We start from the raw sequence: 72,089 nt of genomic DNA, 5'->3' as shown, positions 1-72,089 counted from the left end.
GTGGTTTGACAGTGAAGAAATTACACTAGAAATAGAGTAATCCAGTGGGGAACTCAGTGAGTTACCTTTACTATTAGATAAGTTTGTCTGCTGTGTAAACAGGCATCTATGAACTGGGGAACCTCTAGCAATCTAATCAGCTTCTCCAGCTTTGTCCTACCCAAATACTGATACTTATTTCTATGAAGTTGTTTATTGGTTCTATACTAATTTTTGTGCCCGTGCTTTGAGACTGGGGACAGTTATAAGGGGGGTGGATGTATTATCAATGCTTCAAAATTCCATTGCACTCTAAACATCTTTATATCTATTGTGTTTCTCCCCAAAATGTTATGTCACCTTAAGACACTGTATTATAATTAATCTGTGAATTATTTTAAAAATTCTTTAAGTATTATTTTATTTATCTTTGTATCTCTGGAGTATAGCATATTATCTGACAAAGAGTGGGCACTCAAAGAATGGTTATTGAATTGAACTAAATAATAAACGAAAATGATGAGCTAAGCTTATGAATAAATCTAAAAATATTGAAGGCCTATTATTAAATTGTTGAATGGTGGTATCAGACTGGCTTTCTGTCCCACATGGTCAATTGTTCATTTGTTTGATTCATTTACATGTTCATTTAAAAAATATTTCTTGAAGATCCACCCTATTCAGAAGTTATAATAGACACTGGGAATACATTAATATATAAGACATTGTTTTATCCTTTAAATTATTGAGAGATAGCAATGTCCATGGTTTATCTGCCTTTGGAGATGTTTCCCCTCTTTAATCAGAGAAGATGCACATACACCATAAAAGAGAAAACTCAGCATTGCAGTCCTATTACAGCCTATAAATATCTCTAGCTGAAAGCATGACTAAAACTCCACTGCTGAGATTACCTAGCTGAGCCAAAAACTGAACTTCATAACCTCAAAGCCACCTTTGTCATTTACTAATTGCTTTTAACTTTCCAAGATGTGCATTGTTGTTCCATTACTATTGTTTGATCCACAGTGTTCGTCTATGTTGCTTTGTTCTAATGGCAATGGCTCAAGTGTACATTCAGCTCCTTTGGTCCCTTATGAAAATGAGATGTTGCATTCTCAGAGGTTGTTTCTCCAAGGGACAATTCTTAAATGATAAGAACCACACCAACAACCACCATACACAGATATGGATCTTTCAAAGAACTAAGAGAGATTTATTATATTCTTATAATGGATTCAATATCCATGGAGATTAAAATAGTGCATGTCTTGAGAACACACCTCAAGTTGACACTATTGGAAACTACTGTTTGTGAAAATCAAACTTTTATTATTCCCACACTAATTGATATGACTTGTTAGCAGTGACCAGGAAAGGTAAGTTTAAGACAGACTTGCAATTAAGTGTTGCCCACTCTCCTGGCTCACTAATGAATTATATTTAGTGAGATGTACATTACTTTCTTCTTGGTATTGGAATAACATTTTTAAATCATTTAATTTACTCACTATGTTTTCTCCATAGAATGAAATCTTACAACCTTAAATAATAAGACAATTCAAACTTTAGAAAATTTAGAGATTCAAGATAAGAATGCTGTAATTTTAAAATTTTTAGGCAAATGTGTCTTTAGTTAGAAACATAAAGTTATACTTGTGTATTGTCGTTTAAGTTTTCTCTGTTTCTCTCTTTTCACTAACCAGCACCTTCCACTGTTCCCATCCACTCACTGGCATAGCTTTCCTATAAATACATTCTACCACTGAGATTGATAGGGTTTAGTGAAATGTCCATTTGGTATCTCCTAACAAGGCAAGTATGCTGGGACAAGAATATGGGAAAGGCATTTAAATGATTTAAAGTATTCTACCTTTGCAACATCCTTGTTATGATGTTCCTTGGTGTAGTAAATTGAATTATGTACCTGAGTTTAGATATGTCTCAAATCTTAATCTGCATTCCTGTGGGTGTGAACCCATCATAAAGAGGATCTCAAGATATTTTTTAAATTAAAAATGTTGCCCAACTGAATGAGGTTGGGTTTTAATCCAGATTACTGGAGGATTTATAAAGAGAAAGAAACCAGAAGCCAGGAAAGGCACAGAGGGAGGCTGGCAGTAGCAGGAACAAAGAAGAAAATGGAGAGAACATCATCACATAATGGGAAAGCTGGGGAACCCAAGGATGGCCAGCCAGGGCTTCCGACACTGGGAGGAAGAAATCTCCTGGCCAGTGCTTTGATTGTTCTTCTGACCTCTGAAACCACTAATTGATTCCTGTTATTAAAGCCAACTCATTGTGTGGTATTTGTCAGAGCAGCCTGTCAAAACTAAAGCACTTGGGAAGATGATTTAACTAGTATTTTAATGACTTAAAAGAGAATGATTTGCAAATTTTAAGGATTCTTATAAAAGTAGAAGTGAAAATAAGTACATATAATTATGACAGGGCAAGTACAAGTAACATGCTGTAGAAACATATGCATCTTTCTCATGCACTTTTAAGTTATTTGATGAAATAGTCACCAAGGTGTCCCTCAAATGAAAAACATGCAAAATATTATTTATGTTAATAATATTATAAATTCTGCTTTATATTTGACCAGATTCCCATTGCTTAATGAATATAAAGCAACTTCGTTAGAGCGTATTATTCTTTGGATATTTTTTCATCATGAATTATGAACTTAAATGGAATAACTGCTTTAACTGAAAGATCAATTAGCAACTGTTTATCAAATAGTTGGTAAGTGTAAGGATATAAAAATATATGAAATTATAGATTTTTTTCTTTTTGCTCAAGATATTTTAAATAAAATTAAGGTGATAAATTACAAACATAATATAATAAATGTGTAAGAATACTATTTCTTTGGCCTGAAGTGTGCTTTCCCCTCTCCCACCTTATCGTTTTTATCTAATAACTTCCTGTCCTTGAATTCTCAGCTTCATGTCAACCCCTCCAAGAAGGCTTCCTGGATATTGCCCCTCTGTGTTTGATGCTTTTCTTCTGTATGGAAAGGGCTAATCAATACTAATCTAACACTAAAACAATTGGAAGGAAGAAAAGAACAGTTTGGCTTGGATGTTTAGGAAAGCTTTCACAGAGAATGGTCACTTTAAACTAAAACCTGAGAGATTGATATGTTGGCTTTGTAGAAAGTGATGGAAGAACCATCCGGTGATTTTCATTGAAAATATAACAAAGAACTTAAAGAAATAAGTGGGAGCATTTCTAATTAGTTGGAAATGAGCAGACTATTTAATTATAGGATGGTTATACAATTGGAATTCCATGGAAACTCCATGGAAAATCAAATTTATAAATGTAACCCTTAATGCATACTAACAACCAAAGTATTTCCAGGTAAATTAAGGACCAAAATGTAAAAAACTAAAATCCAACAAAAATATTTTGCAGGGAATTGGGGAAAAAAATAGGAAAATAGTTTCATCATCTTGATTTCACTAAACTTTCTTAAAACACACACACACAAATTATTCAAGTGATGATTGAGAAATATGAAAACAAAATTTTAAGTATACAAAATACTTAACAAGCAAAGGTAAATTAGACAATAGTCTTGAAGAAATTGATTATAACATATATACAGATTAAAAAGGATCCAAAGAATAGTTAGGCAGAAAGTGAATGTTTTTCATATTCATGTGCGCCAATCATGTTGTGAATAGCTTTTTCCCATGTCGGGTATTTTAACCTTATAATCTGCTCGTCTAATGCAGAAGTTAGAACTCAAACTTCCAGCTTCCTTTACAGATAGAACACTGGCTTGTGACCTGGGCTTCTCTCGATCAAAATAACGAGTACCAAAATACTATTGAGCAGTATGCACTGAAAGCAAAGAAACTTTGTATGGGCTTCCATTTTGTCGTTTCCTCTGTCTCTCTGTCTCTGTCTCTTTCTCTCTCTCTCCAGACTCAGGTGGTGGCAGAGGCTTCTGTCTTTCAGTAGAAATAGGGGCTGCCTGTAAAAATATACCATACACATACAGTCAAATTCCACATGGAGGTATCTGTAGGTTTCCCTATAATGCTCACTGAAGACAGCTGCAGTGGTCGTGGGTGGCGGTAAGACCCGTTTTGCAGTTTCAGAACATTGTTCCTGGAGGCATAGACTTGAATCAGGAAGAAGATTCTCTAGGTGTTTCAGTAACCCTATGTGCCTCCCAACGTGCTTTTAAGAACCTTCTCTGTTCCATCAGTTAGAGTCAGTTTCTGTCGTGTTCAGTCAAGAATCCTCATTGAGAAAAATAGTATGTGAAAGAATGAAAGGAAAAAGAAGAGAGAAAGAATGTTCCTTTACAATGTAGTAATGTCAAACTATATCACAGCACCTAGCTTAAAACATTCTGACCATATGCACACTACGCAATATGCATAAATGGGAAATCATATATATTCCCATCAATAGGAAAATGGATAATAAAATGTGATGCAGCCATGCAATGGAATCTTAATTTTAAAAACACAGATTACATAAAATGTAGCTTACAAACACAGAAACATAATTCTACATGCCTTTCATTTTTATATAAATGTCCACATAGTTTATATTCCCTCAAATTCAGGAGGAAGCAGGGAGGCAGAGGAGAAAAGAAAAGTGATAAAGATCAATGGGAACTTTGGTTTCTTTAAGGGAATGTATTTCTGTGCTTGTAGTAAATCAAAAATCTATTTGATAAAATGTGATTAATATATACAATGAATATTATTCAGCCATAAAAAGGAATGAAGTCCTGATGCATGCAACAACATGGATGAAACATGAAGACATCATGTTGTGTGAAATAAGCCAGACACAAAAAGGTAAATATTGCATGATTTCACTGATTTGAAACAATTAGAACATGCAAACTCATAGATTCAGAATCTAGAATAACATTTACCAGAGGAAGGGTTGGGATTAGGGGACGGTAATTATGGCTTAAAATGTCCAGGGTTCCTGTTAGAAATAATGGAAATGTTTTGGCAATGGATGGTGTATGTGTTAGTCAGGGTTCTCTTGAGAAGCAGACAGACAGGGGAGATTTGTAAATGTGAGATATATAGACGTCTCATGCAACTGTGGGAATGGAAGGGGCCAAAATCCACAGAGGAGGCTGTGAAGCTCCGAGGAAAGGTCTGGATGAACTCCACAGGAGAGGCTCACTGGCTGAAGAGGCAGCGGAAGAGTCTCTCTTCTTCCTTAAAAGCCTCCAACTAATTGAATTTATCTCATTGTGGGAGACACATCTTAATTGATCATAGATGTAATCAGTCACAGATACAATCAACTGACAGATGATTTAATCACTACCGTGAAATATCCTTGCAGCAAGGGTCAAGCCAGGGCTTGCCTGACCAGACAATCTGCCATCATCACTTGGCCAAGTTGACATCAGAACCTAAACCAGTCTTGATGATAGTGTAAGATAGTGAACAAAGTTAACAACACTGAAATATACATTTGAATATGATGAAAAGGAAAATATTAGATGAGCATATAGGCTAATAGAATATTTTTAAAAAAATATCTACAGAACTACACTTGCAAACCCTAGGTTAAGCCACAGACTTTTATAGTACAATTATGAAAATGTGCTATTATCAATTGGAATGAATGTTCCACACCAGTGCAAGGGGTTCATGGTGGGATGATATGTGGGAATCCTTGATTTTATGCATAATTACTCTGTAAACTCACAACTTCTCTACTAAAGAAAAAAATGGATTTGAACATCAGTGTCTATGAAGTTCTTCAGGATTTATAAATAAAAAACAAAGGAATAAAATTGATTATAAATAATGATAAATGCATATGAATTAATAAATACAATTTCCAGCATTATTGTTTTATTTGGGGTTCTAGAATAAGATATAAATATATAGAAGTGAATTTTGTTTGATTCAAGTCAGTATCTTCCATAATTAATTAGTATTCCTTGATAAGTGCAGAAACTTTGGAAAGGAAATAAGGTATATGGTTTCAAAATGACAAGGGTTACATAGTCCCTATATGTGAGTTAACTAATAAAATTAGAAGTTTTAAGATCTTTTGTAACTAAAATAGCTTTTCCTTTGTAGATGAGGTTATTTTAGGGCCAAGATTAAGAAATATTATTGTGTTAGAATGGGATTTTACCTGAACTCAATAGATGGCAGTTGTTGTAACAATCAAAGAGTTAAATTTACTTTGTAAAGCAAGATTTTAAAATTATAAAGCAGATTATAACCATGCCCCAGAGCATCTTCTTTTTATTGCATTATCCTTACATAGAAGCTTTCGTGATCCTGATGGCAGAGATTTGCTTGAGTAGGTGGTACTGAGTTAATTCATAGCCTGGTTGCCCTGGGAGACCTAAATTTAAGCCGCCTATTCTTTCTCAGGGCAAGAAATAAAAATGAGTTGAGTGCCATTTTCTTAGTGCTGTGTATTTCAAAACCCAGGCTTTGTCTCATTTCTTCTCTTAGAGCTACCATTTATTTCCATTTTCTCTACAAAGGGGGTTTCACACTACTAACTTTGGTTGAACATCAGGGAAACCAAAATGAGTTTGTTGAACATGTAGCTTTGGAGTTTAGGTGCTAAATGAATGCATGAGTCCATCAATAAGTTGATGATGACTCTCTGGTTCATTCACTCCATTTTGAATAGATCATTCAGAGGCAGCACATTTAAAAATCGTCAAGTGGAATAAAATCATATTTAAATCTTCCCTACCATGATAGTAAATGCCAAGAATGTAAGAACTGTATATATAGCTGAGTTATATATCATGTGAGGAACATTTACTGAGTTATTTCTCTGTGCCAGAGATTGTGCCAGGCCTGGATATACAAATATTAGCATGTCGGTATTGCCTTCTAATGAGGACTTGCAGTCTACAATAGCCAGATGTATAAATTGATATTTTCAAATCATTCAAAGCCAAGTGTAGTACTTCTTCCTCCTCTGTAACCCCTCTAATGGAACCCTGCACATTAAAAATGTGCTTAATAAATATTTCTTGAATAAATTTATGTTTACAGATAGAGTTCATTACAAATACACAACAGTCCATTATCTAATCTCCCTCTTTCCCAATGTCTTTGATTCAAGGAAGAATACAAATACAAAAGCAGGTCCATGGTTTTATAATGACATTCATTGCTGTAATAGGGTTGAGGGGTTAAAGCTGAAATATATCAATATCAAATTTGATTAAAATCAACACACACTTTGCACCTGAGATATTTTCTGTGGCTACCCAAAGGGAAACCTCTCCATCTCTCCTACAGCCTCTGATTAAGAAGAGGGAAAAGAAAGAAGTATAGTCAAAAGCTTCCTGACCTTTTGTACAGAGCTGTTGTCAAAACTGTTACCATTTTGCTCTTGTATGATCAGAAATTGAAGCAGTGCTGCATAAAATAGAGTCAAATGACGGCTCTGCATGTAAAACAGGGCCCTGAGTGTCTCTTTCTCCACCTCCTCTTACAGCCTTTTCCTAATACTTGCTGTCTCCACGGTAACAGCATCACTGCTTTGTTGTTGAAGTGTGTTTTGAAAGCTGTTTTTTACCTGAGAAGTCAGCATATGATAGAGTTGTCCAGGTCTCTAGTTCTTGCAGATTATTTTTCCAGTAGAAAAAAAAAACACGTATAGAATAGCAATCATTTATTCAAGATCAGAGTCCTTTACTATTTCCCTTTCTTTAAACATTTTATGGATTATTCGAAATAATCATGATGACTGAAGTGTGTCAGATTATTCAAGAGTGTTACATGCACAGTTTTAATGAATAAAGAGATAACTAAATTATAGTTTGGCAAAATACTTTGGATTAGGTTTCCAAATTGCAGAAAATATCCCTGGTTTTCTCTGATCAGAACCAGGAAGCAGGTGTTTCTATTCAGGCTTTTGTGTTGACTAGCTTTGTAGTCCTGATCAAGTCACTTTTTCCCTAGGGCAGTTTCTCACTTAGAAAGTGAGGCTAAACAAATGATAACTAAAGGTCTCTGCTAATTCAAACATTTTTTCATTATCTGTTTAGGTCAGGACTGGCTTTGCTATATGAGTCATTGATTCTGGTCATCCCATCACCCATTGAAGATGACCCAATGCTCAATATTTTGTCTATGACTGCGCTGGTTTGAAGCTGCGATGTACCCCAGAAAAAACATGTTCTTTAATTCTCATTCAAAATTGCTGGGTGGGATCTTTTTGATTAAGTTGTTTCCATAGAGATATGGGACCTGTTGATTAGCTGGTTTTCATGGAGATGTGTCTCTACCCATTCAAGGTGGGGTTCCTTATTGGAGACCTTTAAGAGGAACCATTTTGGAAAAATGGACTTAAAGGACTTCCAAGCCCATAAAACCAGAGACCCTTGGAGATGAAGGAGGAAAATGTCCCTGGGGAAGCCTTTTGAAATGAGAAGCCTGGCGAGAAAGCTAGCAGACATTACCATGTGTCTTCCCAGCTGAGAGAGAAACCCTGAATGTCATTGGCCTTCTTGAACCAAGGTATCTTTCCCTGGATACCTTAGATTGGACATTTTCATAGCTTGCCTTAATTTGCACATTTTCATAGCCTTAGAACTGTAAACTTGCAACTTATTAAATTCCCCTTTATAAAAGCCATTACAGTTCTAATGTATTGCATTCCAGTAGCAAACAAACTAGAACAACATTCTACTAATTTTCACTAAAAAAGGAGTCAGAAATCTAGATATTTATATAAATGTTCTTGAATTCAGATGATGGCAAATCATTATACATGTATACACACACACACACATACATATATAATAGTTCAATATATTTAGTTTCATATACTGTGTATATCTATATCTATTATATAATATCTCTCTTTGTATAATGTTTCTCTATATCTACTTCTATCTATCTATCTGAAACAAATCTTGTCTTGAACTATATACTAATACTTTGGGGTAGACAATATGAAATATATTTTAAGTTTACAATATCATGAAATTATGGCTCATTGAGTTTTAATGAAGTCCACATTTTTATAACTAAGAAGTGGCAACCACTTTTCTGTTGTTGATCTTTGCTATCTTTCTCTTGAATGAAATCATGGTAATGGCAATGAAAAATGTAAAGAAAGGATTTAAGAGAGACTATAAATTGGGAAGTCTAAACTAAGGATGTTTCAGTTATTTATTTCGACATAAAGAAATAACCCAAACTTTTTAAAGCTGTGTTTTTTGAAAATCCAATCTGCCAAAAGACTTATTTTTGTCTTTACACAAAGAAGTATTCATTTTGTAAGGTAATTTATTTGTTTGTTATTTATTCCTTGAATATTTATTAATTTTTTGTTATTTTCCAGATACCATGTTTGTGCCATAGAGAATTTAAGATATGACTTAGATGCTGATGTATTAAAAATAATTACAATAGTATATTGAAAGTCCTACTGGCAAGGAAAGTGGAATTTACCAAGGAAATATAGCAGGGGATGATAACAGCTTCTCTCATTTATTTTTTTTGGGGGGTTGCGTGGTCCAGGATGTGAACTCCAGTCTCCCACATGAAAGACAAACATTCTATCACTGAACCACCCATCTCATTTATTTTATTTTTCACAATTTGGGGAGATTAACAGGGCTCAACTAGGCATTTCCTGTCAGGATCTTTCATGGAAATTATGCTCATAAAATATCTGGGATTGGTGTGTTCTTGAGTGCCTTGCCACTCAACTGTCTGGCAGTTCATGGGGATTGTTATCTGGGATTTTATGGGGTTATTGGCAGGAACATTTTTAGGTGATCTCTCTATGTGGCCTGAGCTTCCTCACTGCATGGCAGCTGGATTCCAAGGATGAGTGGTCTAAGAGAAAGAGTGTATTAGTGTGTGAAGCTGCCAGAATGCAACATACCAGAGACAGAAAGGCTTTTAAATAGGGAGTATAATAGTTACAAGTTTTTTAGGTGCTGAGAAAATGTACAGACTAAGCCACCAATAGGAGGTTACCTTTACTCAAGAAGGGTTGACACCATCTGGAACACCTGTCACAGTTGGGAAGGCATGTGGCTGGCATCTTTTAGTCCCTTGCTCCTGGGCTCTGTTGTTTTCAGTCTCTGTTTCCTGTGGAGTTCCTTACGTGGCATCTGTGGGCCTTCACTTAGCTCCTCCAGGACATAACTCTGGGTTCTGGCTTGCTCGGCATCTGACAGGAAGGCATGTGACAACATCTGCAGGGCCTGCATCTCCAAATTTCTGGGTCTCGTGTTGGCTCTGAGGCAACTGTTCTCCAAGTGTCTGCATCTTTTCTGAAATTTCCCCAAAATTATTCTGCTTTTAAAGTACTCTAGTAAAATCAAGACCCACCCTGAATAGGTGGAATCACATGTCTATCTAATCAAAAGACCATACCCACAATTGGGTGTGCCACATCTCTGTGGAAATCTTATCAAAAGGTCACACTCCCAACTGGGAGCACTCACCTCCATGAAGACAATCGAATCAACAGTTTCCATCCTACAATACTGAATCAGGATTAAAGGACATGGCTTTTCTGGAGTACATGACAATTTCAAACTAGCACAAAGTACCTGGTAAAAAAGAGAATTATTTTAGCCTCTTTCTTTGGTTGGGGGTCACTGGTCTACTCCAACAGTCACTTTTTATTCCTGCAGAGATTCTGAACTGCTTTACAAAAGACTACTTCCCAAATCTTCCTGTCAAAACTTCTTCCAATAAATAAATAAACCCTGACTATTAGATACCTCTACAATTATAGCTGGCTGCAAATGGAGCCTTTCATCATTGCCTTATGCTACACAAATTTCCAACATTTGAGAAAGCAAAGTATTTTGACTTCATGTTATTATCTTTGAGTAAAGGATATGATATCTGAAATCCTTACTTTTTCTAGATGAGAAAGGTTTGGCTTAAGATGCATTCCAGATAAAAACAATATGAAAATATTAATGTTGACATATGACACTTGAAGGCCCATAGAGAAAGATTTATTTAGGATGAATGCCTTTAGATAGCTCAGTTCACTGCTGCTACTAAAAAGGAGAATGAAGAAAGGCCTTCTGTCAAGGGGCAGTCTCAGATACAAGCTGTCTTAAGAAATATGACATACGGAACTGTGAGCTCATAGCGTATGACATAGTATAAGGTGAAAGAATGAAAGTAGAATGCAGAAGTACTCAACGATCCACAAATTTACCCCACATACAAATTCTAGTATAAGTATTTCCTTTCTGGCTATTTATTTTAAGGTGGAGTTGCGATTGTAAGCCAGTGACTTATTGGCACTTTACATTCCTCCAGTATGCAAGTACCCAAAACAAGGGAATCTAGATGGGCTTAAGCAACTTTTTTTCCTAGACCATGGAAAACTTTAATGAATTTCTTAGTATGGTGATTAAAACCAAGAGCTTAGGTAATCTCAGACTTGGATTTGAGTCTCAGTTCTGCCGTTATCTAAATCTGTGCCATTGTATTGGTTAATAAGATTTCTTGCCTTGGTTTCCTCACTTATAAAATGATGACCATAATAGTACCGTTAGGATTATGTCATTAAGTGATTAGAATAAGTACTGACATATTAAAATAGTTGATAGATTTGATTACTTTTATTATTCCTCGTAACCAATGATGGCTTATTCTATATTATGTGATCAGATATAAAAACTTTTATGCAGGAATTGCTTAGTCAGCTTCCAAGATTATCCTGTACCTGGACCAAGTTTATCCTGCTCAGGTGTGAAAATGGCTAGTAGTTCTTCTTTAGGATGGTCTCAGATGAAAGGACATCATCTCTTCTTTCTGCTTTGCCCAGTCTTCTTACTTCAGAAACTGTAAGCCATATATTGTTTCCTAACATGCATAATCCCCTTTAGAGACACACATGGCAAAAAGTACAATAATAAATGGCAAAAAAAAAAAGAAGTACTTAGTGCTTTTAACAGTAGTTGTTATCATGTCAATTCATTTTCCACAACTTTATTTTTTGTCATTTCCAGAGTTGCTATCCCGATTTACTGGCTGTTCTAGTTTGCTAGCTCCAGAATGCAGTACACCAGGAATGGAGTGGCTTTTTAAAAGAGGAATTTAATAAATTGCTAGTTTATAGCTCTAAGGCTGAGAAAATGTCCCAATTAAAACAAATCTATAGAAATGTTCCATCAAAGGCATCCATCCAGGGAAAGATACCTTGGTTCAAGAAGGCCGATGAAGTTCAGGGTTTTTCTCTCGAGTGAAAAAGCACATGGTGAGCACAGTCAGGATTTCTCTCTGGGCTGGAAGGGCACATGGCAAACCCGGCATCATCTGCTAGCTTTCCCTCCTGGCTTCCTGTTTCATGAAGCTCCCCGGGAGGAGTTTTTCTTCTTCATCTCCAAAGGTCACTGGCAGGTGGACTCTCTACTTCTCATGGCTATGTTGTTCTGCTCTCTCAGAATCTCCTACTTTCTCCAAAATGATTTCTCTTTTATAGGATTCCAGTAAGCTAATCAAAACCTACCTAGAATGGGTGGAGACATGTCCCACCTAATTCAGCTTAACAACCACTCTTTTTTTTTTTTTTTTACATGGGCAGACACCAGGAATCAAACCCGGGTCCTTAGGCATGGCAGGCAAGCATTCTTGCCTGCTGAGCCACCGTGGCCTGCCCAACAACCACTCTTGATTGAGTCACTTCTCCAGGTTGATGATCTAATTAAGGTTTCAAACATATAGTACTGAATAGGGATTAGAAAAAACGACTGCCTTCACAAATTGGAATTAGGACTAAAACATGGCTTTTCTAGGGGACATACATCCTTTCAAACCAGGACACTGGCCCTTTATCTTTCAATTCCTGTATCTCCCTTTGTTTCTTTCTTCCTATAGTTTTCTATCTCCAAGGGCTCAAACATAATATGCCTCGAGTAAATGTTGATTGAATTTAATTGAATTAGAAGTCTTTCTTTCACAGGTTTATACACACATACAGAGACACACATGTATGTTGAGGTTACATATTCCATTTAAAAGTATTTAGGATAATTTCCAGCTAATTGTCATTGAGTGAGGACATTTTTCTGCTTTCCTTAACTGCCACAATAAATAATAAATAAAATACCAAGTTGAAAGATACAGAGAAATTGACAAAGCAAAGGAAACGTCCTAAGCGAATAACCTTGAAGTATATCTGCCAAATACTGTAATGTCTGCAACAAGGAAGCACGCTGAGAGCTTGCACATGGCAGTTTGGACGGCAAGCAGCGTACAGACTTCCAGCAAAGTAGGTGTCATTGTCGTGAAACGCATGTGCAATGATGTTTTGATTTAAAATAGACAATCTACGGCTGGGTGGAAGCCACTATGAATGTGGAGAATGTCCCTATAGAGACACAATTCCATATAAAAAAATGTCAAGAGCTGGGTATGAAAGCATGCCAACAAGACATTTCTATTGGTTCTGTTCAAGTGCACGTCTCCTAGCTCGGGGTGACTTTAGGAGCTGAAGTGAAGTAGAGAAGGAAGAAGAGGTCATGAGTACCACACTGAAGTCCAAAGAATTTGAGACATGAAGGGTTTTTTTCCTGAATGATACTGACCCTTGAATAGTACCAAAAAGAAACATGACTCTCTTTCCTCGGGTGAAAAAGAAAACATATTGGATGGGAAGATGCTCGAGACAAGAGTTCTCACTCATTCTTGTAGTTCCCAGTATCATTTGTCAGCAGGGAGCTGGTCCCTTTCAAGAGTGTTATCAAATAAAAAGGAACTCATGAGTTCCATGAATAAAATCTGCAAAAACTAAATATTTTTAAATGACAAAAGGAGCATAAGCAAAAAGCAAATGAAAAATACATCACACAATATTACCCACAAAGTGCTGGTTTGAAAGGATGTATCCCCCTAGAAAAGCCACACTTTAATCAGAATCCCATGTCATAAAAGGAGAATAATCCTTGTTCAATACTGTATGTTTGAAACTGTGATTGGATTATCTCCCTGGATGATGTGATTTAGTCAAGAGTGGTTGTTAAACTGGATTAGGTGATGACATGTCTCCACCCATTTGGGTGGGTCTTGATTGGTTTATTGGAGTCCTATAAAGGAGGAAACATTTTGGAGAATGAAGAACAGAATGACATAGCCACGAGAAGCAGAGTCCACCAGCCAGCAACCTTTGGAGATGAAGAAGGAAAATGCCTCCCGGGTTGCTTCATGAAACAGGAAGCCAGGAGAAGAAGCTAGCAGATGACACCATGTTCACCATGTGCCTTTCCAGATGAGAGAAAATCTGACTGTATTTGCCATGTGCCCATCCGCTTGAGAGAGAAACCCTAAACTTCATTGGCCTTCTTGAACCAAGGTATCTTCCCCTGGATGGATGCCTTTGATTGAACATTTCTATAGACTTATTTTAATTGGAACATTTTCTCAGCCTTAGAATTGTAAACTAGCAACTCATTAAATTCCTCTCTTTAAAAACCATTCTGTTTCTGGTATATTGCATTCCGGCAGCTAGCAAACTAGAACACCACAGTCTCAAAATTACAGACCACAGGAACAACCTCGAAAAAGATGGCTAATATATAAACTCTCAAGAAAAGAGTAGATGATAATGAAGGAGATGAAAGCTGAAGCAGCAAAACTCAGGGAGCAACTGAAAGATACCTAAAACTGTGACAGGAATAAAAGCTACAGTGAAAAGAAGAAAACTGGAGAGAAAGAAAAGAAAATAGTTAGGGATGTGAAATATGGGCCTAAAGACAATGTTCAACATGAAGTTCAAAAGAACAATGGTACATAACAGATAAGAACAGTAGTAGATGAGGACAAATAGCATCCTCTCTCTCCTCCATCCACACAAATATTGTTCCTAAGAAAGACAAAAAAGTAGAAAGAAGGGGAAAAATCCTGTTAAGTCTAAAATAAAGTTTGTCTAACATAAAGAGCTGTATCATGAGACAAATTTGATAATTACATCCTTAGATAAAATTAATGAAATTGAAGGAAAATGTCCTAGAAATACATCAGCAGAAAAAAACATGTTTTGTAAATTAGGGTGGACAGCATGGACTCAGGTGGTCCTCATTCTTCTCTGAAAGTTAGAAGACAATAGAATGGATGAAATTCTGAAGAAAAGAAAAAGTAACCCAAGAATTATATACACAGCTAAATGCTCCTTAATAAAAAATTAAGCAAATTCTCAAACAATATTCACATAATAAAACGTAATAATAATACAGTCAAGGCAAAAAAAAATAATATAATACAGATATCAGGGATATCGTCTCTCAATAGTATAGAGTCAATGTCAGTTATGTAATCTCATGTCGAATTCAATCTTTCCTTAACTTTAGAGGAATTTTCTAAAAAAGCAACATACTTGGATGTGCAGAAGAATCTTTCTAAAATTCAGTAATGCCTGTATCTTCTATGTCATTTCAGTCTCTTTTCATTTGACTAAATTTGAATAAAACTAAACCCAAATTTAAAATTTTAAATATGTATCTCCTTCTAGCATTTTTGTGTATAAGGCAGAGAGATAACTGGGATGTTACTCATCAAATGTGCATAATGGTTATGAATGGGGAGATTTTGTAAATTTTAATTTTTGCATCAGTAGACGCAACTTAGTTTTTTAAAAATGAGTGTGCATTTCATTTTAACAACCACAAAATTCATCACACCCTATAAATGACAAAAACAAAAAAATATTTCACTCAAACCATGTTACTTTTTAAAGATACCTTCTCAAAAGCAAAGGCAGACAGCTCAGTGGAGGAGCCCAAGCTCTACTTAATTTGTAAATTAAGCTTGACTTTAATATAGGGAGGAATGCTTAGATTTTGAAGCATAAATCACATCAGTGCTAAAGTTTCTTTCCCCAAAATTTGATAAAGCCAATGGGGTTCTCAAGCCTATAGGTGAAAGAGGAGGAAGAAGTTGAGATGACCAAGGAGAGCTGCCAAGATACTACCCTTAGAAACGTAGAATAGCGAGAACCCAGTAGTCAGGACATGCCACATGGAAGCAGGAAGTCAGAAGAAGCTGCAGCCAGGGCCTTTGACATTCCCATAATAAAGTCTCTCTCAGGGGAGAGCAGAGATGGAAATGAGAGAAAGGCGCATTTGTGATGCAGTGGTTCTTGCTGTCAGAGCTTTTATGGCTTTTCAGCAGACCAGGAAAAGCCAATCCACTAGAGTATGAATCAGATCTAGTCAAGGTCCCATGGAATTAGAAAGAGGCATCAGACCTCCCTGTTTGGATCCTAATAGATTTTTCCACCTCAGTAACCTGTCACTGTAAACAGAAAAGCCAGAACATTTTTTTCTTTCCCCTTGGTTATTATTCTGAGTGCTTTGGATAACTGTCAAGGATTTAATAGCAAAGTGTAAATCCATGAACTAGCTTTTTTGAAGTTATTTCTGTTTCCGTCATTTGGCCTGTCTGTTTAAAGGGTATGACATTGTCTCTTGTTTAGATTTGGAAGGATTTGATTACTAGGTAGCAGAGAAAATAAATGTACTAGAGAAAGCAAGGACAGAGGTTTGCATCCCAATTTCATGCTTCAACATAAGGCAGAAGAAACACCACTTTGGAAAGGGGGCCAGTTAATGATTTCCTTAGTCAAATGAGAATAATAAAAGTAAGCATGTTGAGTCTTCTTACCCCTAATTTGCTAAATTGATTCAACTTGCAATCAAATGTATGTTTTAAGTCCATAAGGAAGTCTTCTCATTCTTTTAGTGTCAGAGCTTTGCAGAAATAATCTCGTGATGGGCTTCTAGCAATCATTGATCTAGAGGCAGAAATTTGCAACACTTTTTAACTTCCTTCATGGATAATTTTAATCATGATATTCAGAGAAACCAAATTGTATTTGCTATTTTTTTGTTCCTTTTTCTTTAGCATACATAGGACAAAGCATTTTGGTCTACTCTATTGAAGATATTAGAAGCTGTATTTTATACTTGGAATCCTCAGGGAGCCCCTTGAGTTTCCACAAGGTGACCCTAACCACCTCCATATTCCTATTATGCCAGGACTCTTGGCCTAGTTTACTTATGTGTCTGGCCATGAATGTGTTTAAGCTTGTGAACCTCAGTTCCATCCCCTCAGTTGGTATGCCCCATTCAGTGACAGCAAACTTGGAGATTGGACTCAATAAGCAAAGCATGAAACTAGACTATAAATTGCATGAAGTCAGGGATGGTCTGTGTATGGCTTATCACTCTTATCACTGTATCCTTTGCCCAATATAGTGACTAATACTTAGTAGTTGAATAATAAATTGAATAAAAAATAGGAGACAAATCTAATATGACATTTTGTGGTGGTTTTATACCATGTCAACGTGGCTAAGCTGGAAATAACTTTTCCAGTAAATTCCTCCCTGAATGGTTCCAATGTACAGATGTTCAAAAGAGAAATTTGGGGATTTTTGTGCAAAGAGGAAGAGAAGCAGAGCCATCAGATGTATTCAATATGTTACCAGATTGGAGAGATAGACAAAGAGGTGCCAGCAGATTCTGATAGCTGCATAGATAGGAAATAATCAAAATAATCCCCTAGCTCAAAAAAATGCTTAGTATAGTCTTCAGTAGTTAGCACAATGTTTATTCTGACCATTTCGTTCAAGCAGCCTTGAGTTATTTTAAGCCTAACAGTTGTTGTTGAGATAGTTTACTGTTAGCTTATCTAAAAAATGTACTCTTCACTTCTTTTCTGTTTCAGTAATAAAATCCTTCCTTGCTCTGCTTGCAGGAATGAAACATCATATGGACTAATATCAGCCCCTCCCTCCCTCTGAAGGATGAGATCAAAAGCCCAAATAATCAACAAAAAGAAGGGCCTACAAGATAACAGGACATGCTGACCAAACAGCTTTTCATCTTCTATTTTTATTTTCCCTTCTGCTTTCTTCTGGATCTTGGCCATTTCATGGTCTGTTTGGGGTTATAAAAAACAAAATCACCTTTCTCACTCTGAACTGGTCTTGGAAAGGTTTTTTTACTTCACTTCCTTGTTGATGCATCTTCAATAAACTCACCTTCTCAGCAAAACAAAGAAACTTGTTTCTCTCTTTGTTGCAGGATCAGTCAGGCTTGATCACTTAAGATGGTGTTTTCTGACAGTAACAATTCCATCCTGGACTCACTCCCCCTCACTTTGTTTCCACCTCTTCCGCCTGAGGACAGCTTTGCTGACCAGTGGCAACCTTCAGGCATACAACAGATGGAGGGGATAGCCATCCGCCAACTTTTCCATCAGCTATGCTTCAAGGTTTACTGTGATAGCTGGGCATGTGTGTCCATCCAGGTGCACTGGTTTACTTGCACAGTGGCCCCCAGAAGTCTGGCTAATGATTTTTCTCTAAACCTCTAAAGTCTCCTTTCAGACCTCTTTTTCTGAAGATTCTTCGACAATTGTGTAAGGTCTTGGTCCTATAATAAATCCCTCATTCCATAATATTTAAAGTGGTTCTTTTTCCCTACTTGAGTACTGACTGATACAAGTTTACTTTTGCAACTTAAAAATGTGGAATGCATAAAAATTTCTAAGGACAAATGTAATTTTCTGTAGGGTTTAAGCTGTTCTTTGTCCGTCTCCATTGCTTTCTTTCTCTCTGTGTGCCTCATGCACACATACACCTTGAATATATCTGGTCAGGCTTTTTCAGCAGTATTAATAAAGCCTTCTAATTTTGTACCATCTCAATAAAGTGGTCATTTCATTTGCATGGAAAAAAAGAGTCCTCTTTCTTGTCACAATTTATAATCCATTCCTAGCTGCATATTATAATGCACATCATTGGTTCAAAGATCAATCAAGTAAAAATGTGTGAATGGCGTACTTCTATGCATATTCTGGGTTTGCCACAAAATTACTTTTACCTTTGTAGTCTTTATCTAACGGAGATTAAGTGACACATTGTGGTAAAGCAGATATCTAACTTGATTGGACACCTTGACATGCAAATAAACACCTTAATTTCCCATAATAATCCATTTAATGATTATAATCCTAGATTCTCTGGTACTTGATAAGCCTATGCACTTTTTCAATTTCTGTGCTTGTTTTAGAATTAAAAAAATTATTAGTATTTTATGAACACTGTCAGGAAGTATTTTATTGAGCTTAAAGCGTGGCACCTGTTCTAGTTGCGCATATCATTTCATCTTGCTTTGACTTTCATAGTATTCAAAATTTGGATTATTGCATATCTGCCATTGTCATCCTAGGCAGAGGGAGTTCTGTGTTGTTTTTTGTTTTTTTTTTTAACTTTGCTCCTTTCTTTCCTCTTTGCATGTCTTCCTGAGTTCTTGCTTTCCTTCTCCCTCCACATTGCCATTGTATTATTTTCCTTTATGAGTCGTTATTATTGTTTCTTGATGTTTTCTCTAGTTTGAAATCAGAAAGCATGATTTACATCTTTTTCATCATTTTTTCTTGTTCGCATAACATCATGATTTTTTGAATTGCAATTGATGATGTTTCAGCATCCCTTCTGTGACAGTATTAAGGATCTAAGTAAAGGAAGAACATATTTTAATTTTTTAATATCCTACTTAATGATATCTCATCTCTGGACAGTTTTGCTTGTGCAATCTCAATGTAGAAAAAAAAACAGTACTGAATATGTTATATCTAGGTGTGCTTTTTGTTCATTTTCATATTTCACTTAAAAAGGGAATTTACTTTCATGTATTATCCAGACAGACATAGGAATCTATGGGTTTTGACAAAGTGAATTATGAATTTTTAAATCATTTGAAAAATATGCTTCATATACTAAATACATCTGGGTAATTATTCTAATTTGCTTGCAATATATAGACCTCTTACATAAGGATATAATGTTTTATCAGATAGACTACATTAAGTAAGTTGAAAAATGTATTTATAAGATAGAAATGAGTTTCAAGGAGCCTGTATAGGACTTTTATATTGTACTGCCCCACTTCCTACAATATCCACAAGAGTGATTCTCATGCTGTTAATCCTGTAGAAGGACAATAAATATCCATTATTGTGAAAGATTTATTTTCTGCATCATCATAATCAAGTCAATCAATAAAGTATAATGTTTCCCTAGGCATTCTGCGATGCACAAAACATTTTATAAACAAGCGCACATTTTTAAAACACCTAACCCCTTGTGGCAGATATAGCTATGTTATTTTAGACATTTAAATATGATAATAATAACCATAGAGATATAGTCTGAGAATTAGGTAGATAAGTACTTTCCTTCTTATATAAAATTATCTAGACAGTAACAATCTGGGGTCTAAATATAACATTTCTGTACTTCAAAGACACTTAAAATTTTATACATAGAATTTTTGATAAAAAGTTAAGGATGGTAATAGCACACATTCTATACACAATGTTCTCTCTTCCACTGAATGAAACATGTGGCTTTATTTTTATATTTATTAACAACAGGCTTTTATAAGACACTGTTCATACAGAATGAAAAAAAATTGAAGCAAATTCCTGGGCTACATCAGGGTATTTAACTTTTCTTAATGTGCTGATTTTACTAAATATACTTGTCTTATTATAATGATTATTCTCTTTCATTGTTCTTTCATGTTAGCAAATGTATAATTAAGTAAATTAAGGCATGTGTTTTGTTTCTGTATTAACATTGTAAAGTACTCTCTGCACAGATGTCAACAGATATCAAAGATCACATGGCTGCTTTGCATCCTCACTTATCTCAGTTTGCCTGTGATCATTTTGTGTCCATGTAAACTGGATGCACATTGAATTTTAGAGACTGCCTTTCACTTCAGGTGTGGTCCTTTGGGTGGTTGCAATGGGTATTAATCTTCTATTGCTGCTATAAAATTTACCACAAACTTAGTGCCTGAAAGCAGCATCCATTAATTAGTTTGCAGTTTCCATGAATCAGAAGTTCGAGTGGGCTGTACTGGATTCTCTCATCGGGGTCTTGAAAGGTTGAAACCCGGGTTTCACTGACCTGGCTCTTATCTGGAGGCTTTGAGGAATAATCTTCATCCAGCCTCATTCAGGATTTTGGTAGAATTCATTTCATATTCATGTTTTCTTGGTGGTATTTAAGTGAGCGAAGGTGGGCAAAGTCCTTCTCATACTTTGGCTCAAATACCTTTGACTCCCTCTTCTGATTTGCACCTCTGTTTTTAAGTGATCTTGTGATTGCATTGGGCCTGACTGAATAATCCTAAATAATCTCCCAATTTAAGGTTGGTGAACTATCAACTTTAATTACATCCAAAGTCCTTTTTGTTATGTAACATGAAATTCACAAGTGAAATAGCAGAGAGCACAGGTCATGGAAGCCAAAATTCTTTCTGCCACAGGATGGAGGGAACTCTCCTTTGGCTATAAATTTCCAAAGTAGAGGAATTTCCCTTAGGGTAATTGTTCTGTTTCTCTTTGGACATTTGAGAGCACAAACTAGATGTGCAGGGCTTGGTTCCTTTTTTGGTTCTATTTTCAAAGTCATTCTCCTGGAGAGGAGTACTTCTGGACTGCACCTCTCCATGTGGGATGCGCTCTCCCCTGCAAGAAGACCCTGGGTGATCAGTTGTTTTAATAACCATGTGAAGTCTATTAAATTCAGGCTGGAGTAATAGCAAGCAGACTTACCTGAAGATCTAAAGCCATTTTCTTCAAATTGTCTTTTGGTAATTAATGACATTTTGACCCCCATATCTTTTCATTATTTTTAACTTTTTTTGGAGGGTGGGGTGCTGGGCCAGGAATCAAATTCTGCCCAAATTCAGACAGAAGAGCATTCTGCCATTGAACCACCTGTGCACCTCTTGTCTTTTAACTCTTTTGGCTCTCACTTATTGCTCAAAACAAGTCCAATGCTCCTAAACTTGGCAACTCCACTGGAGTTGGAACTCGAAGTTTCTAACCCATCCAGAGTTAATTAAACTCTGGGGCACGGATTCATGCAAACCAAGATTAAATAAGAGCAATTCAATGAACCAGAAGGTTGATTCTGGTATATACAATGGATTGTGCGTTTCTCATGGGGTGGAATGAATGTCTACGATATAAGATACCATACGCTCCAGCATAAGAATGCATGAGCATTTAATTATGTAGGAGGTTGGTTGATGGGTCTGAATTTCCAACAAAGAAAGGTAGATGATGTTGAGGGATATTCCATTTAGGCCATGAAAAACTGACGAGATAATTTATCTTGCTTGCTTTCTTCCTTTCTCCTTCCTTTTTCCCTTCCTTCTTGTCGTACCATTTAGAATCAGAGGACTTGGGTTTGAGACCTGGCTCTGTCATTTACTATGTGATCTTTAATAAGTCTCTAAAACATAAATAATAATACTGTCTTTCTCATGAGATTGTTTAGAGACTTAAATGAGATGATGTATTAAATATCAGCTAATCCATTGTCTGCTGAATAAAAATAATAGGGTGTGTGCATATTTTACCTCCAACCATACAGTTTGACGTTTTTATACTCCCTAAAAAGTATAGGTATGCTTACTAGAATTTTTTTCTTGTCATGGTAAGTAAACCCAGAGACATTCTTTTTCTTTGAGTACTATCTTTTGACTTCTACTAATTATCTTTTTAATATTAGTGCAGCTTGTTTTATTTCATAGATGTACTGGTAGAATTTATTCTTCAATTATTGTTTTTCATCAATCACCTTTTAGTCACAAGATTGTAATTTGGCTATCTTTTTCAGACTTGAATGACTCACTTCCCTTTTTTAGAAATGCTATTTCCTTTCTTACATGGCTTCATAGCATCCTTAATTTTCTTTATATACTTCATTAAGGTTATAATTTTTCTCTCTGCTTAAGGAAAAGAGTCTATCTTGTTTACTACAGTATGTACAATATGCAACAACCAGCATAATGTTAGGAATGCAGTTGGTGATAAATATACATTGAATTGAGAAAAGAAGAAAAAGAATAAGTGAGTGAATTAATGAATGCTTGAAAAAAATTCATGTTTTATTTAAAGTTTTGGGGTATTCTGTATTATTTTTCCTTCCAGATTCACTGGCAAATGATCTAATAGTATCAACCTAGGGTCATAAAAGGTCTGAGGAGTAATATAAAGAGAGTAAAATGGGCCATGGGTAAAATGACAAATGGCAATTGACATTCTGTCTCAGTGTAAGGGAGGGAGTAAATTATGATAGGAACTAGGGTAACTAGAAATGCATGCCCTATCTAAAGCGGAGAGACTCTTCTCAGTAAGAGCTGATCTTTGCTGCATGGAAATTCAAGCCCATTATTATCAAAAACTATAAGATAAGTCAGAAATATAGATTTTTTTCTGTAAAATTTCTAAAATCTTTAATAGTTTAAACTCATTTAAACGTAGACACTTATCACTAAATACTCTGTTGGATGATAGGGCTTTGGGATCAGATGTGACCCCTGGATACCTGGATTTTGCATCTGGCATAGCCAAGGAATCATTCAATTTTATTTTTTTAAGTTAAATGGGCCAGTGTCTTCTGAAATGATCTGTAATGGCACATCTTCAGCAAACAATCCTTATTTGTCAAAAATTGTGTTTGAGCAATACAAATCAGTGGGTTGGCTCCCCACACTGTTTGGAAAAGTTTTTGCTTTAACTTGTACCAGATGAGTTTTCTTCAAATAAACTTTATTTTCTCATTTTGATTTCACTTTTAAAAGCTCAAAAATATTATAAATAAAATGGTGTCTCTCCAAAACTAAAACAGAAATGTTCTCAGAGTTGTACTGTCAACCTTAAGTAGATGCTAGCATCAGTATCATCATTTTTAATTTGAAATTTATTCTTTCTTCTTCAGTGAAGAGTTTAACTTGAAACACTTTCCTTCCTCTGCTGCCCCATACAACAATGTAGCATTAGTGACTCTCAGCATGGCATAACAGCTAATTCCTGAGAAGCAGCCTTACAGAGAGATGTCTTGATATTCACCCTTTGGCTTCAAATAGGACAACTATTGCTTTATGTGTCCTGTAGTAGTCAGGGTTCTCTAGGGAAACAGAACCAACAGGAGATATCTATAAATTTGAGATTTTATAAAAGTGTCTCATGTAACTGGGGATGCATGGGTCCAAATCCCATAGGGCAATTCACAAGTAGCAACTCCAATGAAGGTCTTTGCTAAATTGCACAGGAAAGTCTGGGTGGCTGAAAAGAGAGAGATTCTCTCTTCTGACTTCTCCTTTAAAGTCTTTAACTGATTAGATTAAACTTCTCTCATTATGGAAGACTTTCCCCTTAGTCTACTGCAGATGTAATCAGCCATAGATACAATCAACATGCTGGTGATTTAAGTCCATAAAATGTCTTCACAGCAATAGTTAGGCCAGTATTTGCTTGACCAGACAACTGGGTCCCATCACCTGGCCAAATTGACACATGAACCTAACCATCATAGTGTTCTTATATATATATATATATATATATATATTTTTTTTTTTTCGGGGAGGGGGGGTGGGCATGGGCAGGCACCAGGAATTGAACCTGGGTCTTTGGCATGACAGGCAAGAACTCTGTCTGGTGAGCCACTGTGGCCCACCCTCAATCTCATATATTGCTGTTGATAAAAATCAAATATACCCAAAAAACATTTAGAAAATTACAGTTGCAAGAAATTTAACTTCCTTAAGGTCCATGTCCCACCCCAAAAATGCTCATAGTGTATTTATTATTTACTCCAAATCACAGCCCACAAAACTACTTTTTTTGGTCAAGATATGTTCAACATTCATAGTAGTCAAGAAATAAGGAATAAAATATCTACCCTCCATTTTCTACTAAAAATCAGAAGATTTAAAAAATGATTACTCATAGCATGTGCAAGGGTTTATGGTAGTTGATACTCTCAAATTGTTCTAATGGGAATAAATATTGGGAAAATCTTTTTTATATACATTTTTAATGAGATATCTTCACACACCATAAAATCCATCCAAAGTATATACTATCAGTGGTTCACAGTATCATCATTTAGCTGTGTATTCATCACCATGATCATTTTTAGAACATTTGAATTACTCCAGAAAATGAAATTAAAAGAAAAAAGAAAAGAAACATCCCATACCCCTTACTCCCTCCCTTATTGACCAAGTATTACAATCTACCCAATTTTAAGCTTTGCAATAGAGGTAGGATAACTAAGACAGTGTAGTATTTAGAGGTATAAATCAGTGAAACAAAACAATGCATCTTGAAGTAGATCCATAGAAACATGGGGAAATGACTAATTTTTTCTTTCTTTGTGCAGTATAGTTGTACAATCATTATCAAAGTTCAGGATTACTAGATTACATTTCAACAACTTCAGATATTTCCTTCTGGTTATTCTAAAACATTAGACTCTAAAAAGAAATATCTATATAATGAGTTAGTAGTCACATTCATTTGTTAAATTCTAATTTCTCAGTTATACCTCCTTCTTCTTATTTAATCTTTCAATCTTCAGGGCTATCTGGACAATGACCATTTTAACTTCTTTGCACTAGGAAAGGGGTGTTGACCTTCTGGGGTAGAGAAATTAAATTTGGAGAGACTGGTACCTCTAGGTTCCAGGAGTTATCTGGCCTATAATCAATCTAAGAAAATAGACTTACTAAGAAAAACCTTTATAGAAACTTAGGTAGAGCCCAGTGTACTACCTACAGATTTTAGGAATACTGTTCATTAAGAGTCGACATACTGTGTAGTTTGAAATGTCTGGCTAAAGCTTGCATAAGAGTAACATCCCAAATAACCTCTCAACTCTATTTTAAATCTCTTAGCCACTGACATTATATATATATTTCATGACATTATATTTTATTCCATATTTTCTCCCCTTTTATTCATTCTCAATCTCACAATGCCAGGGCAAGGTTCATCCCTGGGAGTCATGTCCCACATCACCATGGAGAACTTATACCCCTAGGAATCATGAGCCATATGTGCCCCTGGTGAGTTAATTTGAAGAGTTGGCTTAAAGAGAGGCCATATATGACTCTTAGGAATAATTATATGCATGCCTAGCTTTCCCATTATAGAAATAAGTTTCAAAAAGACAAGCCTCAAGATGGAGGGCTTAGCTATTAAATTGAGAGTCCTTAATGCCTGAGAGAATATAGGATTTACCCTGGATGGGGAAGTTTAATAGATCCACATCTTTCCCCAGTCCCCCAAGGGGACTTTACAAATATATATATTTTTTTAATTTTCCACCCTAAATATTCTAGAGTGTTTTGGGGTATTACTCTAACCTGTACAGAATAATAAGATTTAATTCTCTATTCTAGCTTCCATGTAATTAGGTTGTTTAAATAAACTGATAAGACAGGTTATATTAGAGAATGTGCTACATAAAATTTAAATTTTGTACCAAATAAGCACATCTTCCTTAGGTCTCTCATAGAGGTTGGAGTTTTAAAATGAAGGCAATATTAACTTTTACCCTATATTCTGATTTCCCTTAGACCTAACCAGATCAGTTTTATTCATATCGCTAATTGGAGTCTGATTTTTTTTCAGCTTTTTTAACACTTGCTGTATGGGTAGTACTGACTTTCATAGCAGCAGAACCCTAGTTCTGAGTCTCAGGTGTCACACAGGTAACTGAAATTCCAGGAAATGACCAGGTTCTACACTGAGAGCTCAACATCTCAGAATTTAGGAATTTAGGAAAAAATCCTTCAATTTTATTTTTTTTGCATTCCCTAACCATTCTATAACAAGTTTGTTTTCTGTAAACCTCCTCCACCCATTGCAAAAGGATGTTAATAAGAGTGCTTATGACATAAAATGTACTAACCAAAAAGAAAATTGGTTTGAGTAGTTTTAATTTATATATCTTTAATTACTGATTACCCAATTAAGTTACAGAAGAAGCTATGACTTTCTGTTAAATGGACTGTTATATGATGGCTTGTAGAGCTATAATGACTAGGAAGCCCACCCTCAGTGTGTGGCATTTTGCACAAGACTATACCACTGACTTGTGCCCTAATCCAAAGTCATCCCCAGAGTTCCGGCTGGCTTCATAATGCAAGCGTAAAATTGTGTATCTTTACTATAAAAGGGAAACGTTTTTCTTAAGAATATTAGTTCTCAAGACAAGAAACTTTTCAACAAGATAACTATGGTGGTTTAGAACTGGAAAAAAAACATGTTCTTAAACTTAATCCATATGAGTATAAACTCATAGTAAGTAGGACCTTTTGACAGGGTTACTTCCATTTAGATGTGCTCACCTCAATCAGGATGGGCCTTAATCCTATTACGGGAGTCCTTTGTAGGCAGAATAAAATTCAGACAAAGAGAGAAAGCCACAGGATGGAAGAAGCTGAATGTCAATAGAACCTAGAAGAAAAAGAGAGGCCAGGAGAAAGTGCCAGGTGCGTTGCCATGTGACGGAGGAGCCCAGGGCCGAGGATCACTAACAGCCAGCTCCAGAGCACCAACCTCAGGAAGAAGGTATCACCTTGGTGATGCCTTGATTTCAATATTTATCTATATATCAATATATATCTATATATATATATATATCAATATATATCTATATATCAATATTTCAATATTTAGCTTCAAAAACATGAGCTAATAAATTCCGATTGTCCAAGCTAACCTATTGCATGGCATTTGCTTGTGTAGCCAAGAAAACTAAAACAAGTATCTAAAAGTCATATTTATCACAACTTTAAGAGAGAATTAAATGTAAAAAGAAACTGGAAAATATCTGCAAAGACTTCCAAAGTGTTGCTTTTGTTCAATAAACTTTAATTCATTTTACTCCTTTATTTCTACAAATAGTAGACCTCACGATGGTTCAGTTAGTTATAGTATGCATTTAATATGTAATATAATTAAATTTCCAATGCAGTAAGACATCTATTATCCTGAGAGAGATACAAGTCCAAATTCACCAGGGTTGATAGCTGCATAAGGATATTCTTAAAAGAATATTCAGAACTCCCTTTTCAAGATCTGACTTCAAAGTACCTCTGTTAGCTAAAGCAGAGGGAAGTATAATTAAAACCAATTAAATTTTTTTAAAATAAGCTGCTTCAGTATACTCATCATCCAATACGAATCATAATAATGTATTCATTTATCCCTAATTTTCATGGTTATCAATTTGTTAGTTCAGGACATGGGAAGTTGGGGAAGGGGGGTTGTGGATTATGCCATTGTAGAACTTCATTACTTCTGAGAACTTAAAATGGACAATGAAAAGCACAGCTATAATTAAAACCACAGGTGTTTTTATATTTGAAAATGTGTCTCCAATATTTTTATCATAAAAGACAATGAATTTAATATTTATACCTGAATATAAAATGTATACTTATTGGCCTTTATATGACTATCGTAATTGCATTTTAAAAGTAGTTTTCTATTTATGAGAGGGAACGCAAAAATAGATCAATAGAGTAATAATGAGTGGTAAGTAGTGGGCTGTGAAAATCATAATTTCAATAAATGAATGCATTTTCTAATACACTTTTAATATTAATCTCTTGGTCAACAATTTGGAAATTTATTTCTTGTTTCTTGGAAAGCCCAGCTACAAGCAATATCAGGAATAGCAGGTGTGTAGGCGGATATTTGTACTGAGGGCATACTTACAAGGAGCATTGTGTATGCGAGATACATTTTTTTATAGCTCATCTGGATTTCATAATGAAGTTTTTCCATTACTTTCTAAAGTTTAACAAAATCTTTTTCAGCAAAAGGGGGAGAAAAGCTTTTATTCTGCATTTGAAAATGAAAGAAACAAACCCATTCACACAAAAGAAAGCCAGGGAAATTTCAATGTAAGAACTGTCCTTATAGAACAAATTGTATGGTAGATTGCATAACAACTGAAATAGCAAAACAACCACCACAACAAAAATAAACAAACACAAATGAAAAGGGAGCAATGAAGATTTCCACTGCCTCAATGAAAACTCACAAGTAGAGAAAACAGTTACAAGAAAAAAGAAGGAGATTTTTATTTGTTTTAAGATAAACTTTCCTCAGCAATTCAGGTCACTGGTATATTGTTAATGATTTTTTGAATATCTTTGTAGTAAGATACATTTTGGAGTTCAGATTTGAGCTATACTTGTGACCAATATGGCTTCCAGAAATTATTGGATGCTCAAATGCACATTCCTCTGAGGATGGGGGAAGAGAAGAGGGTAATAGTCAACATTTCAATTTTTTCTAGAGCCAACATTCCATAGAAAACTACTTATATCCTGATTCGTGTCTTACTCTTCATCACATGATACTTCTGAATGTCTCTGCTTAGGTATATTCATTATATAGAGTAAAACAGAAAACTTAAAAGACTGTGTAGTGACTTCGAGATATGTACCCCAGAAAAATAGGTTTTTAAACTAAATCCACTTAAGGTATGGCTCAAATGACTCAAGGTGAGTTTTATCCTATTTCTGAAGGCCTTAAAAGAAAGGACTCAGAGAAAGAACAAACCACAGAGGGAGCAGCCAGAAGTTGAAAGTCAACGGAACCTGGAAGAGAGGGGAGAAGCCAGAAGAGGCTGCCATTTGTATTGCCATATGACTAAAAAGCAAGGATCAAGGATAGCCAACAGCCAGCCCCAGATGCTTCAGTCTTCCATAAGAAAGCATTGCCTTGATGACCCCTTAATTTTGGACTTCCCCTAGCTTCAAAACCATGAGTCCATAAAGTCCCACAGTTTAAGCCAACCCATTGTATTGTATCCACTCTGTCAATAAGGAGACTAAAACAGACTGCTATTAACTGGTCATGAACTCATAAAGACAGAATGTTAGAAGGGCACTCAGATATGTGGTGGAATCTACTCCTTTAGCAAATAAGAAAAATGTGGTCCAGGAAGATAATCAATTTGTCCTAAGTCATTCAATGTGGTAAGTAGATTATTGCCCACCCCTCCCCCACTCCAATATTCATATCAGTACCCAGAAAAATCATGCCAGAATCGCTTTACATGGGCAAAAAGAACACTGCAGATGTGATTAATTGTAGGATCTTGAGATGAGAAGGTTATTCTGGATTATCCAGTTAGACCCAATGCAATGACAGGAACCCTCCTAAGAGGAAGACAGGAGGCTCAGGATCACTGAACAGGCAATGTGCTCATGGAAGCAGAGGCTAGAGTGATGCAATGCCATGAGCCAGGGAATAGAGAATGCAGGCAGAATCTACAAGCTGGAATTCCTCTCCCCGGCCTTGAGAAGAAATGCAGCTCTGCAGATTCGGTTTAGACTTCTGAGCTCCAAATAACAAATTTCTGTTGTTTTAAGCAATGATGCTTGTCATAATTTGTTACAGCAGCAAACATGAAGTAGTTTCTAGGCTTCTCTAACAAACACCATGAAATGGGTGTGCTTAAACAATGGGAATTTGCTTGTTCATAGTTTGAGAGCTAGAAAATTTCCAAATCAAGACATTATCAAGGTGATAATTTCTTCCTGAAGACCAGCTGCTGGTAATCCTTGGCTCCTCTGTCACATCGCAAGCTGGACTTGACCTCCTTTTCCAGGTTTCACTGATTTCAGCTGCTTGCTTCTATGGCTTTCTCTCTCCTCTCTCTGTATTCATTCTGTTTACAAAAGACTCCAGTAATAAGATTAAGACACATCCTGAATGAGGTGAGTCATCACTTAACTAAATAGCTCATCAACATGCCCTATGTTGATTCTTGAGGGTTTATAGCCACAGTAATAGATTATATTTAAGAATATGTTTTTCTGGGGTATATACAGTTCCAAACCACCACACTTGGCCATACTATGAATTACTATGGTATACTGCTCTAATCTTTTATGCAGAACAACATGAACATGTAAATGAAGAATAAATATTAGGTTGAAGCATATTAAATTGTTTGTATTCTAGTTTTTTTTGTTTGTTTGTGTTTTGTTTTTTTTTCATTGGCAGGCACCGGGAATCAAACCCAGGTCTCCGGCATGGCAGGCTAGAATTCTGCCCCTGAGTCACCATCACACCACCCAGTATTCTAATCTTTGACTACAGAAATGGCAATTTCATATAACTGACTCCAATAACTTTCTGTGGCATCCACTGTGATGCAGTGCTGAGTTCCCTGCTCAGGATTTATTGCTTTAGTTGTTGGAAGTGAGGTTAGCACTCTGCTGTGAGCCCCTTGCTTAAGGTAACATAGAGCCTACGTCCAATGACTAATTGAGCAGGACTTCAAAGTTTTGGCCATCTTGGCCCAAATGGGGGTACCTCTGAAATGCCATTCTAGTTCCAGAGCTTGCCTCGAATTTAGTCAATGCTGTCTTCAGGCCTGCATCACAGCTTGACTCCTTTCTCTTGCTACTTTTTTATTCTTCTCCAGGTCATGCTGAGGTTACCGCTGAACATACATCCTGCATTCTCAATTCCATTTAAGAGCCTGCTTCCCAGAGAACCCAATCCTCAACCATGTCATTCACTGTAATAAAACATAAAATGCAATAATATATAAAAGCCCAGTGTTATGTCAAGTCATGGCTAAACAGCTGGAGAATTGTCATCAGGCATCAACCATCATTGGTCAAGGTTAATCCATTTCAAATTCCTATGACAAATTGCTAAATCAGGACTTTCCAACCTTGCCACCTTTCTCCCTGTGCCTCAGATTACTCATTTGTAAAATGCGGACAATATTTGTGGGTGCCTAGTTCATCCAGTGGTTTTGAGGTTGTGGAGATTGCATCAATTAGTATATGCAGAGTATTCAAACAGTGCCTGATGCTTAGAACAACTTAACAAATGTTAGATATTTGCCAATCTATATTCTAACAGTTTCTTTTATATTGCCAATCTCTATTGGTTTTTCCTTTCAATCTACAAATAGTTTCAGTCTCCTAAATCAACAATCAAACAAACAAGCAGAATACTAACTGCCCTTTGTCTTTCCTCCTCCCTTTTAGTTACCCCATTTTCTCCTTCATTTAGCAAAATGTTGGTCTCCAGTCACGGCTTCACTTTCTCATGCTCCTAAATTCAAACATCCTTGGAGTCAAACAATACAGGTTCCAGCTGTAGTAGAATCATTCACTTATGCCAACTATAACTCAGATGGGCAGAATAAATCAGTCCTATAAAAATTTTAAAAATAATATACCTTTCTACCATGGCCTTTCTACCATGCTTCGTCCATTTGCTTAACAGGAAAAGCAACTATCACAACAAATTTAAAAATACATGCAACCCTGTTTAAAACTTGATCCCGTTTTATAATGTAAGTGCTTCACTCAAGGAAAGGTTCACTCTCAACGATACAAACGTTCAGTCTCACATAAAACCATGCCTATCCTTTCCCAGGTCATCCCAGTGAATGGAGGGGAAAGTCTATAATTTCTCCCAGTCACTGAAGATCAGGATTCTTAGCATGATATTGCCTTATTCCTGTTGTGCCAGGGCTGGATTCCATGTTCACCTGTGTATTGCTTTTCTATTGTTATTTGTCACTGAGGTAAGTCATCATCTAAGCTCTTTCAATTTTATGGCCCTCAGTAGCTGATTCTTTGAAGCCTTACCTGATCACTGAGTGACTTCTGGCTTCTAAATGCTGGCCAAGTTCTAAATCCAGCATGCTGGCCTGACAGGCTACAACCAGACCACAAAAGCTAAATATCTTTATTCCCAAACCCTCATCCTAAACCCCCAACACTACTTCCTAATTGACCATGTTTAACTGTCCAGTATACTCATCAAAGCTGTTTGTTACTCTCCAAGTAGATGCCCAGGGAGCAGAAATCAGTAGAAAAATTGTGATTATTTGGCCTCCCTACTCATCTTCTCTGTCTCTTTTCTCCCAACTGCTCTAGAACTTAAAAAGGGAGTGGAATTTTCTTTTTTTCCCTGGTAGTTTATATTTTTTCTTTTTTACTCCAGCTGAGATATGAAAGTTCTCCTCCTAAGGCTAGGGAAACCTCTACCATCTAAATCCTTTAAAACCAGTTTTTGATGTGCTAATGTAAAGTGAGTTTAGCTAATAGGTGAGATAAGGCCTTTAGAGCTACTACTTAAATCTCAAGTATTTCTTCCTCTTGAACTTTTTGACCAACTTCTGCAATTTAAATTTTGTGTGAGTCTTGGCTAGGGGCATTGGTGGTGGCTGTGTGAAGTTGAGCACAATATAAATGGAGAATTCAAATGGCATCAGTTCCATTTTATAGTGTAAGTACATTGAAATATCCCTAGTTATACAAATATCTACTCTTTTTTCATATTCTGTTTACTTAACTAAGAATGCCCACCATTTCCATTCATCAACTGAAAAACTTTTTCCTGCCCTTTATGATAAAAGTCAGATGCCACCTTGCTTGTAAGTTTTCTTTGCATTCCTTCTTTGGATTTTCTTAACGTTTTGTATATACCTATATTAACGACTTAATGCATTGTATCTCCTTCATCAGATTTAATACTTTTGAGGAAGGGCCTAATTGTTCCTATTATATGTGTCTTCCCCATACTTAGAAGTTTCCTAGCACATTGTAGGAACTCAATAAATACAGGCTGGCTGTCTTCATAAATTAAACTTCTCCATGATACTATAATCTGGTTGAGGGAACATAGAATAACAATGTGAAGTGCTAAATGAAAAAAAAATATTTTAATATAACAGTATAAGAAAGATCACAAGGTAGTATATGACTAATTGTTAACTGAGAAATACGCTCAATGAGAAGTTGCCAATTTTGGAGGAGGGAGAGCTTGCTATAGGCTAGGGCTGTTTGGGAAATACTAAGGGAAAATGAGGTGAACTCAAATTTGAACTATCAGTAGTGAGTCTAAACTCATCTGGGATCTATGTATTTGTTAAATCATCTGCAATCCTTTTTAAATTTCTATGTCTTATTTAAATATCACTTAAAACAACTTACCTGTCTCATACTGCAAAGCTGTCTAGTATTTTAGGAATTTAATGATGAAATGAGTATTTATCTTGATTATTTGTTTATGAGGTTCGAGAATTTTACTTATTTAATAATTAATTTATATATTCATGCATAGTTATTTACATTGACTATGTTTAATATACCTGCTAGGCCAGTGGGAAATGAAGATGGCTAAGACTCTCTCAAGACCTATAGTCTTGTAGTCAAAGATAAAAATGCAAACATCTAATGCAACAAACTATTAACAGCAATATAAACAGGGAGTTATTGGGCACAATGAAGGTGCTTGAGACACAAAAAAGAGGGGACACTTAGATCAAGTCTTGAAATATGGATACATATTTATCACATGGAGAAAATGCAGGAGGAGAAGGGGCACTAAGGGGAAAAAAAAGGTGGAAAATATGCAAAATGGCTTGGCTTTTCTGGAAAACACTGGTTATAAATTTCATGTCATTTTCTCATAGGTGCAGCTGGAATTGAAGTACGCATTGCATGGAAAGATGAGGGCCTTTCAGGAAGAAGTGAATCCTTTCTCTTTTGTCTCTTTCTCTACTGGGAAAAGTCTTCTGTTTAATCTGTTTTGTTTTTTCATTTTTAAGGATATTTAAAATGGAGATTCTGTCTCCTGAAAAATATTAGCTTTCCCTCGGAACCTCACAAAATCTATCATCATTCATGAGAAACTTTTGAGTTTCATATTTCATTTAAATACAGTATTACATAATTCCTTCTTGAGTTGTGTGTTGGTTTGAAAGGATGTATGCCCCCTAGAAAAGCCAGGTTTTATTCAAAATCCCATTTCATAAAGGTAGAATAATCCCTATTCAATACTGTATGTTTGAAACTGTAATCAGATCATCTTCCCGGATGATGTGATTTAGTCAAGAGTGGTTGTTAAACTGGATTAGGTGACGACATGTCTCCACCCATTTGGGTGGGTCTTGATTGGTTTACTGGAGTCCTGTAAAAGAGGAAACATTTTGGAGAATAGGAGATTCAGAGACAAAAGAGAATGCTGCAGCACCACGAAGCAGAGAGTTCACGAGCCAGTGACCTTTGGAGATGAAGAAGGAAAACACCTCTGGGGGAGCTTCATGAAACCAGAAGCCAGGAGAGCAAGTTAACAGATGATGCCGTGTTCACCATGTGCCCTTCCAGCTGAGAGAGAAGCCCTGACTGTCTTTGCCACTTTGCATTCTCACTTGAGAGAGAAATTGTGAACTTCGTTGGCCTTCTTGAACCAAGGTATCTTTCCCTGGATTCTTTAGATTGGACATTTCTATAGACTTGTTTAATTGAGACATTTTCTTGGCCTTAGAACTGTCAACTAGCAACTTATTAAATTCCCCTTTCAAAAGCCATTGTGTTTCTGGTATATTACTTTCTGGCAGCTGGCAAACTAGAACAAGTTGCATAATATTTCTATATCTTCAGTAATAATATCTAACATTTTAAAACTATTTTTACACCATATCACCTTCCTGCACTACTCCCCTCATCATCCTCTCAGCTAATTTCCTTCCTACCTAACCAGTAGATGCATACTAAGTCCTTCACCTTTATTAATTCATATAGTTCTTACAGCAACCCTATCAGACTATTATTAAATTCTTTTTACAGAAGGGTAAACTAAAGTACAAGGTCACCTGGGCAAACTAGTTCTGCAATTTATTTTCTTAGCTATAAGCCTCAAGATAAATTCTCAAGCTTCCACCATGACATCTACTTGCTTACTCACATTTGAGCCTATATAATTGATCTTCTGCTCTACCACATGGATAGATAGTTGTAGCTTCTGTCAAAATCCAGTCCTCCCTGAGATCCCCACCACCCTCTACTCAAAGATATTGTTCCACTGATTCTTCTCTCTCTGTCCTGCATCATCAGGTTTCTCTTCCTACGCAATCTGTCCAATCAACGTACAAATATGTCCAGCTAGACTATCTTTCATATCTGCAAAATTTAGCTCTACACACTCTGACTACCATCAGGGCCGTTTCTCTCTTTTTTTTTTATAACAAAACTCAAAAGAGTTGTCTATAAGTGCCATCACCAATTTCTCTCCTCTCATTTTTTTTTTGTTTTGTCATTCTAGCCATATTTTAACCCCCACTCTCCCAACAGATTGCTGTTCTCCATCTCCAATGGATCCATGAGGATGAATTGAACGGTCAGTTCTCAGCCCTTTTCCTACTTAGCCTGTCAGCAGTATTTGATGGGGTTGCTCACTTCTCCCATGAAATGCATTCTTTGCCAGAATCCAGGACAATGGATTCCCCAAGTTGTTCTCTTTAATGACCCTTCCTCAGCAATTTACTTTGCTGATTAATCATCATTTCCCAAATCTCTGAAAGGCTCTATACATATACTTTTTTTCTCTTTTTATCAAAATTAATTCCCTTGGCAATTTGATTAGTGTCATGGTTGTATAGACCATCAACATACTGACAAACCCAAATTTATATCTCAGGCTTTGACTTGTCCCCTGAATTCCAAATTCTTATATCCTACTGTCTACTCAACTCTCCACTTTAATTTATAACGTGTCTCTCACGTTTGACATGACTAATCCAGAGCTTCCAACCTTTTCCCAACCTCACTACAATCTGATTTTCCTACGATATTTTCTATCTCAGTCAATATGTTGGACTAATCCCTGATTCTTCTTTTCCTTAAATATCCTACATTCTATGAATCAACAAATCCTGTCAGCTCCAAGATTTATTTAGAATCCCACAACTTTTCCCCGCCACTACTGCTACCATCATGATTGGAGTCTCTGTCATCTTTCATATGAATTATTTTTTCAGTCTATTTAGCAGCCAGAATGAATCCTCTAAAATACACCAGAGACATTCTTCTGTTCAAAGCATTCTAATATCTTTTCAGTTCACTCAAAGTAAAATTGAGTAGATGGCCTATGAGGTTCGATAAATCTCTCCTCCACCCACACCCCACTGCCTCCCTCCATTTACCGCTCCTAGTCCATTTCCTTCTACTCCCAAGTTGCTTAGTCCATTTATAAGCCTCTGGGCTTTTCCTTGTTTCTCAGGGCTTCAGCGTTTGCTATTCCACCCACTTGGGAAAATCAACTTTTCAAGTATCTGCAGGATTTGCTCCACTATCTCCTTCAGATCATTTTCTAGATAAACCTTCCATTATCACCTGATTTTCCATACAAATTTGCAGCAACTCTTTTTCCATTCTGGCACTTACTATATTTTATGTACTCCATTCATTTACAGCCATCTAACATGCTACAGCTTTTTACTTCTTTACTTGTTTATTGTCTGTTCCTGTCTAGAATATAGGTTCTAGGGGGGAGGAGATTGTTGTTTATTTTGCTAACTTAAGTATCCCTAGTATCTTGACCAGAAACATATATGGGGGCGGCTCAAGGAATAATTCTAGTTGAATAAATTAATGAATCTTCATGTATATTAAGAATTTATCTTAAATGTTTCCTAGCCATATGAAAGGAAGGAACAAGAAATATATTTTCAACCATTTTGTTTATATCTTTCTCACATCAAATATCATAAAAACCCTTCAATATCAAGATACAACTTTATAAATACTTCCTTATTCTTATGTTTATTCTGACTATGCTTACAGTCGGTTGGAAAGCTAGGTGTTCTTATGGATGACTCGTTCAGATTTGGTCAGAAATCAAAGTGCTTCAGAGTGAAAAGAAGATTTATTAGTTCTTGGCTCTGTTATTTATTAGCAATATGATTGCATCACAGTTTTCTCACATATAAATGGGGTGATAAAGGAAATACCTATTTTTCAGGATTATTGTGAGGATCAAATAAACCATTTTAATTACATCTATAACCACCACCAGCCACCTCATGTAAATGGTGAAATGTCAGCATGCTACAGTGGTAAGACTTTGGAATCTGGCAAATATGTTTTCCGCCCAGCGCTGTTACATATAAGCCGTGAAATATTTTACAGATCACTTTCACCTCCCTATCTCCCATTCACTCTCCTTATCTACAAATTAGATATCAAAACGAACACTTCAAAAGTTACTTGTGGAAAAGAAACTTAATGCTAATGAAAGGCACATATTAGATAATAAATGGATCTTTCTCTTCCTCTCCCTCTCCCTCTTCTTCTCACTCCCACTCTGTGTCCCATCCTTCTTCTTTGAATCCAAGCTCAGAGTGTTTGGGATACTATCTTTTGATGTCCTTGCTGAAACTACAAGAATATTAGGAATAGTTTCAATATGCATGTTTTAGTTTGTTAAAGCTGTCAGAATGCAATATACCAGAAATGGAATGACTTTTATAAAGAGAATTTATTAAGTTACAAGTTTACAATTCCAAGGCCATAAAAATGTCCAAACTAAGACATCCAGAAAAAGACACCTTTGACTCAAGAAAGGCCAATGTGGAAAGGTATGAGGCTGTTGTCTGCTGGTCCTTTGACTACTGGTCTCAAACAGCTTCCTTTCTGCATCGCCAAATGTCTCCGTATGTGTCAGTTCTAAAGAAACTCTTCTCCAAGCGTCTGCAACTGAGGTTCCTCCAAAATGTTTCCCCTTTTAAAGGACTCCAGTGAACTAATCAAAGCCCACCTTGAATGGATGGGGTCACATCTTCATCTAATCAGAAGGCCATACCCACAATCAAGTGGGTCAATCTCCATGGAAACAATCTAATAAAAGTTTTCCACGCTACAGTATTGAATCAGGATTAAAGGACATGGCTTTTCTGGGGTACATAACACTTTTAAACCTAGAGGATTGTACAAATTCTACTGTTTCAAAATATGTGTTTTTATGTGACATTTTTGCTTATTATTAATATTTTTGGGTAGTCTGCCTGATGGACCAAGACCTAACAGTTTTCACACGACTTGGATAGCTGCCTCAACTCCTAGAGCTGGATTAGTAGCATAACAGATGTGACTCAGGAATGTATTGATAACCTACTTAAAGGATTTTTCCACAGTGGTTTTGTTAGAGAGGCACAGAAGATTTTAGAGGACAGGTTCATAACATAGAAGTACAATATGTGAAACTGAACTAACATTTAAGAATATAGGCTAGTTATTGAAAGAATAGGATGTCTCTAATCAAAACACCTGGATCTAAATCCTTTCTAACCATATGACCTTAATTCAAACACTTAAGTTTTTGTTTCTTAATATCTTAAATTGCGGACTTGATATTATAATATTTTGTAGAATTGTTTAAAATCAAATGAGTTAATCAATAAGAATGAAGTTGGTAAACTCTAAAAAGTTAAAAAAAGTTAACTAGATAACATTTTATACATATATATATATAACATTATATATATATATATGGAATTTGACCCCATCACTAGTAATTCAAAATTACGTGAGAGCAGTGACTCATTTGTCTGTGAAAATGAAGAATAGACTTGCTGATGAATAAATGTGGAAGAGTGTGGAGGAGTTTTCTTCTATCTGTTCCTTCTTGCAAAGGGAGCTATTGAGGGCCATTGTTGAACCCATAAATGAAAGCACATATGTGGCCCCCAGTGTAATTCAATCTGCTTGACATAGTCATTGGATTATCCCTCTGTGTGTGGTAGTATTCTTAGAAGACCTTTATGACAGTTGATATCTATTTGATTTAGGATGTACTGACTTGATTTTGAAATCTAATAGGTGGCTACTAGTTATCTATTACTGTTTTTTTTTAAAAATGCTTGTTTTCAACATGAGGATTTTCATCCTCTCAGGTATAATTAATTAATTAATACTAGATAATATTTCTTCTATAGTATTAGGTTAATTTGCATATTAAGTGATTCAACATACATTATTGAGGCTAGATTGTGGTTGTGGTAAATAGAAAAATTAGAATGCTAATAAATTTGCTCAAGTTACAAGCTTAATTAAATGTCTATATTTAAATTGAGTTCTTTTCTATTTTTGACACAGGGCCTTTTGTTGTGCTTTTTAGTTTTCTTATAATTTCTGTAGATATTTCCAGTGATTAATTTTGATTTTGATACTGCTAATTTTCCTTCTTATGATCTCTTAAATATGTGTTTTACATCTATATTGAAAACATAGAGACCTGGCTTTGATGACATGAAGCTCTTTTATTTCAATTTTGCACCCAGTGTATGAATCTCTTGTACCATTGGAAATGTTTTTCTAGTTTGTGAAAATTCAATATCCAAATAGTTGATATTAAATAGAAATACATGACGACTTGGGAAAATAAAAGCTAAGGGTAAATATGGGGTAGCCTAGATTTTTTTTTAACGTTAGTAAAATTCACGTGTACTTAAAATACATTTAAAAAAATTCACACAGTGGTTTCAAGCTATCACCATAGCAACTATTTGCATCAAACTGCTATTTTTTTCCCAGAGCTATTTCTGTTTCATTAAATCCTTGATAGTACTTTATTATTTGGTATCAGTTGAGCCCATATGCATTTTAGTGTCTAATTAACTTAACAAATTATGTCTGACAAAAGAGAAAATGTATAGAACAATAAACAACACTATTAATTACCTCATGAAGCAGGAAGTCACTGTATTTTTCAGCAGCACTATGTCTTCAAAATAATATCACCAAGTAAGTAAGCATGAACATATTCCATTATTAGGACATATATCCTTTTTCAAATTTATTATAATGAAGCAAAACCAGAAACTGAGACTAGTGAAATTGTAAAATTGCATTTATTAGAGAAGCTTTTATCCTATTAAAAAAAAGCAAAGGAAATGGAAAAAGAAAAGAAAAATTGTTTAATGTATGTAAGAGAAAAAAATGTTGCTGTGGCAACTGCGTGCCATTTGCTGTATTTTCCTTATTAGACTACTGAAAGTGATTCCATGGAAAGGAAAATGTACCTTCAATTTAAGACAAAAAATTGATGGGAAACATATTTCTGTTTTCTCCTTACCTATTTATAAAGTGTCATTTTTTTATTTGAGAAGTACTGATCTTTTTGGATTTATGAAGATATAAAGGAGAGGCAAGGGTTCCAAAGACTGAGACCATTGTAGTCAATTTTCACTTCTTTTTGTAGCCTGGTAGAAAAAGAAGGAATAAATTTTTAAAAAAAGAAAAAGAAATTTAAAAAGCTTGTAGGAGAGAACAATAAAATGCTGTTGTTTCCATGGACTCATAAGTCTTATAAGTTTAATGTTCCATAACTTAGGTGAGTCATGTTGTACGTATTTTTTTTTTTTCTGGTCATTGATACACACCTGTCCAATGACAGACTCACTGCATCACTGCATTTGATGACCTAAGTGATGGATGCAAAATACTGAACATGATGCAGTTTCACCTTAAATGTTCAATCTGTTTATCTTAGTTGTTATATGTATTGACAGGCATTCAAACGTTGACTTCATGCATGCAAGCAGGAAGTCAACAACCTCTCACTATGTCTCAGGCTTCCTGTATCACTTATTCCTGTTATTTTACATTACTGTATTCTAACAGCTTTATTAAATAATGCTATGGATTAAGTAGAAGTATAGCAGTTTATTAAACCTATATTTCTAATTTACCATGGGTGCTGTTTTTAATTTCACAAGAACTAGTATAATATGCTACAAAAATTGTTAATAATTGCCAATTTCTCTATCCAGGAAAAAAATTCCAACTCTTTTTTGTCTAGTCATGTTAATTATTATTCATAAAAGTTCACCTTTTCAAGTCACTGCTGCTTTGGATTTTTAAATAGAATTTTTTTTCATATGTGAAATGAATTTAAAATCAGTAATATTAATTTGACAATGAAATATGTGCTCATGATTTATTCGATGCATTTTATACTATTAACCATGGTTGGAAAAGCTATACCTGTAGATTTCCATGTTTTGAAACAAAATTAGATTCTTTAAACATCTCTAGGATTAAAATTATTACTAAGGTCCTAGGGAGATAGAGGGACATTTATCTTTGAGGCAATGGAGGTATTTCCAATGATATGTAAATACTAAATATTCTTGTGTAAGCATGATTTTCCCCCAAAGCAAAACTATTTTTCTCTCTGCTGCAGTATGTGGCAGCACGTCATTCAGAAATTCAATGACTTTTCATCAAAAAGGAGTTGCTAAAACATGTCAAGTTTACACTGAGCTGCTAAAGTCATCTTTGTCTCAGCCCAGTGGCTAGTAAAATTACAATGTTGAGCAATATTAAAGAAAATAACACAAAAAATCCAACTTTTAAATGGAGCCCTGCTACTGCCTCTAGCTTCATGCTTGAATGAAGGCCATCAGAACTCATCTTGCTTTTCATGAACTTTCTGTTTTCCCTTCGTCCTACTTTCATGGGGTCCTTAATTTCTTACCCCAAATATCTGTTTCCGAAATAGAGGTCAAATTGCTTACTCCTGTTAACTTCACATCATTATGACCTTCAAAGAGTAGACAAGCATTTGTTTTTGCTACGAGAATGACTGTTCTATGCAAGTCTCTCGACTTCATGACTGGAGGTAATTCACAAGCCTCATGTTTTCCCTTTTCCCCTGAGCCTCTAATGTTTGTCCATCAATGCATTTTCACACTAAGTACTAAGAACCTATGGGGGACTAGTAAATAATTGCTTGTGAGTTCATGTGCATTTGTGAATTCAGGAATTGGTCAGAATATTTTACTTTCCAACTGGCAATGAGCAGGAACAATGGGGAACTATCAAAGCTATAGTTTTTCTCTACCTGTTTCTCATTCTATCTTCACATTTTGGCTTAAAACAAAACACAGCAGAACAATCACTAACATATAAGTCAAAGGCGTCTTTAAATAGAAAGCAATAGATGAAAACGTAGATTGATGAATAGATAAATGTGCACATAAATTTGAATATATTGATGTAAACCAAGGTTCAGAGAAGGGTTACTTCTAGTGTTCCTCTTTTATCAGGGCCCAGCTTTCTATCCGATAACAACATGTACTTTTCTTGAAAAAAGCAATAGCATTATTATTCATTTAACCATCCCAACTAAAATGATGATAAAAGAATATTTTAGATTACTCATTCTGAGGATCAAAACATAGCAACAATGGATATAACATGCTTGTCTTTCAAAAGAGAGAAAAGCAGTTATTAGGAGGATTAAATCAGCATGAACTTCAAAGTCAATCAAAGCTATATTTGCAAAGCTTTTTAACGGTGTGATTTTTGGCAACTTTTTAGCTTCTCTGACCGTCGCTTGTAATACAGAATAGATAATAATAGCATTCTCATAGGGTTTTTGTTGGTGCTATGTGGGTACATGCATATAGGGCATGAAGAATGCCTGACAAATGTTAAAACTTGCCAGCATTATCGTGTCTTCCTGAAGTTGTTGTCATCATATCAGCATCACCATCATCATCACATTGTTGCCATTTTCATTTGTATTAAGATTGTGACATTTGACCGTGAAATGACCTTTGATTGTTGTGTAGTCGTGAAGAGTCAGAACTCTGAAGTTAGACTGCATACTTTTAAATAATTCCACTGCCACAAATAAGTTTTGTGATTTTACACACTTTTTTTTTCTCAGACTGTAGCTAATCATATACCCAATTCATAGAATTATAGAGGACATAAACCGATACAAGTTCTATTGTTTCCTGACTCATAGTAGGAGCCTCTAAGCTAGTTTCCATCACAGCTATTATTGTATTATTATTATTAATGCATGGGATATTATTATTTTATTTATTTATTTTTACATAGGCAGGCACCGGGAATTGAACCCAGGTCTCCAGCATGGCGGCAGGAATTCTGCTGCTGAGCCACCATCGCACCACCCTGGGATATTATTTTGAACTCCCATCCCCTACCTATATTCTTTTATCTTGATGCTGCCTTCCACAGGGTATTTTTTGCTAATTGTCCAAGAGGACACACAAAAGAAATAAAGAGAATTTATTATTAAAATGTGAGTTCATTATTGTCTTTTATTTTTTTTGGCTTCTACATGAAGAAATTTATTACCTCAGTCACAGGAAGTCCAGAGGAAGGCTGAGGTCATCGGCAGCTCATGATGGCATCAGGAACCCACGCTCTTCTTGTCTCCTTGCTCTGCCACCTTCAGTGGTCAGCACCCCTCCTGCCTCCCCTGACCACAAGAAGGCTGCGGCCCCAGGCCTTGCTCATTATTGTCTTTTTTTTTTTTTTTTCGTACCTGGGCAGGCACCGGGAATCGAACCCGGGTCCTCGGGCATGGCAGGCAAGCTTTCTTGCCTGCCGAGCCACCGTGGCCCGCCCATTATTGTCTTTTTAAAATCAACTTTATTGAGTTTTAATTTACTTATAATATAGCACTCCCTTTTTTACTAGGCAGTGAAGTGTGTTCTTATAAATATATATATACCTCTGGAACCATCACCAGAGGCTTTGGGGTTTTAAGTCATCTTTCAAGACTAATGGTCTAACAATAGTTTGAGGGGTAAAAAGTAGCTTGAAATGCAAGAATTTGGACTATTAGTCCTCCACTATCTAAACCCTGCAAGTTCAGAACCATTACATCTATACCCTTGACAGCAGACATCAAAGACTATCTATCCATGTTCAGTAAAAACCCACAGGCTCTATATAGGTGAAAGAAGAGCCAGAGAAACCCTGTGCCCTGCCTTCCATATGAGTGGGGGTAAGAGGTGGAGAGGAGTGGCCGAAAATCCAAATTGTTTTGGAGGCTACAAGAGCAGGTTCACATAGGGAGAGCGCAGGAAGGCAGACAGCCTCAGAGTTCTCCCAGGCACAGATGAAATATCTAGGTAAAGGATCTGTGACATGCTTACCATTCCCCAGACTTCTATAGAGAATGAGAAGATGTGCTACCTTTCACAGTGCTTATCTTAGCATATCCTAGCACGAAAAGATGGTTTTGACTAAGGGTCAAGAGCTACCTCCCTATCCGAGGGCTTAGTACTCAAATAGCTAAAGGGAATTCAGACTAAAACCCAGGGCAAGGAGAGGTGAAACTCTTAAGAAATCCAGTCCAAGAATTGACTAAGTTTAAATTTTCAAACCCTGCTGAAACTGGGACTCAGAATAGAAATTAATTTTTATCATAGGGGAAATAATTTTAGTTGGGCATTTTTTTTGTGGCATGATATTTATACCTGTATATTATTTATTAATGGAAAAAAAAATCTTTGAGAACTGATGAGGTAGGATGAGTAATTCTCTCATCTGCAGGAGAGTTTCTTATACCCTGAAGGCTTGGAAGGAAGGTCAGGTTAAAGAAAGAAACATGCTTTATTCCTCTGCTGCACAGTACTAGACTTTTATAGCCATCATGCAGTTATTGATATGTTGATAACATACCTAAAATCACATTCCTCTTGTCTGCCTTTGCTGATTGCATTTCATGCACTCATCACACGACAAGCCTTAATTTGCTGACCACTATTAGCCCTGGATTTCTTTCTCTGTTCCTTGACATTCTTTTCTCCTTTTCCAGTTCATGTATTTTTTCTGTCCATTAAACCAAAATTGTTGACCAAAAAATTTTTAAACAGAGACATAGAATCATTGTTCCAGAATGTCTCCCTTGAATATCAGGGTTTTAGTAATAAGCACTTAGACTTAAAGGTAAGAATTTTACATCAGAAAAGAATGAGTCAGTATAGTAAAATCTCAAGGAGGATATTTATAGAAAAGAAAAAGAAAACACAAACAATAATGGAAAAATATTTACCCAAGTAAAGAGGCTCTCTTATGGCGCATCAAAAATATTAATTTTGTGTTGTGGTTTATGTACTGTAGTACATGTAGGAGATAAAAAGAAGAAGAAAAATTGTTGAGGGATTTGGAATGTGCTGGGATCATTTTGGATGAAGAATGCCACATCTATATAATATTATCCATGGGTGATATTCAACATTCTTAGCAATTTGTCCAGCAGAGACACCAATCTTTCAGAAAACAAGCCTGAGCCTCTGCTAAACATTTAGTTGTTGAATACACTCTGTTTACCAGCCTGTTCAGAAGCATTTTGATATTTCAACAATTTATGTGTTTTTATCAATGCCTTCTAGCTGAATTTCAGCCTAGATAAGAGAGTAAAACATTAACAACTCATGAGTGGTTAAGATTAACTTCATTAGTTATATGTTCAATTTTCCAAAGGGATTTTAAATGGAAATAGGCAATGATAAATACAATGTTGTGAAGACACTCTGGAAATTTAAAGAAACATATGCTTTCATGAATTATATTATTTTTTGATATGTTTAAAAGAAGGATAGTATAGAATGATTAATGTAATTTTATTTTCAGTGTTGTTATATGGTGTATCTTATATTGTCTCCTTATTCTGGATTATAAGTGTTTAGCAAATCGCCTCTTGAAAGATAAAGATGACTCAATACAGCCTTTCTGTCCATCTGTCATAATGTCTTAAGTGTTGTTTCTTTAAACTGAGTCTTCAGAGCAACCAACCAATGTTTAACTGGTTTAGAATAATTCATGTTATGGAATGAGAATATATCTAATTTCTCAAAAGTTGAATGCACACACATACATATAACACAATAATAAAGACTTGAAATAATAGACAGTATTTATTGCAATAAACTACAATGTTTGAATGATGCAGATTATAAGCCTGATTTTTTGTGTGTGTGGGGTGCATAGTTCAGGAATCAAACCCAGGTCTCCCACATAGAAGGCTGAAACACACGTGCACACAGTAAACCAGATTTTTAAATGTAATTTTATTGGGATATATTCACATGCTATATGCAAAGTACACAATCAACAGTTCACAGTATCATCACATAGTTGTACATTCATCACCATGATCATTTTTGAACATTTGCAGTACTCCAGAAAAAGAAATAAGTAGAAAAAGAAAACACTAAAATCCATACCTCTTACCCCACCCTCTTATTGACCACTAGTATTGGACTCTACCCAATTTTAAAACTTACAATAGAGGTAGGTTAACTAAGACATTGTAGAATAGTCTGCATATATATATATATATATATATATATATATATATATATATATATATATAAGTGGAACAGAACAAAGCATTTCAGAATTAGAACCACACAAACATGGGCAACTGACTTTCTTTTGTTTTTTGTTTTTTGCTAATTTTATAATCATCAAAGGCCAGTGATAATGGATTAAAGTTCAACAACTTCAAGTATTTCTTTCTAGATATTCTAAAATACTGGACACTAAAAAGAACTACTTATATAATGAGTCAGTAATCATTTGCTACATCTTAATTTCTCAGCTACACCTTCTCCCTCTCAATCTTCAAAAGAAAATAAACTTAAAATAAGAAAAACTTTTATAGAGACTTGAAGCCTAGAACACTCCCTAGTATTTTCAGAAATACTGTTGGTTGGGGCATGGCATTATCTGGCAGTTTGCAATATGGCTGAAGGTTGCATAACAGTAACCTCTAGAATGATCTTTCAACTCTATCTGGAATTTCTTAGCCCCTGCAACTTCATTTTGGTCCATTGCTTTTCTCCCTTTTGGATAAAAAAGCATTCCCCATCCTATGGTGCCAGATTCCTGGGAATCATGTCCCATGTTGCCAGGGAAACTTGTACCCCTGGGAGTTGTCTCATATAGGGGGTTGGGCAGTGATTTTATTTGCAGAGTTGGCTTAGAGAAGCCACTTCTGAGCAACAGAAGAGGCTCTCTGGGGGTGATTCCTAGGCATGATTATAAATAGGCCTAGCTTTACTATTACAGAAATAATTTTATAAGGGCAAGCCTCAAGATCAAGGGCTTGGCTTATTAAACTGGGAGTCTCTAATGCTTGAGAGAGTAGCAGGAATTCCCCAGGTAGGGAAGTTTAACAGTTCCTTATTTTTCCCCAATCCCTCAAGGGGACTCTACAAAACCTTTTTTAATTTCTGCCCACACTACTCTGGGATGTATCTGAGCATTACATTAACCTGTACATGATAATAAGGTCTCATTCCATATTCTAGGTTCCATGTAATTAGGCTATTTAAATAAACTGACAAGACAAGTTAAGTTACATGGTATGCTACAGAAGGTTAAAGTTTGGACCAAATGAATATCTCTTTTTGATGTCACACAAAAGTTTAAGTTTGAAAAATACAGACAATATCATCCTTTACCCTGTATTCTGATTCACCCTAGTCCTAAAGAGGTCTATTTCATTCTTGTCTCCAATTGGAGGATGATCTCTCCTTTAACCTCTCCAACAGTGGCTGTGTGGCAAAGCTGACTTGCAGAGCTGCATAACTTCAGCTTTGAGTCACAGGTGTCATATAGATACCCGGTATTCCAGGGAATCACCAGGTCACAAACCAAGAACACAGCATCTCAAAATTTAGAAATAGCTATTAAAAATCAGGAATAGATGTGACTGTTGCAAGAGCTCACAATCCAGGTTCCCTTATAAGAAGCCCTACTTGAACATTCTATATTCTCTAATCATTGACTTACCAATTTCTACCCACTTTATATCACATAACAACCCATGCCCTCAAATTCAATTTTGAGAGTTTGCTCATTATAGATAGTTCATACCAGTGAAACAGGACATCAATTGCCCTTTTGTTTCTGGTCTATTTTACTCAACACAATGTCCCCAAGGTTCATTCACCTAGTTGCATGCCACATGATTCCATTCCTTTCTGTAGCTACTCAATATTCCATTGTATATACACTACCGTTTTCCCCTCAGTTCATAAGTTGAAGTACTTTTAAGCCACTTCAGTCCATTGCAGTTCATGAATAATCCTGCCATGAACACCAGTTTGTAAATGTTAATTTGTGTCTTCTCTTAGTTTTCGAGCCTTTGTCTAATAAGGCATTGCAGGATCATGAACGACGGAATACTGTGCAGCTGCAAAACAGAATAAAGTCATGAAGCATGCAGAAACATGGATGAGCCTTGAGGACAATATGTTGAGCAAAATAAGCCAGAAACAAAAAGACAAATACTGAATGGTCTCATCAATATCAATCAACTGTAATGGGCAAACTCTGAGAGTTAAAGTTGAGAACACAGGTTATTAGGAGCTAGAAAGAGGGTAGAGTTTGGGCACTTGATGCTTAAGAAGTCCAGAATGTTCAACAGGATTGTTTGCAAAGATCCATAAATGGATGGTACAACACTATGTTGTAGTTGCATCATACGGTGAGTATAATGAACAACGCTGAAGGTGAGAATGGTTGAAAGAAGAAGGCTAGGGGCATGTATGATATCAGAAGAAAAGGTAGAGGATAAACACTGTGGCTGTAACACAGAGTGAAACCTAGAGTAGACAAGGGTGGTGGTTAAATGTACAAATACAAGAAATTTTTGACTTGAGGGGGAACAATTGAATGTCACCATTGCAAGGTGTTAAGAATGGGATGATATATGGAAAAAATACAATGAATGCAAACTAGGGTGTATTGTTAACAGTTACATTGTAATATTCTTTCATTAATTGTAACAAAGGCAATATATCAAAGCAAATGTCAAAAACAGAGCAATATAAGGGTGGGGTATGGGATTCTTGTTATAAACTTGAATTTGACGTGTAAAAGTTGTGACATCTTTCTTTTAACTCACTTAAACCCAATGTTACGGTTAAGTTCATGTGTCAGCTTGGCGAGGTTATAGTGCCCAATTGTTTGGTCAAGCACACAATGATTTCATTGTTAATATGAAAGTATTTTGTGAATTTAAATCATCAGTCAGTTGATTGCCTCTATGGCTGATTCCATCTACAATCAACATAAGATACCACCTTCAGCAATGAGAAAGGTCCTATCCCATCAATAAAAAGCCTTAAAGGGAGAACAGGAATTGAGCAGTAAGAAGAATTTCCTTCTCTACTATAGTTCTCAGGCTTCTCCTGGGGAAATCATCAAAACCTTTATCAATGTTCCCAACTTGTGGCCTACTCCATGTAATACAGATTTGCCAATGCCTTGAGCAAATCTCTATAATAAATCCCATTGTATTCACATACCTATTTATCCTGCCAATCCTTTTCTTCGGAGAACCCTGATTCATATACCTAATATGCTTCAGTCTTTTCCTCCATAAAACAGTGATAATTTTATCTATACTCTATGGTGCAGTGGGTTGAATGGTGCCACACCCCCACCCTGGAAACCCATGAATGTTACATTATTTGAAAAAAAGATCTCTGCAATTATAATTAATTTAAGGATACTGAAATGAGATTAACTCAGATTAACTGCTACTTAGTTCCTAAATCCAAGGACAAGTGTCAATATAAAAGTGAGGCAGAGGGAGAATTGAGCCAGACAGAAGAGGAGAAGGCAACGAGGCCATGGAGGCAGAGATTGGAGGGATGTGGCTACTAGTCAAGGAATACTAGCAGCCATCAGAGCTGTCAGAGTCAAAGAACAGATTTTCTCCCAGAACCTGCAGAGGAAGTACCGCCCTGCTCACACCTTGATTTCAGACTTCTGGCTTCCAGAACTGGGAGAGAATATATTTCCATTGCTTTGAGCAATCCAGTTTGTTGTAATTTATTACAGTAGCCACTGGAAATTCAATAATACACAGGATTGAAGGAGACAATGCAGAACTCTTGAAAAAATAAGTCTCAGCAATTATTCACATGCATATATGTATACATAATTATAAAATCTTCTCACTGCTAATATTTGAACAATCATAACTAAAAGCTTTATCTCTGTCCTTATATGGTCCATGTTATCTTTTTCTATCAACTTGCTTTGTTGTTATTTTTGTTTAGTTCTCTATTATAATGGTATGTACTTCACACTAAGGCTTTCAAACCAAATAGTCATTTGGCATATGTGGGATGGATGTAAGATTTTGATTCAGAATCAGACTGAACTTCATGTCCAATATTTCCTTTAGCTACCCATGCGATTTGGGGTAAGTATTTATTCCCTTCCTAACTCACTTTCCTCATCTAAGAAATGGAATAGTAGCATCCATTTTACAGGGTTGCTATGAGGATTAGTGAAGAGATTGTTAAGTGCTGCCAACATGATAAATATCAATAAATTGAAATGACACTGTTATTCTCATCCTCTCTGTGTTCATTTTCTTGGGAGCTTGTCTTTTAACTTAAATAAGCATTAACTAAATAGATTCAGTTATTCTTGATAAAAAGCTGAAATTCCTGCTTAAAGTGACTTTCACTCTTATTGGAAGACAACTTCTGTATTTGTATTTTTACTCATTGATCTCTGTACAGCAATAACATGGTTTGGCATGCTATGTATTGTATTGGTTTGTTTACTTTTCCTTTGTGTGCTAGTTTGTCTTTGGACAGGAATCCTTCCTTCTAACTACCTTCATTTCCTTCACTATTTTGCACGGAGTGGAAAGTTGGAATCTATAATTCTAAGATCCTTTGCCAGTCGAGGTCTGATTTAGATTCTGTCAGTGAGAGACACTCACATGAGATCTGGGAAATAGCAGTGAAGTAGTAGCCAATATTTTTCCTCTGACACTGTCTGTCAGGTGTTCCTACACAAGGCAGATGCCAAGTTTCAGGTGGACTCTGAGAACTTTGTTATGACTCTTTTAGTGCTACTGGCAACAGATCGTCTCATGTTATTTCTATCACTTCCTGATTTTCTGAGATCATCGGTGATGCTACCTGATCCTGTGTTGAACTTCCTGTCTGAAATTCATAGGTGCTTTCTTGACAAAACCATACTGATACAATTGGATAGAATGTTAATTTCATAAAAATTTGGAAAATGGCAAAGATGAAAAGTTCTAAGAAGTTTGCCATTATGAAATCTTATTGAAAATATTTTGTCATATTCGCTTCCTGTCCTTTTTCTACTAAAAATAGAACATTATACAATGCAACTAATATCCACTTTGATTGTCAGTACAACCTTGTATCCCACCACACCCCTCTCTAGAGGGAATTTTGTGAATTTGGTGTGTATTCGTTGACCCTTTCTATAATTCCACACAAAATATTTGCACACATATATATATAAAATATATTGGGCACATGGTCTGGAAATCAAACCCAGGTCTCCCGCATGGAAGTCAAGTATTCTACCACTGAACCACCTTGCACCCAGGCATCCACATGTATTTTATCATGTTCTTTTTAACACTAGTGCCATGGAGGCAAAGGCTTTTTGCTATGAATATTATTCTTCAATTTGCTGATTACTTAATAGTGATACGGGCCTAATAAATATTTACTGATTGTACAAAGAAGAGTACATTTTATGATTTAATCTAGTCATGGTGATACATATGCATGTAATAGACAACATATAATTTGTTCTTCTTGTGCTATAGTATTCCATGTTATTCAGCCATACCTTATTCATGGACATTTGGGTACTTATTAAGTGTTTCTTTTAATAAGATAATTGCTTTCAAAACATGTTTGTGTATATCTCTTGATATGTAGATGGCAATAGCAGTGTTTTTCTGGAACAGAGGAGTCTCAAAATTTGTTGCACATTGCAATCACCTGGGAAGCTCAAAAAAAAAACAGGCCTGCGTTCATTCACAGATACTGTTTTAATAAATCTGGGGAGAGGCTGGATATCTGGGTTTTAAAAGCGTCAAGTGATTCTAATGTGCAACCAAGGTTGAAAGTGTCCTAGGCTGGGTTTCTCCAACGTTACTGCATAGAAGTCACCTAGGAATCTGGTTAAAACACACACTCTGATTCTGGGTTCGGGTAACTCCTTAAATTCTGAATTTGAAATAAACTTTTGGCTTTCTAATAATCTTATTTCTAATAAGATTTTAACTGATTATTCCTGGTGTATAAGAAAGAATGATTAACATCCAAAATTATTACTGTTAAAGCTATTCTTGGGTCTAGCATCTTTATTTGTCAGTTCCATATATTCTTTCCCTCTTTCACTTTTTATCCTTCAAGTTACCCTTGCTAATACTCTTAGGGACTAAATTCACTAATTAAAAGACACCAGTTGACAGAATGGATGAAATAATATGATCTATCTGTATGCTGCTCACAGGAGACTTATCTAGACCCAAAGATACAAACAGACAAAGTGAAATGATGGAAATAGATGTTCTATGCAAGCTATAACCAAAAAAAGCACAAGTGACTATAGTAATATGAGATAAAATAGATTTTAAATGCTATGATATCACAAGAAATATGATTTTCATATGTTAATTGTAAAGACACTTGTATCTTTATATTTTCCTGAAATCAAAAGCTTGAAAATGTTCAGTAACATAGATCATTACTATAACAAAGTTGACATTTGCAATAACTTTGTATTTGATATTTTAAGAACATCCATACTTTTGAAAGCCAATCAAATGGTATTTAAGTTAGTTGAATACTTAGAATTTAAGAAACTCTGACACCTGTATTTGTAGAGTTTTCCTTGCTGTATTAATTTTAAATTGGTTTATAAAACTTACTATACAAAACAAGGCTTTCCAATGATTACTTGGATACTTTACTTAAACATGCTTATGGACAAGCTAATGAAGACACCCATTTTCAGTGGGTTCTGAGTGTGGTGTTTGTTTCTTTAAATAAGATATTTAAATCCTCCCAAATTAATTCTAAGTGAGACAAATAAACACATACTCAGTTCAAAAGAACTTTATGGACCATCACTAATCTAGTTTTCAAAATATTTTGAGACAACAGAGACAATTTCTGTTAATGAAAATATGGCCAGCCTTTATCCTCAGCCAATCATGGAGCATGTCATGCAAGGAGGGTCAAATAAATGTAGTGGAGAAGTGGGGAGGCAAGAAAATTAGTTTGTAATTTTCTATCTTCCACTCACCCAATGTGTTGTATAATATATAAATAATGGCAATGTTGTCTCACGCTCTAATATCTTTTTTTTGGGGGGGGGTGATGCAAGGGCTGGGAATTGAGCCCAAGTGTCCTGCATGGAATTCTACCACTGAACTACCCTTGTACCCCCTCTAATATCTTTTTAAATTTTCATTTTACCAAAAATAGGATACATGTTATAAATAAAAATATTCAGTGATAGTGAGCATCCTTGTATTTTTTTCAGGCTCACAGAGAATGCTACTTCATTTTTAAAAGCCAGATGTTTGCTATAGATTTTTGTTTATAATGATCCATTAAGCAAACAATTCCATTCTGCTGGTAGCATAAGTGATTTTTAAAATTGTCAATAAATGATAAATTTTATAGAACAGTTATTTTGCATTTTTCATATGATCAAATAATTTTCTTCTACTATAGTTGAATATATGAATTTTGAATAATATATTTCTCAATATTCTATATTTTGCTGTGCTTTAGAAGAATTCATATTCAATGTGAGTTTTTTTAACCTTGAATGTGGGTAAATTAATCTTTAAAATTGTCAGGGCTTTGTGCTTTTTTGGTGTATTTTTGTCAATTTTTCCAATTCCTTTAATTGTTATCAGACATCATATTTTATAATTTGTCTTGGGCTCATTTTGGACATTCCTATTTTTCAAAAAAAAAAAAAAATCCATGTTTTAATTTCCTAGGCTGCTGAAAGCAAACACCATGAAAAAGTTGGCTTAAATAATGGGAATATTTTTGCTCCTGGTTAGAATTGGGAAAAAATGTCCAAATCAAGGCACCTGGTGGCATCTTTGGTCTCTCTCTTCACTTCTTACTTCTGTGGCTCTCTCTCTTTCTGTCTGAATTTCATTCTCTTATAAAATACTCCAGTAATAGGATTAAGATCCATTCTGAATGAGGTGGAACACATCTTAACTTAAGTACCTCATCAAAAGGTCCTACTTACAATTGGTTTACACTCACAGGAATGGATTAGATTTAAGAATATTTTTGGGGGGCCAGGGTACATACCACAATCCACAATCTATGCCATTGAGGTTTTCAAATTTATTAAAAAACTTAAGAAAAAACACAGATGATTATCTGCATCTGTCCCTCATATTTATAAATTTTAATTAGAGAAGTTGCAAGCTTACAGAAAAAAACATGCAGAAAATAGAGTCCCCATGTACATCCCCTATTATTAACACCTTGCAATAGTCTGGCACATTTGTTATAATTTGTGGTAGTTAAGTTCAGGTGTCACCTTTGTCAGGTGATGGTACCACGTTCTGTTGCTGTGGACTTAAATCATCAGCACGTGAAACTCACCCGTGGCTGATGACATCTGCAATCGACTAAGGGAGGTGCCTCCCTGCAATGGAGTGATGTTTAATTAAATTAGCTACAGGCTTAAAAGAGAGAGGTCTGAAGGGAGAGCAACACAGCACAGCCCAAGCAGCTCAGCAAATCTCACCTCAGCACTTTCAGCTCAGCCCAGATGTTTGGAGATGCAGAAAGGGATCACTCCAGGGAAAACCGTTGGATTTCAGAAGCCAGGAGGAAGACCATCAGACATTGCCGTGTGCTTTCCTATTAGCAGAGAAATTCAGGTGAACGCTAACTGCCTTTCTCTGAAGAACTATAAGGTTTTATCTAAATAAATCCCCTTGTTGAAAGCCTATCCATCTCTGGTGTGTCGCATTCTGGCAGCTTTAGCAAACTAAAACACAATTGACGAGAGAATGTTAGTATAGTTGTACTACTAACTATATAGTCCATAATTTTCATTAGGAAACACTTATTTGTGTTGTGCAGTACTATGGGGTTTAAAAATCTATTCTAGTCACATTTATATCACCTAACATTTTCCCTTTTAACCACATTCAAATATAAAATTCAGTGCTGTTAATTATATTCAAAATATTGTGCTTCCATCACCTTTATCCATTACAAAAGCTTTCCATTAACCCAAATAGAAAGTGTGCGATTTAAGCATAGACTCTCCTTTCCCTATCCTAACCCCAGTCCCTGTTAAACTATATTCTAGTTTCTGATTCAATGATAATACTTATTCTAATTATTGCATGTAAGTGAGATCACATAATATTTTCCCTTTTGTTTCTGGTTATTTCACTCAAGATGACATCTTCAAGGTTCTTCCATGTTGTTTGCATGTATCAGAATTTCATTAATTTTTATAACTGAATAATATTCTATTGTTTAAATATGTCACATTTTGTTTATTCATTGTCTGATGGACACTTGAATTGCTTCATCTTTTGGCAATTATGAATAATTTCACTATGAACATCAGTGTGCTAATAGATATTGGAGTCCCTTTTTTGAATTCTTCTGGGTATATACCTAGAACTGGAATTGTCAGGTCACATGGTAATTCTGAATTTAAATTTCAGAGGAAACCAACATTTCTTGCTCATCCTCTGTACATTTTAAATTTCTTAACAAAAAATGAATGTCTTCCTGTTCTTCCACATCTGCTCCACTACCTGTAATTTTCTGTTTTTCTTTAATAGTAGCCATTTTAGTGAGTGTGAAATGGTATCTCGTTTAGATTTTGATTTGCATTTCCCTAATAGCTAATGATGTTGAGCATTTTTGCATGTGCTTTTTGATCATTTTGCATATCTTCTTTGCAGAGATATCTATTTAAGTATTTTACCCATTTTTAAAATTCAGTTGCTTGCCTTTTTTGTCATGGAATTGTAGGATTTCTCTCTATATTCTGGATATTAAGCCCTTATCAGATATGCGGCTTCCAAATATTTTCCTCCATTATGTAGGTTTCCTTTTTACTTTCTTCATAAGGTACTTTGATGCACAAAAGTTTTAATTTTGATGAGGTCACATTTATCTTTTTTTGTTGTTGTTGCTCAAGTTTTGGGTATAAATTCTAAGAAAACTGCAGGGTCCTGAAGATGCTTCCTGTTTTGGTTTGCTGAAGTTGCTGGAATGCAATATACCAGATATGGATTTGCTTTTATAAAGGGATGTATTCAGTTACAAATTTATAGTTCTAAGGTCATGGAAATGTCCAAATTAGGGCATTGACAAGAGGATAACTTTACTGAACAAAGGCTGATTGTGTCTGAGTTCCTCTGTCATTTGGGAAGGCATATGGCAACATCTGTTGGCCCTTCTCTCCAGGGTTGGTTTCAAAAATGGCTCTCAGCTCCTGTGGGTCCTTCTTTCTTCTGCTGTGGCATTTTCTTTATTCCATAGTCTGTGCTTTCTCAAAATGTCTTCCTCTTAAAGGACTCCAGTAAGTGGATTAAGACTCACATTGTGTGGGCAGGGTCTCATCTTCACGGAAACAACCTAATCAAAATTTCCCAATAAACAATAGATCTGTCCCCACAAGATTGGACTAAAAGAACATGGCTTTTCTGGGATACATACAGTTTCAAGCCAGCACATTTCCCTATATTTTCTTCTAGGAATTTTATAGTTCTTTCTGTTATATTTTGGTGTTTGATTCATTTTGATTTGTTTTTTTGTGTATGGTGTGAGGTGCACCTTCATTCTTTTGCATATGGACACCCAATATTCCCTGCACTAATTATTGATGAAGCTATTTTCCCCCAAATGAGCAGACTTGGTCAAAACTAGTCTGAACTCTAAATTTGATTCCACTGGTCTATATGTTTGTCCTTGTGTCAGTTTTGATTACTATGGATTTGTAATAAGTCTTAAGGTTGGGAAATGTGATACTTCCAACTTCCTATTTTTCAAAATGGCTTTGTCTATTCAGGTTACCTTACTCTTCCAAATAAATTTAATAACTGGCCTTTCCATTTCTGCAAAGAAGGCTGGTAGAATTTGTATCGGGGTTGTGTTGGATCTGTAAATCATTTTGGATAGAATTGATATCTTAACAATATTTAGTCTTCCAACTCATGAACATAGAATGTACTTTCATTTATTTAGATCTTTGATTTCTTTTAACATTGTTCTATAGTTTTTTGTGTGTATAAGTCCTTGGCATCCTTGATCATTTATTCCTAGTTATTTGATTATTTACTTGCTATTATAAATGGAATTTTATTCTTGACTTCTTCAGCACTTGCCCGGTGCTTCAGCCCTTTAAGTTTTTCCCCATAGTTTTGAGGAAGGGCACTGTCTTTAACACTCCTCTGCCACTTTTTCCTGAGGAGGATTGGAATAGTGGTTGCCCACATAGCCAGTTTCCAGTAATATGAATTATCTGATCAAAGCTCTGATCGGCAATCCAACCACACACTTTTGGAGGTTGGAGAACTAGGTCTTTGTATTCCACCCTGGCACCAGCAGGCTGTACTGGTAACCACTGCAGGGAGGGTGAAATTCATTGGTATTTACTACAATTTACCAGCCTCTTCCTCCAGCTCACCTTTGGATGCTGCACAGTATTTCACTAGACTGGAGTTTCAAAATATTTGATTCAGACAGTTCCTGCCAGTTCAGAAACTGGCTTAGTGGAGGGACTGATGACTGGTACTTCTTACTCTGCCATCTTCCCACAGTCCCCTACAGAGCTTTTCCCCCTTATATAGCTCAACATAATTTCTTCTCTCAAACGTCCTTCACTTTACTGAAATGTATAAATGCAATAATTGTTATTGAATTAAAGAGTACAATTCTGTGAGATAGACAATGGTATACACCTGTAAAATTATCTCCATTATTAACCTACAGGACATTTCTATACCTCCTCCAAAATTCTACTTGTGCTTTTTGTAGTCAATAACTCCACCCCACTCATAAACAAATCACTTAGTTGTTTTATGTCACTATTGGGTAATTTGCATTTTCTAATATTTTATATAATGGAATCGTATGGTATATCATTTTGTTCTGGCATCATTTACTCAGTATGGTGACTTAGATATTTGTCCATGATGTTATATGTCAATAGTTTGTTCTTTTTTAGTTGCTTAGTAATACCCCATTGCATGGCTTCCACTATTTTATTCATCCATTTACCTCTTCATGGGAATTTTGGATATTTTCAGTTTTCACAATTGTGAATTAAAAATTACACTAACTTTCAAGGGCAAGTTTTCTCATAGATGTACATTTTCATTTTTCTGGGTGTGGAGTGCTTGGTACTTTGATAAATGTAAGTTTAACTACTTAAACATCTTCAAGATTATTTCTAAACTCTACAATGGTGATACTATCTTACATTTAAACCTGAAGTGTATGAGAGTTCTCAGTTGTCCCATATTCTTGCTAATATTTGGAATGACATGATTTTTAAAATGAAATAATTTAACGGGAATAAAGTAGTGTTACACTTTAGTTTTAATTTAATATCAAGAATATTTTAATTTTCTTATTGGCCATGTGTGTATCTTTTCTTTTGAAATGTCCATTCAAATCCGTTGCCCTTTGTTTTTATTTTTATTTATTTATTTATATTTTTGTTTATTGTATGCTGTATGGTGGGAATCATATTTCATTCTTTCTCCATGTGAACATTCCTTTTTTGCAACACCATATGTTGAATTTTTGTTTGAATGTTTGTTTGCTTGCTTGTTTGTTTTTGGGAAGTGCATAAGCCAGAATCGAGCCTGCGTCTCCAGCATGGCAGGCTAGAATTCTAACACTGAACTACCTTTGCACCCCTGTTCTTTATTTTTAATTGTTTTTTTTTCTTTTATATAGTATTATTAAAAATATATATTTTGTCTGATGTATGCATAGCAAGTACTTCTCACTTATCTTCAGAGTTACATGTACTGAGGGACAACAACTCTAACCTTAGAATAATAAAGACATTTGAGAAACAAGGATTCAGGGTACTTGCCACTCCCACTCACATTAATTGGAAAGGGATTATTAAGTTACGAATTCATACAAGAATATAAATTCATTCAGAGGAAATCATAAGATGTAAGAATTAATAAAGAGCTAAGAATTATTTAAAACATACTAGCAAATGCCTGTAACCTTTTAAAATTCAATATTGCTGATGAGAAGACTGAAGTTAATCACATTTGTATTTCATTGCAGGTAACCTTACCTTTCTCTTGAAATTTTGAAATTTCACTTTAATGTTCCTAGATATTGTCCTTAAAACACTTGCTTTTTCTTATATTGCTTAGTCTTACATTGGCCTTTTCAACCTTATGACTTTCTTTCTTCACAACTATGAATATTTTATTCACTGTTTTAGGTCATTCCTTTCTCCAATTATGGAATGTAACTCTTTTTTAGAATTTTTCATAAAAATATAATTTGCATGTAGACGTACTGTTTTCCCACCACTATTCATTGAAAGACTCTTTTTTCCATTTAATTAACTTCAATGTAAAAATGTGTTTTAATTTTTGGATTCTATCTACAATTTCTAGTCACTCTTATTTGCATCTACACATCAATTTATCTTTTTTAAAATGTCTTATTTGTAAATATTTTCAAACTTACAGGACAGTCATAAAAACAATGCAAACTCTATAGAGAATTCCAGTATACATCCATACCCTCCATATAGCCAGAGCCACCATTTTTAGTGTTTTGTAACCTTTGCTGTATCATTCTATTTATTCTCTCTCTCTCTCTTGCTCTTTATCTCTCATCAATCAATTTATCACTCATCAATCAATTTATCTATTATTTGAACATTTAATTATATGTTGCACACATCATACTCCTTGATAACATAGTATTTCCATTTCCATTTCCTATGAGCAACTATATTCAATTTTGTAATCTGTTCAAGTGCAGTTATCAAACCCAAGAAGGTTAACATTGACCTAGAGCTTATATTTTATATTCCAATCTTCTCTTATGTCCCAATAATATAGTTTAAGCCTTCTCTCCTCTATTCTTAGATCCTATTCAGTATCATGCATTGGATTTAATTGTCATCATCTCTTATAGTTTCTCTCCCTTTCTTTTTATTTAAATTGTGGAAACAAGAATACAACATATACCTTCTTATCCCAACCCCTCCCAAGCATATCACAGTGGGATTAACCATATTCACAATATTAAGGTAAACTTATCACCTTCCATCATTATAACTTTCCCTGGACCCCAAACAGAAAACCTACACTCAATTTGCATTAACTCTTCTTTGCCTCTGCCTCCCACCCCAGTAACTAGAATCTTACATTCTGTCTCTATGAGTTTACATATTCCCTCATATTTTCTTAGTAATCACTATAGGGCTTACATTTAACATCTTGAACCTCTACAAATCTATAATAATCCTGCTGCTTTAATACCAACCAAACAACTTCATTAACATACATCAACTACATTCTTACATCCTTTCATCCTCCCACCTTTATTTAGCTCTTACAAAATTCTATACTTATGTATAATAATTCTTATTCTGTTGATTTATAAATGCATTTTATATGTTTGCCTTTTAGATTCTGTAGGAAGTAAAAATAGGAGTTACAAATAAAAAATACAATAATACTGATAATTATATTTATCTATGTCATTAGCTTTTCCAGAGATCTTTACTACTTTATGTAGCTTCAGTTGATCATCTAGTTTCTTTTCCTTTCAAACTGCAAAATTCCCTTTAGCATTTCTTGTAGGGCTGATCTAGTATTAGCAAAGGGCCTTTAGCTTTTGCTTATCTGAGAATGTCTTAATTCCTCTCTCACATACGAAGACAGTTTTACCAGATGCAGAATTCTTGATTGGCAATTTTTTGCTTTTAGGACTTCAAACATGTCTTCCCAATGCCTTCTGCTCTCGTGGTTTCCAGTAAGAAATTGACACAATCTTATTGATGCTTCCTTGTGTGTGACACATTGTTTCCCTCTTGTAGCATTCAGAATTCTCTCTTTATCTTTGACATTTGACAGTTTGACTATAACATGGTACAACAAGGTTTTGGGTTTATCCTATTTGGAGTTAGTAGAGTATCTTAGATACATGTATTCATGTCTTTTGTTAGATTTTGGAAGTTTTCAGTGATTTTTTTCTTTGAATATTCTATCACTTTCCTTATTTCTTATTCGACTGGAATTCCCGCAGTGTGTATATTGGCACATTTGATGATTTCACAGAGGTTCTTTATGCTTTGTTGACTTTTCTTTACTCCTTCTCCTTTCTGCTTCTCAGACTGGATGATTTTAATGGTCTTATTTTAAATTTACTGATTCTTTCTTCTGTCAGTTCCAATCTATTGCTGAACCTTCTAGGATTTTTTATTTCTATTACTGTGGCACTGTTTACTTCTTTTTCATAATTTCCATCTCTCTATTGTTATTCTCTATGTGTTCATATAACATTGTCTTGATTTCTTTAGTTCTTTTTTTTTCATTACTAGAGAAGTTTTTGGATTGTGGAACATTCATGCATGAAATACAGGTTTCTCATGCACCATTCCACCAACAGCAACTTGCATTGGTGTGGAAAATTTGTTACAATTTATGATAGCACATTTTTATAATGGTACTATTAATTAAAGTCCATGGCTTAATTTAAGGTTCATTGTGTAGTATGGTTCTATAGATTTAAAAATATATATATTCTGTTACCATATATACAATCTAACATTCCCCCCTTTAAACGTATTCAGGTTATATTTCAGTGCTGTTAATTTCATTTGCATTATTGTGCTATCATCACCACCAATCATTTCCAAAACATTTCCATCATTCGAATTAGGTACCCTGTACATTTTAAACTACAACTTCCCATTCCTATTCTATAGTCCAGGTAACCTATGTTCTGGATTCTGACTTTTTAAGTTTCTTTTTTTCTAATTGCTTTGCATCACTGAGAACATATGCTGTTTTTGTGTCTGGCTTATTTGACACAACCTGATGACTTTAAAGTTCATGTATGTTATTGTATGAATCAGGATTTAATTCCTTTTATGGTTGAATACTATTCCATTGTGTGTATATATCATATTTTGTTTATTAATTAATCAGTTGATGGAACTTAGGTTGCTTACATCTTTTGACAAATTTGAATACTGCTGCAATGGGCATCAGTATGCAAATATCTGTTTAAATCCTTCCTTTCAATTTTTTGGGGCATTTACCTAGTAGTAGGATTGCCAGGTCATAGCTTTCTGATGAACCATCACAATGTCTTCCACCGTGGCTGTCTCATTTTACATAGCTACCAGCAAAGAATGAGTGCGCTTCTTCCCTGCATCCTCTGCATCACATGCTACTTTCTGTTTCTTTCTTTTTTGATAGCAGCCATCCTAATGGATGTGAAATGCTGCGTCATTGTGGTTTGATTTGAATTTTCCTGATGGCTAATGATGTTGAACAAGCTGAGCTTCCCTGGCTTGCTCAGCAAATACAGCTCTTCAGCTGACTCCCGACCTCAGTCCTGAGGAAATGCTGCATATTTAAATCTCCATTTAAATTTTCTCCAGCCCTGAGGAAATGTTGCATGTTTAAGTTTACCCCTCTCCAGGAAGGATTAAAATATTGGCTGTAATTGCTTTTGTCCAGAGCAGTTTGAAACAGTAACTGCCCTCATAGTCAGGATACCAGTGATCCAAATTTGCTAATGAAAACCCATGATAAGTGATTGGCCCTGGTCTTGGGGATGAGGATTTTGATGTCCTTTTCTCTCAATCCTGAGCTTCCCATGGGTTGGATACTAGGGTGACTTGCTATGAGAGTAAGTGATTGGTACTGGTAGCTGCTGGGTAGAGAGACAATTTATTGTACTTTACCATAATTTTCTGCCTCTTCCTTTCACTCTTTCTTGGATGAAAGTCAGCCCTGGAGAAGCAAAGTGGGGAAACTCACAGGAACAGAGGGTGAAAGTATTGGAGCCCAGTAGCAGATACCAGCCAGTTGACTTCCTAGCTGACAGACTTGTTTGGACCAATTGACCTTCCTTGAATTAAGGTACCTTTACCTGGATGCCTTAGTTTGGGCATTTTCATAGGCTTAGAACCATAAATTTGCAACTTAATACATTCCCTTTTTAAAAGCCATTCCATTTCTAGTATATTGCATTTGGGCAGCTTTAACAAACTAAAACAGTAAACTCGATGAGTCAACTTCTACATTCAGAGCAAGTTCTGGGACAGTGGCTCCTTCAGGTCAGACAGACAGACTGGCTTAGACATATGTGCTCCTAAAAGATACAGAACTCTGCACCCCCTGTAGTGATCCACATTTGGATCCACACTTTGATTTTTAATTGTCAATTTGCTACTAAAACCATTTTAAATTGTTCAAATCTTTCAAAACCTGGAAACCAATTTGGAAAAAGCTGAAAAATTAATAAGTAAATCTTCTGGAACAGGGGTTAGCAAACATTAGCCTGCCAGTTAAATATGACATCAATTGTTTTGACAAGCACATTTTAATGAAAAATAGTCATATTTATTTATTTATGAACTGTGCATTTCTGATTTCATGCTACAAAAGGGAGTAGTGATCCACATTTGAAGCCCTGGTAAGCTCTCTGGTGAGCCAGCTAGGGGATGGGAAGGGGCTACTCAGAGCACTAGAAGATCCTACCTCTTTTAAGTGGATTTTTTCTTGATTTGGTGCTTGCTCTGTTATTGTTATCCTTTCAATGTTTCTAGAGCTTTTAGAAAGTTGTTTCTGCCAGTTCTTACTGGTTATCCAAACTTCTGTAGGGGGACAGAGGCCTGAAATATTTTACTCTGTTATCTTGATTGGGGTGGGAGCCCTCAATTTGTCTTTAATGTGACACTGTGTGAGTTTCTCTGTTTGATCTTGTAGAATAGGAGTCAAGGAATTCTTCTGTAAAGATTTATATTTTCTCTTTAGCCATTTTTCAAGTCTCATATTTCAAATCTTCTTTTGTAGCATGATATCAGAAGTACACAGTTCATAAATAAATAAATACGACTATTTTTCATTAAAATGTGTTTATCAAAACAATTGATAAATCATATTTAACTGGCATGCCAATGTTTGCTAACCCCTGTTCCAGAAGATTTACTTATTAATTTTTCAGCTTTTTCCAAATTAGTTTCCAGGTTTTGAAAGATTTGAACAATTTAAAATGGTTTTAGTAGCAAAGTGACAATTAAAAATCAAAGTATATAAAGAATTACTTTAAAGGCAAATGGACTAAACACTCTGCTCAAAATTCAAGATTCTCAGATTACTTTTTTAAAGTAAAAACAAGATCCAACTATATGCTATCTGTAAGTTACTTATGTTAGATTTAAAGATACAAGTAGTTTGAAAATAAAAAAGATATAAAGATATACTTTGCAAATTGTAACCAAAAGAAAGTTGAAATAGCTACATTAACGTCCTTAAAAGTAAGCTTAAAGACAGGAAATATCACTCAAAGCAAAGAGGGACATTTCATAATGATAAAAGGGTCAATATATCAGGAAGATATATAATTATAAATATATAGTTAGAAAATGAAATTAAAATGCACAGTAGCTTCGAAACCAACTAATACCTAAGAATAAATATATTAAAAGATGTATAAAATCTCTCTTGTAAAAGCTACAGAGAGAAATTTAAAAAGACAAATAAATGGAAAGATAGATTATGTTCGTGACTAGAAGATTCAATATTTTTAAGATATAAATTATCTTCAAATTGATAGCTACTTTCAATGCAATCTCAAAAAGTCCTAGCATGTCTGTGGATATTGACAGGCTGATTCTAAAATTTACATGAAAATGCAAAGTTCTTAAAATAATCAGGTCAATCTTGAAGAATACAAAGTTGAATGACTTCCATTACCTTATGTCAAATTTTACTTCAAAGATACACTAATTAAGATACTGCAATAATGGACAAAATGTCCAACTGGAATAGAATCCAGAAACATATCCACACAATTATAGTCACATAAATTATGATAAATATTCCTCTGAAATTCAACGAGGGAAGGATACGTGGTGTAGTTCAGTTTGCTATCCATAAAGAAGAAAATAAATCTTGGCCCCTCCCTCTCAGGTTATAGTAATATTAAAGAAGTATCATAGTCATAAGTGAAAACTATAAGGAATAAAATTTTATAATCAAATATATTTACATGTCTTTATAAGGTTGTTATAAGAAAAACTTTCACAAACTGGGAAAAAATGCTAACCATAAAATAAAATACAATAAAGCATACTTCATTACTACTAAGAACTTATGCCTTTTTAAAGGCTGTGTTGTGAACCTGAAAAGACAAGCCACAGAAAGGAAGAACTGGCGGCCTTACATTTGTTCCACAAAGTACTTGTGTCCAGAATACATAAGAAGCTCCCACAAATCAGTAAGAAACAGAAAGATAACAATTTCAAACATGACAAAAGCTTGAACAGAGACATCACAAAAATTATGCAATAATCATATAAAAAAGTGTTAAACACCATTATGGATTATACACCTCCCCAAAATGAGTACAATTAAAAGATCTGCAAGCATCGAGTGTTGACAAAAGTATGGCATAAATTCATACATTGCTGAAGGAACAATGTGTTAGGTTTTGGACAATTGCCCATATCGTCTATAGCTAGACATACGTATATCCCATGTATCAACAATTCCATTTGAGTTTATATGCAATAAGAATTAGTGTCTTTGTACACTTAAAGACGTAAATTAAAAAAAGTTAATAACAGCTTCATCCATGATAGTTACAGACTGGAGGGAATCATAATGTTAACATTAAAATGCATAAATTAGGTGTGATATATTTATATAACAACACAGTGTAATTAAAAAGAACTAATTTCTGCAACATGTAATATATGAATGAAACTCAAAGATGAAATGCCCAGCAAAAGATGCAAAACACAAAAGGATGTGCGCTGCATGATATTATTTATATGGAGTTTAAGACAAAAGCAATCTATCCTGATGAAAGCTGCAGGATGTTAAGTCCTGTACTCCAGCAAACACATGTTCTTAATCTTGATCCATGTTCCTGAGTGTGACCTTATTGTATACAAAATCTTTTTGAAGATATTATTTTTAGGTAAGGTGTGGCAAAGTAAACAAGTTTGGGGACCTAATCAGGATTATTGGAGGCCTCATGAAGGAGAACACAGAAGTTGAGGAAACCGGAAATGGCGTTGCCGTGTGATGTGATGGGAGGCAAAAGTAGAAGTCAAAGAAACCCAAGGATTTCTGACAGCCAGCACCAGAGCCCGGCAGATTTTCATGAGAAAGCAAGACTTGCTGGTGTCTTGACTTTGGACTTCTTGTGTCCTCAAACTCATGAACCAATAAATGATTGTTAGTTTGCCAGTCTACTATGACAGAAGTCAAATACGTGATTAATTCTGAAGGAATGTTTGTGCTTAAAGGTCCCAGAAAGGAGGTCTCTAGTGCATGGGGGCTGTTTTATATCTTGACCTGGCTGGTAGTTACATGAATATATATGTATGTAAAAGTTAATTGAAACATGCTCTTAAAATTTGCTTAAATTTTGAAAATTGCACTTCATGAGCAAGGAAATCTTTTTGAGAGGACAAAGAAAAAAGAAAGGGATATATCTGTATCTACTCTCATTGGAAGAAACTCTAAGATAATACATTGCAGAATTAAAATAGATTCTTGTGTAAAACTATGGTTTGCTGTAGCAACAAAAGTACCATATACATACACATATGCAATTAATTATATGTTGAATCATATATATTTGTAGGTGTGGGTGAATGTATTTATATATCATTGCATTTTTTTTTGAAGAATTAACAAAAACTACTTTCTTATCAGTAGTTCTTTTGGGCACAGAGACTAAATCTGGAAGGTAAGGAAGAGGACTGATGTATCTGCCTTTTGTTTTATATGTTTCTGTAATATATAGCTTTTTAAAAATAACTCAGATACTCCTAATTAATTTTGAAAAATTACAACCAAGAAATTTGGCAAATACAGTTATAGACCATTTTTATCTATTTTTAAACTTTTTTATATTTAAGAAATCTAAGAAAAATTACAAAATATGCTATGCATTTTTTTCTACTTAAATGTCATCATCACCATCTTCTGAGGAAAATGCATTGATGCCTTTGCTTTGCGGCAGGATAGATCCTTAACTGCAATTACTTGCAAAGAAAACCAAACTGAGTCTTCTGATGACTGATATAATGTGCTTATGTGGACTCTCTCTTCTCTACTCTACAGTATTGACTGTTAATTCTTCTTACTTTCATGACTGACTGCTTATATTTAATTTTCATTATATTGAGCTGGCTGGTATCTACCTAGCAAATATTTGGAGAAAGTAATCTTTCCATTGGCTACCAAGTTGCACCAAATGTTCTCTCTTTCCATCACCTGGTTATTATAGTAATAAACGCAAAATTTTCTCATACAAAATATTAATTAACACTGTTTTCAGCCCAAATCACTATATACATAAGACTTTGGTAATATTTTTTATAAACATATGTTTGAAAAAAATAAAATAAGTGTGGTCTCTCTACAATAGAATTTTTAATTTTTATAACTTTTTAATATATATTAAATTTATTATCAAAACAAATAAAACCACATGTTTATATATTAATAATGGGTGCTGCATATTTGCATATCTGTTATATGGAGTTTTATATGGATTATAAAATTTTTTCATTAATTAGAAAGAATGAAATTTTAGGTTTTATTGTAGCGAGACATTTGAAGTCAAAGTTTAAGGTATGTGGGAAGACAAATTGTATAAAAGAATGTGTTAAAAAAATCTTACAGAAAGAAAAATATGAGACAAACTATGTATCTATCAATAAGAGATTATTTATTTAGCAAAGTAGATTATTTGACATTATCTACTAGGATGACATTCATATCCTAAAATTTCAAGCAAAACTTTTCAAAAATGAGGTGGGCTTATATTTACTTTTTTAGGTGTCCACACATGCTTTAAAGTAAAGCAGACAGCCTTTCCAACTTATAATGACATAGAGCTGTGCATATATGTGTGTGGTGTGTGCATGTGTTTATGATGTGTGTAAATGCCTATGTGAAATCCTGTACTAGAGGTCTAGAAAGAAAATCAAACCATAAACAATGACTACCATTAGAGAGCATGGCAGGATTGGCGGGGAATCCATGGGGAAGGAAAAGTGGGCTGTACCTCTTAAATCCATGCAGTTTTGAATAGTGTTGGAATTATTTCACAAATAAGCATATTCTCATTCAGCATAGCTGTTATAAAGACAATATTCAATCCTTCAGATGGCATATGGCTCCCTAAATTACTAGGGAACAGAAATAAGAACCTGTCCATACTGAAGTAAATTCTCAAACTGGCAATGCCATATCAGTCACATGCTGTCAAGATAGTCACCCTGGCAGCCACTTAAAAATTCATTTTGAAAACACACCTCTCGGTTCCATTTTAAAAATAAGTATGTGATTTTCCCCAATTTGAGAGAAATGATTCAGGGGCCCCAGATCAGAGAAGTGGCCAGTGTCTTTGTGGAGTGCTTGTTTATCTCTGAATGCTGTCTGTCCTGTGTCACAGCACAGGACGCTTTATCCAGAATATTTTGCGAAGTGTTTACTTGCTTACCATCACTGGAATGGAAATTTCTGGTAAAGTGGCTTGGGAGTAAAATCTGCAAGGGTAAAGCGATAAGAATGATTCTACGTGAATAACCATTTCCTTGAGCTGGCTGAAATCGGGTTTTGAACCTTCTGATAAGAAAACATTTTGCAAAAGCATTCCTTTCAATCAGTACAAAACTTAACAGCTTCTCTCTGAAATGAACTGGCTTTTATTCTCTGATAGGTATTGTGCAATTGAAATAACAGCAATCAAATGCCCTTTTGCTGGGAAGTTTAACTGAGTTGAAGCATGGAACCCCAAAACTAAAAAAAAAAATGAAGAATGAATGAGCTCAGTCAAAAAGTAGGTTACAATAATAATTTTTTTAAAATGTCATATGAAGAAGGATGAAAGCTCTGAGGCCCAAATAAGTTTATATTTCTCCTCCCCTCAAGTATTTGTCCAAGGCCAATCATAAGTCTAATACTGTTTTAGCACACAGCAGCTATTTAATGTTATTCCTTGCCTCATTTTATTTCTTTCTCTAGGTCCTACAGGGCACAAATTTGTGCAAGGATTTGAAATTAATCACTAGGCTTGCACCTAGTTTTCAGTGAAAGATTAACACTTTAAAGTACCCCTTCAGCCTAGAAAGTTTGACTTCTGTATATTTTCCATTTTTGTCTTCTACCATGTTCTCCTTTTTATTAACTTCCAATCATGCTAGCCTCCTTTCTATCCCTGGAACATGTAAAACTCATTACTATCTCATGACACTTATGCTTTCTCTTCTACCTACCAAGAATGCTGTTTCCCTGATCTTTGCCTGTTTGATACTTTCTAGATTCTAATTCACATCATCGCCCCACTGCCATCTCACCAAGGCAATTTTGCTGACCGCCTTATTTAATCTTGTCTCCTGCACACTCTGTCTTCCATTATCTAATTTGAATTTCTTCATCACTTATATCATTTTATCAAATAAATGATTTATGTTTTGCTGTTTATCTTCTGATTCCCCAAAGTAATAGAAAAAAAATCAATACATCAGAGACTCCATTTTGTTATGTCTAACTCTTAGGGACTTTGTTGATGAGAACATGAGGAATAAATGAATGAATCAGTATAAAAGAGCTACTGCTTGGGTTTTAAAATGAATGTGTTAAGTTCCATAGACAATAATAGGTACAATGGAGTTAGATGCAAAAAGCATAGCCGTGATAGATTCTTCCATTCATGGATCCCAACTAACCACTGGTAGAACATCTGGTATCTAAGCACATGCGTAGCCACCTCCCATCACAGGACACTTGCTTTGGACAATGAAACATTAGGGAGCGTAATGCAAGCAAGAGATAAACATATTGTTCATTGCTGGAGCTCAATTACCATATCAGAAGGGAGAAAGTCGCCAAATTGAGAAGCCTTGTTGCAAAACTTTTGTAAACCAGTTCCAATTTTTATTGTGTATATGGATATATTTTTAGAGGTGTGTCCTTTGAGCCTGAGAAATTGGTCCCATTTCTCTTTGTCTTCTTAACTCCTAATTACGTAACTCTGAACTTGATATACAGGGCATTTTGATGAAAAACATATTTTCAATGAATAGATGCACGCATGCATGTATAAATAAATTAAAACTTGATGGGAGTGTACTTTAAAAGAGTGAGACAACAGTGGTAGCCTTCCAAGAAGAAAGAAAAATAGTGAGGCTTTGGACTTGTATGGTAGGCAACTTCTAAAATGGTTTTCAATAATTCCCATCTCATTTTCTTCCTGCCTGAATATAATCTTCTTCCATTGTATATTGCTGCTCAGCAGATGCAGCCCTTCAGCTACCTGTCCCCCGCAGTCCTCAGGGTAGCACTGCATCTTTAAATCTTCATGGATGGTTGAAACAACGGCTGCTACTGCCTTAGTTTCAGCAGATTCAGAGTCGGGACCCAGCAATCCCTCTTCACTAATTGAAAGCTGTGATCAGTGATCAGTGTGCCCACCCTTGCTCTTAGGAAGACGATTTTTATATCTCTTTCCATCTCCAGTGAGCTAACCAAGAACTGGAGCCCAACGTGGCTCCCCATGCCAGTGGGGATGGGTATTAGCACCTGTTCTGCAGAGAGAGAGCAACTCTCTGCTCTCCACTGTATTTATCAGCCTCTTCCTCTTGCTCTTCCTTGAATGCTATATGGTGTTCTGCTTTCAGAACCCCAGTACTGTTGTCTCAAACATTCCCACCTGTTCAACAGGCATTTTGGTGGAAAGCCTGACTCCTGGAACTCCCTACTCTGCCATTGTCCCTGGAAGACAATCTCGGGCTTGAGGTGACTGCAGCCCCAGTCAATAGTTAGGAGGCTGTGAGCCACATAACCCAGTTAAGCCACACCTGACCTACAGAAATTGTGAGCTAAATAAATGTTTTGTGCTGCTAAATTCAGGGGTAATTAGTTACACAGAAATAGATAGTTAATATAAACCTGGTACATAAATGAAAGAAAAACTGGTCTCTGGAAGAGGTTTCATATGGAGCAATAACAAGATCTTTTTTTGATTTTTACTGTGAGTCACAATCTCTGTAGTAGTGTGTGAATAACAGACCTCTATTTACATTGAGTATTCTTTCCCTAGTGGTTTGAAACTATATTCTAGGTCTTAACAGTAACTACCAGATAAGCAGTTGCCTAATTAGGTAAAATAAATAAATAAATAAATAATGGTATAAAAATACCAAAGAGATTTTGGAGACTTAGTGTGTGTAAGGCTGTGGGAAGCAGCAAATTTACGAGTAAAGTAAGAGTTTATAGTGAATTATAAATTAGATACATTTTAATGTTCTTGGAGAAATTTGAGTAAAAAGTAAAATTTCATTGTATGAAAAAAATTTACCAGTCACTTTTAGAGGAAGATAAGAAGTCACCTTGAGGCACGGTTTTCTTTTTTAATCAGAAAACTTATTTGAGCATCTTTCCTTATAGCATTTTACTTCTCCTTTATTTTGTTTTGCTTCCCCTATGTCCTTATCCTTGTTCTGGAACTCATCTTCTATTTTAGCTTATTTCCATAAGTTAGGCTTTCAATTCTAGTATTTGTGTCTGGCAGGGCACAAAAAA

This window comes from Tamandua tetradactyla, chromosome 8, assembly GCF_023851605.1.
Source record: "Tamandua tetradactyla isolate mTamTet1 chromosome 8, mTamTet1.pri, whole genome shotgun sequence".
Taxonomy (NCBI): domain Eukaryota; kingdom Metazoa; phylum Chordata; class Mammalia; order Pilosa; family Myrmecophagidae; genus Tamandua; species Tamandua tetradactyla.
The sequence above is the reverse complement of the archived record's forward strand: the minus strand, read 5'-3'. Positions refer to the sequence as shown.